This window comes from Olea europaea, chromosome 1, assembly GCF_002742605.1.
Source record: "Olea europaea var. sylvestris chromosome 1, O_europaea_v1, whole genome shotgun sequence".
Taxonomy (NCBI): domain Eukaryota; kingdom Viridiplantae; phylum Streptophyta; class Magnoliopsida; order Lamiales; family Oleaceae; genus Olea; species Olea europaea.
Window position 1 is genome coordinate 31,504,454 of NC_036237.1, and position 69,965 is coordinate 31,574,418.

At 36.5% G+C, this 69,965-nt stretch overlaps 3 protein-coding genes across 5 annotated transcripts; all 3 read left to right on the plus strand.

Annotated features, from left to right (window-relative positions):
- The first annotated feature begins 18,508 nt into the window (after window positions 1-18,508).
- On the plus strand, window positions 18,509-39,479 carry LOC111401227 (nuclear pore complex protein NUP214). Of its 2 annotated transcripts, XM_023028875.1 has the most exons (17): window positions 18,509-19,030; window positions 19,118-19,326; window positions 19,864-20,032; window positions 20,449-20,595; window positions 22,196-22,326; window positions 22,957-23,069; window positions 28,773-28,912; window positions 29,582-29,744; window positions 29,879-30,881; window positions 31,486-31,638; window positions 32,913-32,970; window positions 34,941-35,074; window positions 35,158-35,282; window positions 35,503-35,848; window positions 36,802-36,985; window positions 37,095-38,837; window positions 39,127-39,479. In XM_023028875.1, the coding sequence occupies exons 1-17, from the start codon at window positions 18,796-18,798 to the stop codon at window positions 39,276-39,278; spliced, it is 5,205 nt and encodes a 1,734-aa protein (XP_022884643.1). In that variant the 5' UTR covers window positions 18,509-18,795; the 3' UTR covers window positions 39,279-39,479. The 2 variants fall into 2 exon arrangements, with proteins under 2 accessions (XP_022884643.1, XP_022884649.1); XM_023028881.1 differs by lacking the exons at window positions 18,509-19,030; window positions 19,118-19,326; window positions 22,957-23,069 and having other exon boundaries at window positions 39,127-39,457.
- An 817-nt stretch (window positions 39,480-40,296) lies between these two features.
- On the plus strand, window positions 40,297-45,295 carry LOC111401241. 2 transcript variants are annotated; one of them, XR_002703960.1, is made up of 4 exons: window positions 40,297-40,898; window positions 42,984-43,379; window positions 44,586-44,684; window positions 45,014-45,295. XR_002703960.1 is itself a non-coding variant. In XM_023028890.1 (4 exons), exons 1-4 carry the CDS (start codon window positions 40,609-40,611, stop codon window positions 45,047-45,049), a joined length of 744 nt encoding a protein of 247 aa, XP_022884658.1. In that variant the 5' UTR covers window positions 40,299-40,608; the 3' UTR covers window positions 45,050-45,295. The 2 variants fall into 2 exon arrangements, 1 of the variants encoding a protein (XP_022884658.1); XM_023028890.1 differs by having other exon boundaries at window positions 40,299-40,898; window positions 42,984-43,302.
- An 18,903-nt stretch (window positions 45,296-64,198) lies between these two features.
- On the plus strand, window positions 64,199-68,923 carry LOC111401252. Its single transcript, XM_023028906.1, has 4 exons — window positions 64,199-64,412; window positions 64,865-66,725; window positions 66,807-67,174; window positions 67,253-68,923. Exons 2-4 carry the CDS (start codon window positions 66,302-66,304, stop codon window positions 67,811-67,813), a joined length of 1,353 nt encoding a protein of 450 aa, XP_022884674.1. The 5' UTR covers window positions 64,199-64,412; window positions 64,865-66,301; the 3' UTR covers window positions 67,814-68,923.
- Window positions 68,924-69,965: the final 1,042 nt, after the last annotated feature.

Here is a 69,965-nt window from a genome sequence, read left to right on the forward strand (position 1 = left end):
CAGGTGAAAATGACGTGCTCGATGTGTGGTTTAAAGGGACACAATATACGACATCACTCATGCAACAATGCCCCAGATCAAATATATAATTTTCACTTTTGGTAAACATATGAGTCATGCTAACTTATTTTACTTCCAATAGGAATGGTTCGAAACTGAATTAGAGCTAGTTGAATCAAATTGCAACGTAGTGGTCAACGAGCAAGTGAGTAAATATAAAGTTCTTTTTTTTAACCTAAATTAGAGCCAGTTGAATCAAATTTGCTCTTTGTAATAAGGAATTTACTGTGTTTATTGTATATTCTAGGGCAAATTAATCTCGTCAAGAGGTCAGGGATCGATGTCGACCGAAATTCAGTTGAAGAACTGCCCATGAGGTTCATGCCAACCCCCTTAGTTCAAGAAGACACACACACAATGTAACCTTCCAAAAATTTTAGAATAAAAATTTATTTATTTTATACATATTATATAATTACATTTTAAAGTTGAGGACTAAAATGAAAAATATTTTAAAATTATATTTTATTTGGGTCAAATAATTAAATCTTAATAGAGTGAGTATAAATATATCAATATTATACTTATTGGATATCTCATAATTAATTATGTATATTAGGCTAGAGAAAAAGTCAATTCGAATAAGTCAACTCCAAGATATTTCAGTTATAAGAGGTTGAAAAAATATATATATTAATTTTCGAATTTAATTAAGACTTGAAAGTCCTGCCACTTTTTTTTTTTTTTTGTTTCGGAAGAGTTATCTCTACTTTTTCATAGGATAAGTAATCACTCGACATGAGTAGGGTAGGTGGTAGATAAGGTACTTTTATATGATTTATTGCTTTGGTTTTGGGAATTGATAAGAATTGTCAAGTAGCCTTATTTTAATATTATTTACCTTGATTTTGGGAATAGATAGAGATGTTTTGACACGGGTAGAAATCTTTACACTTTTCAATTGGGATAAAAGGCCAATTGTAATGCACTAGAACTCCTAGTTACTTTATTGTTACCCAATTAAATTAGAATAGTAGAAAATCTCAAAATTTATAGTTGGAATAGAACAAAACAAACCATACATTTTGCTTATGGGACACGGCCATCCCAATCCTTTTACTATAAATGTGATAATTACCTTACCTATTGGCTATAAATAATTAATTTAAAACAATTGAAAACCTAATCATCTATCAATATCTCACATTTTCCTATTTTGATAAATGATCGAGACTTATCTAAACATAGTTCTGATGTAATTATACTCAAAGATTTTGGCTTATCACATATTATTGATAAACCCCAATCAGCGTGCATGTATTTTTGCAATTTCACCTTCATAGGGACTCTACCCTATTTAAATTCTGCAAAGTCAGGTTGAAAATGCACACTATTTCAAGCAGAAAAGCAAATTTTTATCAGAAAGTTTCTTGCATCAACTATCACAATCAATCAATAATCTTTCACCATACTAAAGGAAGGAATTTTGGAATGTGCATTGAAATACTTTTTTTAATATATTTCAATAACGAGGTAAGATATTTTAAGTGCAAGTATTTTTGTTTCCTTATGCGTTTATGTTCAATTAAAAATGCATGGATTGACAGTAGATATTCGTTTTTTTAAAGAGATATGAAATCCTACAGGATTATAAGAGGACTTAAGATAGGTGTGTCGCTTGGTCACCGATATACTACATAAGATCAGAATGGTATGAAGTGTAATTTTTATTGTTATATATTTGTATATGGAAACTGCACGTATCTTACTGGGTGTTTTCGAATACTCACTCTTACAAATTTTTACATGTTAGTTCGGGTCGTTTAGATTTGTGGTAGGGAGGTGATGCGAGCTGCCAAGAGGATCGTGTGAACAAAGAATAAATTTTTCATTAGGTTTTTCTACCTTTATAATTATTTGTTAATTTATTTAAGACATGTTTAGTATTATTTTTCAGTTACAATTGTTATGTTTATTTTAAATTTATGAATGCCGCAGTTATTATTTATTTAATAATTTTATTTTGATCATTTGCTAAGCCAAATTAAAGAAAAAATGAATTTTTTATAATGTTCCGACGTTATGAAAATTTGGGGCGTTACATACAACCAGTCTAAGACCAGGCTCCGCAATGAAGGACCAACAGATGATGGATAAAGAAAATTTCTACCTTTTGTCATGGTTGTGTATAGTGGATTTTGATGGTTTTTAGTTGTGATTTTTGTCTAGATAGTTTTGATAATGTTTTGCTAGGTTTTGTAACTGGAATGTCATGTGAATGTTTGGATGATTGTATATGGTAGCTTTTGATGTCTTTGTCTGGATGATGGAAGTACTTTGAGTTGGAAATATATTCGGACATTGATTTTTTGCAAGATCTATACACTGATTATCCATCTAATTATCAAATTTTGTTAGTCAAATGATCTGCAAACTTCCATCTTCACAGTCCGTCTGTTTTTTATTTGAATTAGTTGTGTATCAAAACTTTTCTAATAATCTTCTTCTAACGATTTGAACAATCTATATTTGCCTCTAGTGTGATGTTCATGCTGCATTCAATCCCAGCAAATGAAGCTAAACTTTCCTGTCGTTAGAGTCCATGTTGTAGGGGTTGCTGGTGGTTGTATATAAGGCAGTTAAATGGGCATTAAAGGAGGTGAAAACATTGTTGGTAGGCTTACATCAGGTAACTCAAGACTGTTTGATATCAAAGGGCTTGTTTGAGTAATGCAATTAACCCTTTTAAAAGCTAAATGAGCTGGGAATGAAGGCAGCTTATGAAGTTCGCTTTATTATAGGCCATGATAGGAAAGTACGTTAAATATGTGATGATAATTTTGGCTACACATTTCAAAAACAGTATCTAAAAAAAAATTAATTCATTTCACAAAAATCAGCATCAATACCATATTCATTTTTTACATTGTAACTTGCACTTCCGACGAAATTCAAACACCATAACAAGATATAAAGCTACCTTGACAAAACAACAAAAAATCAACAAAAATAACATGTTCATGTTGCCTTCAACACCAGCAACTAATGCTAACACAAAAACTATTTCTTAATTACACGACTCCTAAATGTCAATACCAACATCTACGAGTACATATTCACATCAACTGTTGCGCATATCCCAGCTATTGCCCTCAACTTCTATATGTTCTAGCACGCCCCATAGAAGTTGCTCTTCTTGCTCTACCTCTTGAAGGCTCATTCACATAGGCATGTGTAGAGTCACTAGCACATTCTTGAAGCTGGATTTGCTCAGTATTGACTTGTATGTTTATGGATAAATTCTGGCAACAGAAACCCAACAATTCGTCAAGTGCTACTTCTGTATCATTCCCTTATTCCCACCCGATTGACACCCCATCGCACCCTAACTCAATTCCATTGCACATTTTTCTCGAACAACATATCATTATCTCCAAACAATATGTCGTTCTCCAAATCATTGAAGTCCGTGTCATCCTCCATATTTGTCACACAAACAAGCAATTGAAAAAGATCAATAGTAGTTCTCTAAATTTTAGATATATAGCGTCTTCGAACATTACATTCATCAAATATGGCTGCAAATTACAATGAAAATCAACATATTCTATGTTTCTTAACAATGACTTTCAAAATACAAAATTTGTGAACTAAAATGAAACAACTTTTCGTTAAACTACAACGCCATACACGGATTCTGATTTTCTTGACTCTAAAAATCAACAAATGAACGTAAATTTCAATTTCTTTTTCTTTGCATTGGAGCTATCAATCTTTGCCCAATTTTACTAACCAAATTAAAAAAACCATACCACGTGCGGGGAAGTGGAAAAACAATAGACCAGAAACAGCGATTTTACCTCCTTGTGGTCCCTCCACGTGGGCTTCTTCAAAACCCCTTTCACACATTGTTGGGTAAGGCGTGGAGATGGTGCTGGAATTATGATTTTGGGGAGTAGGGTTCATGCCTTCAACTAGTATTGCTGTGAAGGCGACGAAGATCTGCCAATTGCCAAGTGTGGACGAATCGATCTGGGGAAGGGCTTTGAAGGAAATCGATCTAGGGCTTCTTGTTTGAATTGGTGAGAAATGGATTTAGGGAGAAATGGTGTTAGGAATTTTGATTTTGTTTTTGTTGCGAATTGTTGTGTTTTTAAGAATAAAATCCGTCCAACATGGTTGACTTTCACGCCGTAACTGTTAAGTTGGCTGCCGTCAAGATACATCAGACCGTTTTCAAATGGCCGAGATGGTGGGTGATGGATGGAGGGGTATGTCTGTAAGTTCAGTGACCATTGAGCAGCAAAATGAAGTTCAGTGACCACAACGTGACATTGTGCTAAGTTTGGTGATTGATCAAACTTTTTACTCAGCTAAACATCCTTTAAAAATAAAATTAAGGATAAAAATACAAAAAATAAAATAAATATGTTTTGTACTATAATATTAGAAATTAGCAATGTCTAGCCGAGCTGAATACTATTTCAAAAAATTCTACTTTTACACAGTAGGTTCTGCAACTCATAAAACCCTTGCAATTTATCGGAGAGCAAAATTTATGTAGAATTGTTGACAAGGGTCTCGATTCAGTGCACAAAAGAAAAAGAAAGAATATTTACCCTTGAAATTAAGGCAATCTCCAACGTATAACCCAAAACACCAAAATGCACATTTTTTGGTGTAAAACAACTCCAATGCAACACTATATTTTGCACCATTTGTGCAACACTATTCACTTTGTGAACAAAGTCATTTTTACCATTTTTTTTTCATTTCTCAAATAAATTGATTAAGGATATTTGTGTCATTTGTGTTTAAATGCAAAAATTAATAATTAACGATTAATTAAAAGAAGAAAAAAATTAAAAATATCATAATATCCTAATCCGAAATGCATTGCACTTTTTAATAGCATGATTTAATATTTTCATTGTTGTAGTGTTTTTACTAATTATACTTTGTCTTTTTTATATTCATTAATGAATTTAAAATTTTTCGTAAATTAATGTAATTATTTATTTAGTAATTTATGTATTTATAAAATAATTAAATTAATAAATTTTTAAGAATTAAAAAAGGGAAGAAAATGGCATAAAATTTGGTGCAGGGCTCGAGATTGCTTAAGAAGTAGAATTGACAGTATAGTTTTAGCCTTCGTTTGTCAGTTTTTTTGAAATAAAAATGAGTGGAATAATATTTTTCTGAAAAATAAGTACTTGAAAAAGAATGTAAATTTTTTCATTTATGGATAATATTATTTTATGAAAGATTGTGTGATTGAAAATAAGAGATAGAAAAATGAAAAGAAATTTAACTGGGGTAAACTGGATTTAGGGCAACCTCAAATCCTTCCTGCCTAAGGAAGACAGGGTGAAATGAATGATTCTACTTGTATAATCGAGATTAACAATTCCGATTGACAATACACTTATAGGAGGGGGTATTCATAATTTTTTTATGAGAAATTATCAAAAATGACACTTTTTTAAAAATTGCTATAAAACTTTTGATGTGCACTAAATTTTATCAAAAATGTCACTTTTTTGGTGGGAAATGTCGAAATTACCTTTAATCTCACCTTTTTAGGAGCATTAAATGCTCATTAATGGTAAACTCCAATCCAATCAATTGTAATGATTTCATTATTTAATTTGTATATTATAATGATTTGGTAAATGTATATTATATTGTATAATATGAATTGACTAAAAAAAGAAGAAGAGAAAAGACGTAAAAAAAATTTAAAAGAAGCAAAAATAAAATAAAAGAAGCAAAACAATCCTAGTTCACATCAAATACATCCCTTCTTGAAAAAACCCTCCATTTTCTTTCATCTTCTTTATTCTTTCATCAACAATATATTGTTATTCAATTCATCATCCATTTGGAGAGGTTAGTTATTACAAATTATTTATATTTTTATATAATAGCTTATTATTTTTCACATATTAAAAGCAACATGACCATCAAAGTGAAGAAAGCATTTAAAACTATATTAATGATGATGATATTGTTGTTCTTTTTCAAATCATTTTAAAGGGAAAATATACCAAAAATATTTAGGCAAATGTCAACTATTCCATATTTAATGAAGCAGTCATTTGTTTATGGAGATCTGTAGAGCAATGAAATAATTGTTGTAGTTGAGAATTGATTATAACCATTAATATTTCGGAGAAAGTAACAAACAAACAGGCCTTAAACTTGTCGGTGGTCTCGACAATTTTTCTGTCGATCTCGACATTTATAAACTGTCGAGATCGACAGATAAATTGTCGGGATAGAGTTTTAAACTGTCAAAATCGACAGTTGAAAACTGTTGACACCCTGCATTTCACATTCTCCTATTGCATTAGTTTAAATATTCGAAAGTGCCCCTTCGATGCTATTACATATCGACATATTGACTGTTCATAATTCTTATCGTTGTAATCCCTTTATTTTAGGTATGAACACCCATTTGAGATTCATCGTGTCGCACGGGGGAAGGTTTATGCACGCGGATGATGAATGAAAGTGGACAGGGGACAAAATCACATCCACTTTAGTGCCGAGAAATATTACCCTGGCCGGACTTCTGTTACGGTTGAATGAGAAACTTGGCATTATCGATCCACACACCGAAATGGAATTGAAGTTCGAAGTCCCGAACATGAATATACCGCCAGCTGAAATACGTGAAGATGAAGACCTCATGTGGTACATATCTGTTCATACGGAAACTGCTCTGTGCATTAATATTGTGGAGACAAATATGCGAAATGTTGACATGGGGAGGGATACAAATTTGCGTGACCATTTGTTTGGCGCAACGGATGTTCAGCAGAACTTAGAACACGATGACATGAATCATGAGCCTAGTTCCCCAGTGAATAATGCAGTTGAAACGGGGAATTTTGATGATGGGGCTGCACCTGTAGACGATATGTTGGACGACCTATTCAATGGTACAAATGCTGTTAGTATTGCAGACGTTGACCCCAGAATGTCATCACAACATATTCGTTCGGGTACAAACCAATGGATTACAACTATGGATACATCCGATCTTGTTGAACGGCAAATATTCTTGAGCAAGAAAGAGTTGTACTCGAAAATTCGTGTACTTGCTTTGCAAGACAAGTTTGAATTTCATGTAAGCAGGTCAAGCCGCAAAATGTTAACCGTTGCATGCGTGGACCGTAATTACAAATGGATGTTACGTGCTTCGAGTGTGAAACAGACTTCTATATTCATGATCCGAAAATTCAACCATGTGCACACATGTTCGGTAGATATCCGTCGTAATGCACATCGACATGCCACTACTTCTGTAATTGCCGAGCACATTTTGGGAAAATTGGATAATCCATACCGGTTGTACGATCCTACCGCTATTGCACGTGACATAGAATGCGAGTTTGGTGTCAAAATAAGTTACTAAAAAGCACATAGGGCGAAAGTTACCGCTTTACATATGCTACATGGTACATCGGGGGATAGTTTTCAAAAATTACCTTTCTATTGTCACGTTCTAAGAGAGCGTAAACCGGGGACAGTAACCCACATCGAAGTTGATTCCCATAACAGGTTTCATTACTTCTTCCTAGCTTTCGGTGCAAGCGTTCATGGCTACATGCGCTACTTGAGGCCCGTTATTTGTGTTGACGGTAGTCACTTGAAAGGTCCATACAAAGATACACTTTTGCTGGCAACCGGCCAAGATGCCAACAAACAGATATATCCCTTGGCATGGGGGATTATTGATGCTGAGACAAATAGATCGTGGATGTGGTTTATGTCCAACTTGAAAGAGCTTATAGGCGACTTTGCTGAATTGGTTTTTGATTCTGACCGGAAGAATAGCATTTCCAATGCTATTGCTCACCTATTTCCTCAGTCCCGTCATGGGTGCTGTATATGGCATCTAGAAAAGAACTTAGTCCAGCGGTACAACAACGCAAGTGTAATATTTCTATTCAAACGAGCTGCATGAACTTCTCGGGTCGAAGAGTTTGAAAGACTTATGGGACAGATCCGTAGGGTAAGTGCAAGAGCGTACGGGTACTTAGAGCGAGCAGGTTTCTCATTTTGGTCACGAGCACTGTTTGTTGGTCAAAGGTACAACATTTTTGACAAATAACAATGCCCAATCTTTGAACTCAATGTTGAGACATACCCGTTCATTACTGATCACGTGCTTAGTCGAACACATTCGATAAATTATGCAGAAGTGGTTTCACGAACGTCGAACCAGTGCAACCACATGTACTGGCATGCTGTCGTTGAGGATGGAGAACGAGTTACGGACAACGTTTGTAGCAGGTACAAGGCTTCGAGCTCATGGCCTGACAGAACAGTTAACACAGGTTGGAATATCCAATGACACGGACATCGTCGACTTCTCTGATAACAGCTGCACTTGTCGTGAGTTTCAAATTAATCGTATGCCATACGTTCATGCCACTCGAACTGCCTGCTTGCGAGGTATGTCATTGTACGACTTATGCTCACCGTATTACATATCGGAATACTGGAGAGCTGCGTGTAGCGAAGCTATATATCCCGTTATGCGTGAAGTGGACTGGATAGTCCCATACGAAATTACAGGTACTCCTATTAGGCCACCCAATGTACGTCGTCCTCCAGGTAGACCAGCCACAAGACGTCAGCGATCCAGATTCGAGTCCGCCACACGACTCAGGAAATGTACTCACTGTGGTGGACTAGGTCATAATCGGAGCACATGTTCCAACCCCATTGTACCACAGACCGTTTAAATATGCATTTGTAATAACTTATTTTTCGATACTCCCAAGTTCATGTGTTAAGCCCGAACCAAGTAATCCCGACCAACCCATGTTGTCAATACAGTGAACTTGTTCATTCGAGGGTACGTCAATTTTCAGTAAACAAGGGATCCATACGGGGGAACACAAGTTTCATACTTACACAAATGAATCTATGCTCTTACATCCCGACAATTAATCTGTCGTTCCCGACAGTATACATGCTGTTCCCGACAGATTGTTTCTGTCCTTGACCATAGTAGGTCCAATACCAATATCTACCAAAATATGAAGAAAACAGTACGTAGACAATGGAGGTGCTCTTGGTCACCATTGCTGAACTATGTTACCAAATCCATCCCTGACAAGATACGAACTATACATTATTTCATACGCACCACATACCCATATTAGCCACTTCATTGATTGTCCACACTCGAACCATCTTGTTCGGAGTCATCGGAGCTGATCACAATGATCTCGGGAGATGGAACATGAGCCAACCGCGTGTCATCGTCAGACTCAACTTCCACCGGAACCATCAATGGGACGACCCAATAAAGCACGGTCTTTGGACTCTAGGAAGCTTCACTTGCAACATCGTCGAGATTCGGAAAAGGAACAACGGATGTGGCTCTCGTACCACGTTCAGAACTCACTTCGTCATCGTCCGAAACAATGACAATGGGACATAATGGGGACGAACCGGGTGTTGGTAGCAGCTCCTCATGCTTAAATGCTTCATTGCTCCCTGTCGACGACGCCATTGTTCTGATATGAAATATTTATTGAACCTGTTGAGGAGTAAACGTAGAGACTGCAACATGAATTTTCAAGTGTGAATATTTAAGGTGTCAATGATAATGTGGACTTACCATACTATATATAGTAGATTTTTTGGAGAGATGCATTGAAGCTCATTTAGTGCCCCAACCACCAAACCCCATACAATTAAAATTTGATAGATAACTATGTGATCGATGATGATCTAATTATACTTAAATCCCTAGTATATGTCCTTAAATGGTGGCTGGGGTTGGAAGATTAGTACTAATGTGAGTTATGACTATTGAATTATTCTGGCAATGACTAAAAATGAGCTAAGCACGGTTTTCAATTCCATTTTCAATTTTTGAATGTGCCGCTCCTTCCAAAAATTGAGAAAAAACTTTTCAATTTAACACCCATGTGTAAGATTTTTTCCATGTTACTGCATGTATTTTTTATAATATTACATGAAATACAACTTAAATGAATTGTGCTATGCTGGTCCTTAATTTTTACTCAGTTCAAAAACGAAAATCATAATGTATTCACAAGATTCTGAAATTACTGTCTTTTAGTTGATGCATCGAACTACACTACATACTCTCGAGTTAATGGAAATTCTGGAATACATAATTTATAGTCACACGCGCATGCATAAAGAGCAACAAATGGCAGCTTTGTACAAGTACTTCTGATATAACACATTCAGACATGATGTACAATAATCTAGGATCATCCATGTGCGCCTGCGTACCGGATTTATACAACATTCATTGCAATCAACAACAATTACATGGACGAGCTAGGCAAGCAAAAGTGTAACTGAATTTGGATCTGTTTATACAAAAATCATCGCAACCAATAACATAAAATTTGTTCATACAACGTTCACCCCTTTCAAGCACCGTACGTGAACTCAAAGTTGCGATGCAATGACCGTGGAGGGGGTTGAGGCATCTTCATCCGCTGTCATCTGCACTTCAATAACCAAAAATGATATAATGAGATCAAAGTTATCATGGAAGTTAATTTGGTAAACGCAAATATACAGCATATTCGACAAGAATACTCAACTAAACAAATAACGACACGACGATGCTCTTACATACATAAAGAAGAAAAAACCTCAGCAAACTAGAAATTACTCCACAAGATTGCAATGTTGAAGTATAATGAAATCCATAATCCAATGCAAAGAGTGGAAGCTAAAATTTAAACTTATAACCTTTGTTACTCAAAATTGGAGTGCTAAATTTAGCAAGCCTCATGAAACATATAGATACATTTCCAGTCAACTTATTGTCACTTCAATCAAATATTAACCCACAAAACTAATCTCATTCGGTCATCAAACCCAATTCACAAGTAATCAGCAGCATAACATCCAATCCAGTGAATTTCATATACAAATACGAATACTTAGAAAATTGTCTTCCAAGAACCATACAATTGAAATGGAACTACGATTACCAATAAATTCCCAAACATACTAAAGTAATAAAGCATAATCAATTATTAAAAAACTTCAACTATATCAGATATTAAGAATAAAGGAAGTTAATCTACGTTAGAGAAAAATACTCACCTACATGGTAGCATAGGACGGTGGGGGATTGAAGACGGATATCGGCAGCGACAGAGGCGGAAGAAAATTTCTCACCTTCGTTCGCACAAAGCTGAGATTTTCACCATTTTCCCCCCACAATATCAAATATCAAAACACTGAAAGAGTGATAAATACTTAGGGTTAGAATCAACAAAATAAAAGGCGAATACTGGCTTCGTGATGGATTGGAGGAGACTAGGTTTTCTCTCGGGGGGAAATGGAAAACGGGAATGGGAAGGGTCAGGAAAAAGGTCGGGACCTTATACTCGTTTTATAATTTCTACACTTTTTTAAATTTAACTTTTGTATACAGGTTGGGTTGGTCGGCTTCGGGTTGGGTTTAAGGGATAACCTATGACCCAACCCAACCAGACAGAAAATGGGAGAAATAGAACAGAACCCAACCTATTTCATTGCAAAAATCGACCCAAACCGCTCGATATGAACAGTACGGAGAATATTATCTTTGAATTGCATGTGATATGAACAGTACGGAGAATATTTGTATACTATTCGACATGCTCCTTTAGAATAACATAAACGTACGACTACGCAAAGACGAAGTCCACACAAACTTTAAATCATGTAAATATTTCGCCAAAAATACCTTATTTCTTTACTCTCTTCGCCCTCCCCCTGGTGTACGGAGTCTTTGTAGATACAGCAGGATGTCGGACGCATGTCGATCGTCGCCTCTTTGTGGTAGTTGGGTCATTGCATTGCACGGGTATGTTGGCCTCCCCCGGCATGTTCGTCGCACCGCCTACAAAATAATTTCACTTTAATTAGCACTTCATCCATTTGCATCACGAATTTGGGTTAGGGTGACATGATGAGTTCTCCACCGCAATGTACTTACCATCCACCTCCGCTACGCCACTAGCGGACGCAGCAGGTTTGTCCAAGAGGTTCCCCGAACCACCGGAAGACACTTCATCATCGTGACTGCTCTTTTCTGGTTCGAAATCCATGCCGCGTCCACCTAGTATGAAATTAACATGCGACGAAATATTAGTAACACTGTATACTTCAAACAGTCGAGAATACATATTAGTGCATGAGGTCATAAGTAAGTAAATGATCCAAATATTATGCGTTACTCTAAGCAGTGAAATAGAAGTAATCCACCGTAGTGTACGTACCGTTCGCCTCCGCTACGCCAGTAGGGGACGCAACACTGTCGTCCTCACGTTTCCCCGAACCACCGGAAGCTACGTCGCTGTCGTCACCGTTCAGTGCTGGTTCGGATTCCATGCCAGCTCCACCTACACATGAGTACCAACATACCCAATATTAGAAATTGTGTGTCGTTCAGGGTTTACAGTAAACACACTTCCAAATGAGGTGAGACCTATGTACGAAATCAAATATTATGCGTTACTTAAGACACGTACTGTTCCGCTCTTGCATTTCCTTGTCCATATCTTCGTCATGATCGACCGGCAATGGGGAGAAGCCTCTTCCATGCATTACAAAACAACAATTGCAAAAACGTAAGGGGGCTACGTATTTGCTAGTATCAAATAGTAAAGAAGAGATAAAAATGTATCCATAGTAATTGATGCACATACCTTGCGGTTCCGCACATTCTGGGACAGGGTCGGTCTCGCCTCCATTTCCGTCTAAGTCACAAATCCCATGTGTACTCAACGTTAGCAAACATATGTAACATATAGTAGATAACAATTTAAATGCAGTACACATACCATGCACTGAAGTAGCTAAAACTGTGGGCTCGTTTGCCGCCTGAGCCGTAGGTGGAGTACTTCTAGAGGGAGCTGGGGGGACGAGGGTAGAAATGAAGTCCCTGACCTTCACAAATTCATCGGTCACATGCTGCATGATCTCAAGCTTCACTGTGCGCAGGCGAATTTCGATGAGCGTTCTTTGATCGAGCAATAGTTCCTTCACCTCATCTCTCGTGAGGCTCGCACCAGAGGTTTGACCTTGTCGTACATGAGATATAGAGGGTGCATGAATGGGAGAAGTACGTCTCTGCATGGGGGGAGATGAATATGTCCCAGTCTGCAGTGTATGAGTGTGGTCATCCTCACTGTCCCGCTCGTCCGAGGCCTCTCCATTGCTGTCTCCACTCTTATCACCTTCGGTCTCCTCACGGGCTCCCTTGTCCTCACTGTCGCCCGAGTCATCATCGTCCTCAGAGCCTCCTCAAGTTTCCAATATTCCCCCCACTGGGCAAAAGATCGGGGTCAAGCTGTGCAGGGATAATGTCCCTTGCAACATCGTCCAACATAGGTACAGTACGGTCTTCAAACGGCAGGAGGGTGGAGATACATGGTTGCCCAAGCTCAGCTTCGGTGGGATGAAGCGTCGTGGACACGTGCAGCTGCAACATAAAGAAACTGAGTGTCATCGAAAATGTAACGAGTAACGACACATGCAGATCGTGTGCATGAAACGCAATCCAATACCTTAATGTTCTTGAAGAATGCATCATACGTCCGTTGTTGTGGCTGTTTGGTACACGTCCAACTCAGAAGCCGCGGGGATTGATGACCCAATCGTCGAGCAAACCTATCCCGAATTTTTGGCATTGCCTCGAATGCCTAGATCTGTTACAACGGATAGTAACTGTGAGTTGAACATTAGAGGAACCAATGACAATACATTTCTGATGAAATAATGAATACGTTGTACAATTTTTGTGTGTAGTACCTGCATGCCAATGGGGAAGCCGTGAACTGTATAAGTAACCACCTTCTCCTTCTTATTTGTGGCATCTACAAATTTTCGTCCCAGTCTGCGTCGGAAGCCCCTTATTAGATGAATGTACGATACTCTACCCCAATGGTAGGAATAGAACATGTCCAGATCGTCCACGATCGACAGCGTGGGAAGTTCAATACCGGCATGGCTATCCGGAGCATTGAATACTCCTTCGATGATTAGAGCAAGCCCGAGCTTGTACCAATCTGCTCGGGGCTTCGACGACCGGAGAAATGCCTTCTCAAGTTCGCCACACGAAATCCTATCCGTTGATTTGAAGTATTTATCCTTCAACCTCTTCTTTTGTAGAACTCGGTCCATCGCGGCGTCATCTGGAAGAGGACCGCACATTAAACCCGTGACGAGAGCATACTCTTGCAGGCCAAACCTGGCTAAGTGGCCTTGCACTTTAAACCATATTTTGTTGGCCTTTTCAGTTCGTATGCAGCGAAAAACGAGCTGCTGGATTAGTTGGACTGAGAATTGGAGATCTCTAACCTCGGATAAGAACCCTAGGCATGAGTTACGGAAGTCCGTACGCTGCCGGTCATCGAAATGCTCCAGGACTGTCTTCATGTACCATAGATTGCTTCGTTGTGAGATGTGGGCCCTTAGCTGCACATTCTTTGGAACCAGATATTCAAAATCCATGCACCCTCCTGTAGTTTAACATAAATTTAATACGTCAAATGGTAGTATTTGAAGACACACAACACGTTGGGACGGAAATCATAGAACCACATTTCAACGAACAAGGTGCAATGACTAATCATCAACAAATGTCCGGATCATAGCATTGCAATTATGTTAATGCAAAAGCAAAAGCAAAAGCACACATGCAATGTTGGTACCACTAAACAAATCGTGAGATCATACGTTTGAGTAATAGTAATGCGAAACACACGTACGATGTTGCAACGACGGATCAATGCACAAAATCGTGACATCATAGCATAACAGTATTTTTAATGCGAAACTTACGTGCACTGTCGGAACTAAATTTCAACTTGCATAACTAGAGAATAGATGAAATGTCGGGAACGACAGTTCATCGGTGGAGAGGCTCATCTGTCGAGAATTACTGAGCCTAACTGTCGGGAATGACAGTTCATCTGTCGAGATTTTCTGTTGCGAACTGTCGGGAACGACACTTCGGTGGTAAGTGATTTAATACTTCATGTCTGTGCATGGAGAGTGATAGTGTAAAACATTGTGTACATTTTGGAAGTAGTGCATGATACAGTTCTCAACGTGCAAATACGATAAGTACACCTCAACGGCCATGTCCAGACTACAAAACACCAGCTCTGACTAAAATAATAGCAATTCAAGACAATATCAATTGAAGACAACAATGTGCAAATATGCTAATCCAAAACACCAGCTCTGACTAAGACAATAGCAATTCAAGACAAAATTGTAGTAAGCAAAACATATCTAATATTAGGAAGCACAAAATAGCTCGGAGCACTCACGACTCACAATTCCCTAACCTCTTCTTCCTTTCCTCTTCTCAGCAACACCTTGAGCCTCCTTCTAAGCCAATTTTACTTTGGCCACTGTGCCTACAAAATGTAAATTAATCAACTCACATTTCCAACTGTAAACACTCAAAACTTCTGAAATTCAAAACTTATGTTGGTTTGCACAATTTTGATTCAAAAACAGAGGTAATGAATTGTATGTCCTCGATTGGGATAAAACTGTTCCACAATTTTTGTATTTATATTTATGGCTTGAAATATTTCAAAATCCATCATATTCTATCTAATTAACGAAATCCTTTTAAATCAACTAGTAATCGAGGACACCTAAATTTATAAGTATTTCTAAATATCTAGATTGAGGACACGCACATTTTAATGAATTATATTTTACTCTAAATTGAGGACACTTCAATTTATATGGAGTTTTAAAGTCCATGAAACTCTATATTGAGGACACTCCACTTAATCTTTCTCCTTTCCTCAACTACTTCTATAGACGAAGTTTAACGAGCACACTGCCATACGTAAATGCAGTGTATTTATGAGTGAACAAGCCCCAGTCACCATCACTTATCAAAACATGAAAAGAAATGCAAAAAAAAAAAATACAACAGTTTCATCAAGATACACTTTATGAATATTATCTCTACATCATAATGTAGAATCAAACAATGATTTTATCGACGATTAAGCAAAATATCATGACCAACTGAAGATCAGTTTAGCAGGGATCAGTAAGTATACCGAATTATTTTAGAAAGCATTTCATTACACTGAAAATTGAAATTCGAAATCCAAATACCACGTCAAACTTTTTTAACCACTTCATTGCACATGCTTCAAAATTGTTTGTCAATCATAAATGTGTAATAGATATATGCAAAACTAATTCCACATATCACAGAAAAGTGAAAATAAAACATCAATCAGAACTCATAAATGATAAATCATGTTGCAGACTCACTTGTCGCTGCAGATTGGGAACGTCATTACCAAGATTAGGGACCTTTAGACCTTCATCGACGATTACGCGCCTCGATAGAATTGACAAATTTGGCATTCCTAGTGTTAGGCTATAGTTTACTTTTGCTTTCTTTACCATTCATTGTAAGAGAAGTAATACGTCCTCATCTATTTTCTTATGTATTTTTGCTGCTTTGTTGGAGGTCAGGCCTCTGCCCCTCCCCCCATGTATATACTATGGTTGGGGATCCTAACCCACATCCTACTCCTTTGGAGGAGTCTAAAAACACTATGAGGATGAGTTGATGATTAATAAATAAATAAATAAACAATTTCTTCCATCAACTCTTTGAAGTGGTGGGAATCTTTTCATGGTAACATATTAAGTATTCCCCTTTCAAATTCAAAAAAAGCAATATAAGTTGATATGGAATAGCATAACAACCCAATAAATGAAAAACATTGCCTTAACCCTTCAAAAAGAGGATCCGTAACGTGTTCTCTACTCATGACTTGTCTCCTTAGCATACAAATTATTTGACATCCAGTGACCAAATAAAAAATGAACATGAAAACTTGGAGACAAAAATGACCAAAAATTGGCAAGTTTAAATTTAAAATTACTTCATAATTCCATAGAGGAGGACTGCATTATTCAATATTACCAAGATAATTATACTTCCGAAATCTACACTCCACAAAACCACAATCCCTAATTGTTTAATTTCCTAAATCGAATTCTAAGATTTCTTCTCAGCCCAGGGAGTTCACCAAGTAAAGGTTCCGGAAGCAAGCAACAACTGCTTGCTGCGGATCCTGGTAGTACATGTTCCTTTCCAATTCGTATACCTTGTTGATTTGATGTGTATGCAGATTATACAACTTCCTAAGATCCTCAGTACAAATTCAACGATATATCTCATCCAAGATGTAGTAGAGCAGTGAAGTTAAGGTGGTACGAATGAAATTGTCTACATGGAGTTCTATTCGATCATTCAAATTACACAAATGATTATTCTCAAAACCGTGTTAGTGTTTTGATTGTATATTACCTATGTATGTCAGTGAATAAAACAATTTCTGTCAAACCAAGATTCATTAATATAAACAAATTCATCTTCATTTTTTTTCAATAACAGCAAAGCCATATCCAAGTAAAATCACAATGAGAATGCTAAAATGCTACAAGCAAGCTGAACTGAATAAACACTATCTTGACCATTATTTGAACAAAGTGGCCATCATTAGATTTCATCTCACGTACTTACAGCTGAAATGAGGACATTGTTTGATCACACAACGTATGCTCCCGAGTTTTGTTATTTTATTCATTCGTCGTATGAAGATCTACTTGGAATTTTCAATATACTAATGTTAGCAGAAAGTTTGTACATAAACACACTTATCTCCAGAAGAAGCACTCTCCTAACAACTACAGAAGCATCAACTTAAACAAAATAATAATACAGAAAGGAAGTGACAGTATCAACAATTAATAATGACAATAATATAGGAAGCACGAAACTAAAAGAGAATAAAGAACTTCACATGCGAGGAAGGAGCTCACGAACTAAACCAATTTTGCAGAAAATAGAGAGAGAGGGGCAGGAGGCTCACGAGTCACGGACTCACGGAGTCTGTTGTCACAAACGCGGTGCAGTAGGCCAGTGGCAGAGACCGGAGAGGCTGTGGGTGACCGTCAACAGCAAGAAATAACTGAACCATAGATTCCCAAAATCTTCAAAGCCGGTGACTCGAGGCAGCAACGACGACCGATCTCCCCAACGATCGATGACGGCGATTTGGCCAGAAAATAAGAGAGCCGGCGAGTGAAATAGAGGCGACGGGCGTCCGAATGTGAAAGGCAGAGACGAGAGAGAAATGGAGAAGTAAAAATTAGAGAAATTAGGTTTGCAATTGCAGTTTCTCTTGTCCGTCGTCAATTCAGATTCTGACACAATACACATAACACAAGTTTGGTATTCTAATATTTTAGAGGGGCAAAAATGTCATAAATTGATATTTTTGTTAGCAAATTTAAAAGGCGACAATTTTGATAAAGCAAACCCTATTTTTGATACCCAATGAAATTTCCTCATTTTTTTATTTAGCGTGAACTTTCATTGACGTGTTTAATTAATCGCGGTTGTCAAACCCACTGTACACATAGCACATCTGGGGGGTGAAATTTATGTGGAACTGGCTACCGACAGTCTTCAAATTGTAAAACCCCCACAATTTCTCGGCGAGCAAAATTTCTGCAGAACTGGTGACCGAGGGTCTCGATTGCGTGCACAGAGGAAAAAATTTTACCCTTGAAATTAAGGAAGTAGAATTGAGAGTATAGTTTTAAAGCAACCTCAAATCCTTCCCGCCTAAGGAAGACACGGGTTATTTATTGCTACCAGTTCGTACTCGCAGCCAAAAGAAATTCTATACAGTATTAGCTGGTTATTGCATTTGGGGTGTTCTTGAAATGGCAATTCATCCTCAAGAAGAGTCGGCTACTGACAATAATGGTGTCACCATTGAAGTGGATGAAGAAATCGAAGGAGACGTAACGGGTTCCAAGAATTATCGCTTTTCAAGAATTGGAGAACCGGTTCCGATAAAGTCCGAACCTAATTCCGGGTTTGACACGGAATGCCTTCCGTCACAACCTTTGGCTGTCTCCGAACGTTTTCGCCTCCTCTTTGTTGCCCATCCAGATGGTCACTATTTTTTTCCCCATTAACATTAATTATTTCGCTGCTCTGTTGGTAGTGTTTTAATTGCTACTTCTTGTTATGTTTGTTTAGGGTTTTGTGTTGCAAGGACTAAGGAGGTTATTGCAGCCGCTGAGGAGTTTAAAGACAAAAATACTGGCCGATCTGTACAGGAGTTGAGCTTCGTGGACCTTCCTATTGGAAAGGTTTCAATATTGGCCTTGTCAGCTGAAGATTCCGTGCTTGCAGCTACTGTGGGAAGGGATATCCATTTTTTCGCTGTTAGCGCATTGCTCCACAAGGTATGGACTAAGGCTGATAGAGCTTCTCCAAGACTATGTATCATTTTTTCTCTGTTGATGCATGCTTATTAGTTAACTATTTAATATCTATAAAATCTTCAAGCTATCTCCTATTAGTACGCATCGATTGCAAGTAGCTATAAGATGTTTTTTGGAACGTCCTTGGCCCTCCTAAGGAGTATTATGAAGAACTTTGGACCCCTAAAGCAATATGAAGTTTATCTGGCAAAATTGAACTGAGTTTGAGTTAAATGGTAAAGATCAACTCAAAATAAGGCTGGGAACTTTAGGAGTTTCAGAGGGTCCTGTACTGCAAGAAGAAAACAAGAAATTACACCAGAAGTAGTGGAATAATGTTTCAGGTTGTTGGTATTGTTAGATATACTGGGGGATTTAATGGAATCAGATGCTTATGAGTACCCGTAAAATTTGTTTTCTGTTATAGAACATATAAAATCGACCCTTTTTTCTTCCATATATACATGGTGAATCTGCCAAAGTGATATCTTTATCTTTCTTTGTATGGCGATTTAACAGGAGCAAAAACCATCCTTCTCAGTCTCACTTGATGGTTCCAGTTGCATTAAGGACATGCGGTGGTCTAGAAAATTTGAAAAGGTTTATGTTACCCTTTCAACTGATGGAAAATTGTATCATGGATCTGGTCAAGCCCCACCTGATTACATGATGGACAATGTTGATTGTGGTATGCCTTTCATATTCTGAATATATTGGTTCTCTGAACACCAGTCCAGTGCTAGATGAGCCTCGCAGAATGCCAGAACTTTAGTTTTAGCATTTTATTGTCTTAGATATATTTGTATGCACCTTTTGCCTTTCAGACACTTATTCACCAGCTTATTGAATGTAGTTGGAACGAAAGACTATTCAAGGACATCACTAATGGTGAAAACCCTTTTTTGCGTGATAACAAATAAAATAAAATATTCTCTTCATTGCCAAAGGAACTAAGCTCTTTGCATTGATATCGATCATTTTTCTTCCAATGAAATACTTGTTTACGTTTCATAGAATGTATATAACTTGTTAAAACGTGCAAAACGTGGTGCCCTTTTCTTTTTTATATATATCTTTTTTACTCTCGCTTGTTTTTTGGGCAAGTCGATTGGAGTGTGAAGGGAAATTTTGTTGCTGTGGCGAGGAAAAATGTCCTCAGCATTTTGTCATCTCAATTTAAGGAAAGGTTGAGGTTGTCACTTCCATTCAAGTCAGTTGTCGGTGACTCAGATGTTAATCAAGTTATAAAAGGTATTGGACCAGATTATCAAAATTTTCTTGATGCCACCCTGTCTAAAATTCTCTGTTTAATTTTTTTGTTTTAATTACTACTACTGCATATGGCACTGTTTGTTGAATTTCTGGTGTTTGGATCTATATTCATTGTTCGCTGAGATGTACAGGCTATTCAGCCTACCGGAACTATTGTGGTAAAATTTTATTTCTAACTACAGCACAATATTTTGAGCCATTGCTAGGCAAGCAAGCCGTGGCTCGCGTAAGTTATTGCTGCCAGTCGTTACTTGATATGGGGATAATTTACCTTTTTCCCTTGTCCACTCCTGATATATTTGGGGACTGCATTGTTAGACAATATGATTTTTAACTCTTTCCTCAAGTGCCTAATATTAACAGCTGCACCATTTCTTCTAACATGCCAAAATGCTGCGACAAATTACGCGAATATCATTGTTTCTAATTTCAAATTTACCCCCGTTAGCTACCACATGGTTGAAATGAGCCCACACCATAGACTCCATAGATCACACCAAAAAAAAAAAAAAAACTGATCGTCCCAAAAAATCCAGACCCAGGCCGAGTTCAACGACACCACAACCACCACAGATCGTACCAGAAATCCACAGAGACTGCACTGGAAAACCCAACAACACCGCAGAGAATCCAACCGAGCATGGCAGACATTAGGGTCAGCTTCGATCGGTTGTGGTAAACACACTTTTGACAGTAAACATATTCGGGTTTTACTGTTTTAATCAACAATTAATCCAACTCCCAACCATGAATAACGAGACCAGCAGCTGGAAGAAGAAAAGAAGAAAGAGAAAAAAAATGGGGAAGGAAAGGAACAGACGTCTTGTGGAAGATGATACCAAGCCTAGAGGGAATGCTCTGACACCATGTTTATTCGGGAGTTTGGTATAATTGTTAGAGAAGAAGGTGATCTTCTTCCGCTCTTTCACTTCCATTATATAAAGGAATCAAGAGTACACAGTATGGAAATGGATACAAACGTGGAAACAAAATAAACCCAATTATACTCTCCTCTAATCTATGTTATAATAATATATTTATTTCCTTAACATTATTTAAGCAAAGACAATGGAATTGTTAGGTCCATAGGACTTTTAGGGTATTAGGAATGCGAGTGAACTTAGATGCTTTCCCCTAAACGTCTGATGTGGACTATTTGAGTGAATTCAACAGAGAAGCTGCTGAGAGTTTGAAATTCAACTCAGAGGCTGATATCACTCCCTTATAACTTTAATTAATTAAAATTCTCGTTGAAGCCATTCTTGGATTATAGAAACTTCTTTTTTCGCAAGGAATATAGCTGAAGAAAGCTTCTATATATTTGTTGATAATATGTCTTCCTCTATTGTAACATTTATTGAGATTGGATTTATGAAATAACAGCTTTTGGCCGAAATTTGTTTTCCTTTTTTTGTTTCTGTTGCAAACTCTGTTGGTTTATTATGTTGCACGTTCTGATCAAGTATGAATTGCTGGATTTTCATAATACCTTAAAACCTAATCGTTCCTCATCTTTGTTATTGTTAATTATCTACTTATCCATTGATTTATTATCACTTCTAATGTTTTGGGGTACCAGTGGATGCTATCAGATGGATCCGTCCAGATTGTATAGTTGTGGGATGCTTTCTATTGAATGTTGGTGGTGAAGAGGAAAATTACTTGGTTCAAGTTATCACAAGCAAGGGCAGCAAAATTACTGATGCCAGCGTATGCTTCCGTTCTACTGACTTTTATGTATTGGATGAAAATTATGCTATATTTGTATGTTATTGTTCATATTGTTTGTGCTTTTAGCGAAGTGCTGAAGTGAGCTTCAGGAAGTGCGACATGATGATGTCGATAAGTTCAATATAACTCGGGCTCATTTCCTGCCAACTTTTTGTTACGTGGATAGTTACGTGTGTTAATGCTGTAACGTGGATACTAAACTACTGTTTTGCTTGTTAGAATATATTATTTGTAGGTACATGTGGTCTTAGGATGTTCTGCACTGGTAAGTGTGCAGAATACATTTCTGCAATAAATTATGCTAATCCTATAAAAAGAAAATTTAAGCAGATAGAGAAATCTTCGAGTTCTCATGTTATTGGTTTATCATTGAGAAAAGTATATATTGAAGCAAACGCATAGTAAGATAATTCTATTTTTTTGTTCGACTTTGATTTCACATCTTTCTTGTGGAGGGTTTTAAAATTTAAACAGAGAGAAATCTTCTAGTTCTCATATTATTGGTTTATCATCAAGAAAAGTATATATTGAAGCAAATGTATAATAAGATAATTATATTTTATTTTACATGTTTCAGATTTTAAATATATCTTTAATTGTCCTTTTCAGGCCTCTTCCAAACCGATTATGTTATCCTTCGAAAATGTTTTTCTTGATTTCCGTCCTGATGATGTGCCTGTTGCACGCGGACCACATCTGTTCCTCAGTTATTTAGATCTTCAGTAAGCATACGTTTAACTTCTTCTTATTATTTTTCCTAGCTGTATGGCTAAATTGAAGTTATGTTGTATGCTATTCACTCTTATTGTGTTTTAACAATGATTGCTTTGTTGGCATAACTGTAACTGCCTAAAAAGCACTCCGTATCTTGTCACTATTGACACTTATCTCTTAGCCTATATTTGGCATCCAAACATTTTGAGGGACCTTCAAGTACCACTCATTTATCCACCACTTATTTCTATCTATTTATGATTTAAACCATTTAAAAACACTTCTAAAACATACTTTTAATATTTATTGGTATGAAGTTAACTATTGTTTCTGCAAGAGAGCAAAATATGCAAAATAAATTTTAGAAACAGAAAGTAATGCACTATTTTCTTGCTTGAGACGATTTTTCTGCATTGTATGTTGGCTTCTGGTGAAGGATTGGCACTACACTTGCCTCTGCTTTAATGGGGCTTCAACTCATTGTTTTCTGGGAGAATATATCCACCGATCTGCATCCTTACAAAGGGAGCTTTAAATTCCTTTTTTTCCCCACCTATGACCAGGATAATTTTTTACTCAAATAGGAATTTGCTATCATTCCTCAATTTTCATAGAAAATAATATGTCCTGTCTGTTAATTTGGTCTCTTGATCTTCTTCCCTTTAGCTTTCCATGCTGATTCAACTGCTACAATTGAGAGACAGAACAGTTTACTTCAGTTCCCATCTCCCGAGAGTTATTCTCTAGCTGTCCCTTTCCCTTCTTTGATAACTTGGTTTGATATCAGTGTTTCCACTATTCAATTACACAAATGAGGCATTTTAAATGTGGCCAAGAGAATGTTTGTGAGCTTGCTTATGAAAATTCTGGTGGGATCAGATTGTGCTTCATGCTTGCATAACAAAAAATGTTTTATACCAGACTTCTTGCAATTTTGGATATGTACTTGTGGGTAAAAGGTATTTCATAAGTAGAGAAAAGGAGGTTCTAGGCTTATCTAGATAACCCATATGGCTACCTTCTCCAATTTGAATCACTTCAGAATTCCAAGTATTTTGGTCGAGGTGAATTGTTACACGTAGGGGCAAAAACAGAAAATTTATAGAATCTTTGGCTTAGTAAACTCAAAACAACTTGATGAACCAAAAGAAAGTATCGTATCTTTATTGAACAAATTTCATAAAAACACTCAATGGGCTTGTAAACATGCTATATCAAATCATATCATAATGTAAGCATACGTACGCTCAATTTTAATTTTTATAGAATAAGTATATCGATGATCAAATTACTATTAATATTTGGTGCACTACTACACCACCAATTTCACATATCTGGTGCACTTCCACCCCAATAGTTCGCAATTTAACCTCATAAAGAGTCACATATAACATAAGGAAAAGCTATTAATCCCAATTGTACATGCTCAATCATAACATAAATTGAAATAAAACGGGGGTTTGAGTTAACCTCTTTTGAAATAAGTCTTAGGGTTTGAGCATCGCGTGTGTGAATTTCAAAAGCATTAACTTTAGAAATTCCATGCAGCACTTTTATTTTTTTCTTCCACTTATAGCCGAACCCGTGCTTTTGTTTGGTTCCAATTGAGATTTCAATAGTTGAAATTTGGATGAATTTCAATTAACTAGGAGTCCTAGAATTTGGAATTTAATCAATCATTAACCTCGTTAAATTTATGGTAATTAGGACTCTATCATAAGATGTCTCTTGGTAGTGCTTATAAAATTTGAGATAAGCTTAAAATTTCTAATTGATTAATCTTAATCCCCATATATCTAAGTAGACTTTTGAGGCCTTTATCCATGAAATAATTTGAACTGTGATTAGAGCCCAATATTGGCTACTAATTCTCACAATTACAACAATTAAATATTTAATCTTGTGGTATCGAATATTTGATGGAAACTAAAAACCTTAATTAAATCACCTACCTACGTTACTTCTAAGTGTAATACAATTTGGCGACAAAACATGACTTAAACTTTTACTATAATTTGTTGTAAATAAATTTTCGAAGGCAAACCATGTAATTAACATAGATTATGGGGAAGATTTTACTTGGTCGTCTGATCGGGACCAACCTGTTCTATCTCGTATATACCAATAATGGAGAGTGGGAGGCTAAGTACTCAGATGTCACTTGGAGGAGATTAGGGAGGGTGTACTCTGGTCATTTTCCTATTTTGTTATCTAGGAATACAAGGGGTAGCGGAAGAAGGCCTTTTAGGTTTGAGAAGATGTGGTTAAAAGTAGATGGCTTTGGGGAGCGAGTACGGACTTGGTGGGCCTCTTATGACCTTAGGTGGTTTCCCTTTATATGTTGGATTAGAAGTTGAAGACTTTGAAAGGGGATTCAAAGAGATGGAACGAGGAGGTGGTGGACAATGTAAACTGTTGTAAAATTCAGTATCTTTTAGACAGAAGAGTTGGATTGGCGGGAGGAGCGTCGAGGATTGGGTACCAGAAATCTAGGGTCACGTGGTTGAAAAGGGAGACAAATGCTCCAAATTCTTCCATAGGGTTGCTAATTCTAACAGGCGTTACAATTATCTCACATTGTTGGAGGTAGATGGGATTACTTATGAGGACCACAGGATATTTGGACCCAAATGGTGAGATTCTATTAGAATCCCTATCGAGTAGTTCGAGTGGAGGTCGGAGTTGGAGGAATTAGATTTTTATGCTATCACGGAGGAGGATGTAGGTTGGTTAGAGACACTATATGGGGAGGATGAAATTAAGGAGGAGCTGTTTAGTATGAATGATGATAAGGCCCCAAGACTCGACGGTTTCTCTTTGTCTTCTTATAAAGCATGCTGGGAAGTGGTGCGACCTGACATTATGGATGTTCTTACTTATTTTTTTGGGTGTTCTAGATTATTTAGGAGTTCTAATGCTACATTTAATATGTTGATTCCTAAGAAACTAGAAGTGACTGACATTAAGGATTTTTACCCTATTAGCTTAGTCAGTATGTTGTATAAGATTATTACGAAAGTTCTGACAAATAGATTAAAGGAAGTGTTGGGGAAAGTGGTGTCTAAGTTTCAGAATGCTTTTGTGAAAGGGCGCTAGATTTTGGATTCTGTACCAATAGTGAATGCATTGACTCAAGATTGTGCCTGGGGCCTCCATAGATGCTATCGATATTCAGAAAGCTTATGACCACGTGAATTGGGGATTCCTTTTGTATATGCTTAGGCGATGTGGTTTTGGGGATAAGTGGTGCAAGTGGATTCCCATTTGTATTTCTACTATTTCATTTTCAGTTTTGGTTATCGGTGACCCCGAGGGTTATTTTCGGAGCAACAGAGGTTTGAGATTCGAGTTGTCATTAATCATTTGATATATTATTCAATATATACGTTTATCCTTCATCCTTTCTGAAGTTTCGATGGAAAGATTCCTCTACCAACGCAGTCCACTCCATTTGTTAGAACAATTTCCATTGAGTCTCTGCACCTATCATTTTTTCTTTCTGAACCTTTGTTTTGGGAAAACAGGATTTGGCTCAGGATTGCCCATTTTTATTAATTCTGGGGTTTCTCTGAATTTGAAAGTTACCACTTAGTAGGTTTCTATACCAAGGCTCAATCCAATTAAGTCCGTAGCGTCTACCAATTTCGCCATATCCAAAAGAAGGCGTTAAGAGACCCTCCTGGCCCAACCCTAGACACTCTAAGATCATTTTTCAAACCTATTCCCATTTCGAGTCAAGAGATAGATAAATAGACGGATCCCATAAGCAAGGGGATCCTTTGTCTCCATTGCTATTTGTTATAGTAATGCAGGTTTTTAGTAGCATGCTTGAGAAAGCTGTGGAGAAGAGTTTGATAAAGGGCTTTATGGTTGGTCACTTACAGGTGTCCCATTTGTTGTAGATGATACGTTGATTTTATGTGATGTAGATGAGCAATTCAGGAACTTGCATCGGTTGCTTCTATATGTTGAAGTGGTGTCTGTATTAAAAATAAGTTTTGGCGAAATCTAAGGTTATTCTAGTGGAAGAGGTTACCAACGTAGAGGAGTTGATAGACTGGGTTGTAAGGTTGCGTAGTTGCTTATGTCATATCTAGGGCTCCTTTAGGGGCACAGTTTAAAAGTATACATACTTGGAATGGTATTGTGGAAAGGGTGGACAAGAGGTTAGTGGGGTGGAAACGTATGTACCTTTCAAAGGGAGGGCGTCTTACTCTCATACGTCCACTCTCTCTAATCTCCTTAGTTATATTTTGTCATTGTTTCCCATTCCTGTTGCTGTGACTAATAGATTAGAGAGGATTCAAATGGAATTTCTTTGGGTAGAGTTAGGGGGAGGAGAGGAAATTTCATTTGGTTAATTAAGAGTTTGGAGTGGAAAGGGAAAGTTATAGAAATCATAAGGGGCGAAGTACGGCATGATGGAGGGGGGGTTGGTGCTCGGTCGAGGTTCGTAGTTCTTATGGAGTGAGTTCGTGGAGGTATATCCGACGAAGGAGTGACTTTCGGGACAGATTGACTTTTGTGGTGGGGAATGGCAATATTATTAGATTTTGGGATGATTGTCGGTGCAGAGATCAACCGCTAAAGGTGGTGTTTCCTTTTTTGCATCACATTGCTTTGGTGTCTTTTGCTATGGTGGATGATGTATTAGCCATTCACAATGGAAGTTATAGCTAGAATATTATTTTTGGGAAGGGTTCATAGGATTAGGATTGAGAATTGGATGATTATACATTGTTTTTGACCTTCTTGCATGAGGTGCAAATCCGGGTAGGAGAGGGTGATCATGGTAGGTGGAGGTTGGTACGGGATGATATTTTTTAAGTTCACACTTATTTTATATCTCTTTTGGGACCTATGGAGAGTTCATTTCCTTGGAAGATGGCGTGGCAATGTAAATTGCCTTCACGGGTGGCATTTTTACCGTAGACGGTTGTGAGGGGTAGGTGTTAACAGTGGATAATCTTTGAAGAAAAGGTTTTTATGTAACCAAGTGGTCTTATTTTATGTGTTTAAGAGGGTTAGGGGATGATTGACCACTTGTTCATTCATTGTGATGGTGTTTGTTAGTTGTGGAACAGTAATTTGGCTTCTCAACCTATGGATTGGGTGTTGCTTAGGCATATAGAGGACGTGTTGTGAGCATGGAGGAGAAAATTTCGTGATAACGATAGGCTTGAATGAGATCTTATTTTGGAATGCATTATATGATGTGTGTGGAAAGAAAGTAACAGCCGCTGTTTTGAATACCAAACACGGATGACATAGCAGATCAAAGAACTATTTTATTTGATTTTTTATATCTGGTTTAATATTGTAGCTACTAATCCCATAGAAGGGTTGCTTAATTTCATGTTATTTTTTTTTTGTTAAAATTGATAATACATTTCTTGTGTATTCTCTTTTGATTAATAAAATTATCTGATTATCTATATAAAAAAAATAAAATTTAACATAGACTACACCAAGTGCGTACTTAATTACACGACCAACTTAATAGTGCATAAATTGGGGAAAATTTGCAACGACATGAATTTTATCTTCCTTGAAAGAATTTGCAGAAAAACTATCGCTTTAAAATTTAAAATTTGAAATTTATCGGTAGCCGCAACTTACAGTATAATGCCAAATTATAGTGGTTACATACTTGTCTGGCAAAGCATAGAAAGAGCTCACTAACTATAATTGTGTATTTCTATTTGTTACAGTGGGCTTGCATTTATTGCTAATAGGAAGAATCTGTCTCAGCATGTTGTATTATTTTGCTGGTCACTGGATCATGGGAAGAGCGAAGTTGCATTGATTGATATTCTCAATGACGCTTGGATTCCACATATTGAATGTCAAGGTGCTCTGATTTGTACTCAGGATTTGTCTATATCAGCAAGTTTCTTTTTGAGTTTATTGTGCAACCTTTTATTTTACCATATTGTTTTTTGTCTGCTTCTCCTTTCTTTTACATATTCTATTAACCAGATTGTTTTGTCTGGTTTTCCCCTTCTTTTACGTAGATATGATCTAGTAAGTATCGGTGCTTAACTTATGCTATGCCATGACATTGGTGCTTATTAGATCATTTATTTTTCGGTTTATGTATATATATATTATTCCCCGAGTTTCCTTTTTTTCCCCCTGTGGCGACATGATGGTTGAGTTGGAGAATAAAATTTGTTGTTTATGTTTGCAAGGTGAATGCGCTTATTTGGGACCCCAATGAATTTATACAAATTGTCAATTTGTTGTAAGTCAATGGAAGTTCGTTGTTCATGCTAAATGATTTTGTTTAATGTCAACACATCAATTCATTTGAGAAAATGCTATCTCTAAAAATATTTTGTGTGTGTTGTGTCTTGAAATGGTGCACTAGTTCAGAAAATATGTAATATGCTAGAAATTACAAATATAGTAGGTGCATAAATCTCTCTTTCCAAAATTGCGTAAAGTAGGACGATAAATTATCCATTTTGTTTTAATGTATATTTTTATCTTTTTATCTTTTTATTTTTTTGTGCTTCAGGTGATGGTGAAGACAATTTGATCTTAGGACTCAATGTTGACAAGGTTTCCCAGAATGAAAATGTCAAATTCACACTTGGAGAAGAGGAAACAGAGGTTGCACCTAGTTGCATTCTTGTTTGCCTAACTCTTGATGGAAAGATCTCTCTCTTTCACTTCGCTAGGTATTTTTGCATGTTATAATTTTAGTACTCTCTTTATGCCATGACTGAATTGTTTAAGTAGCTCTTCTAGGTGACTTAAGCTTCCTTTCTAAAAAAAACTATATACCCTAGATTTGAAATGATTTCTTTTGTAGTGCTATAGGTGCTTCAGTATCATCTAAGAACTTGGCTGATTCTGGTGAGGATGAGGATGCTTCTCACGTGTCATCGTTAAAACATGAGCCGGCCCAGATTTCTTCGGAAGTGAAGGAAGAAAGTGGAGAACAAACTTTCTCAAGGTCGGAATCTCATGAACTGAGTGGATCTGACAAAAGAGATAATGAGAGGGTTACTACTATTGCAAATGCCCAACCATCTTCGTTACTTGTGAACATCAAATCTGAAGACAAGAGTATTAGCGAAAATCAGGAATGGAAACCTCATCCAAAGTTACAAACGTCAGAAGCTGATGAGTCGAAAATAATCCCTCCTATAAAGTTGAACAAAGATAGCAATATTCAAACACCACTTGTAGCAGGGAAGCAAGACGTAAAGTTGGAACAGTTATCATTTAAGACTTCTAGTCTTGGGGGCTCTCAACCTTTGGCTAAAGGTTTTAGTATGACAGAGGACAAATCTATTTCTGAAGTCAAATCTAACCCAAGTTCCTTCTCAGGAAAAGTTTTATCCCTAAGCAACAATCAACAAACAGGTAGCAGTATGGAATCATCGGGAAAGATGGCATCAACTAATTTACTGAATATGCGGCCTTCAACACAGTCAACTTTAAAGGTCGATTCTTTAAAAACTTTTGGTGAAAGGCCCTCGTTGCTTCCTTCCCATGGCGTTGAGCGGGGGACCTCTAACAAGTTTGATATAAGTGCTTCTCCACTTGCTGGAGATTCACGTCGAGATACTTCACATATGAAGGAGAGGGCTGGACCTTCAGTTGCATTTAATTATTCTGGCCAGAGATCTGCTACAGGAACTGGAAATATCAACTCAATCCCTGCACATCGGGGTTCACAAGTGTCGATGCAGGGGAGTTTTTCTTTAGGAAAATCTTCTGAGACTCTCCCCAACAAAGAAAATTATGCAACTCGCTCCACAATGGGCTCATTATATTCTGAGCCAAACGTATCAAAACAGTTCAGCAATGTAATTTACTTATCTTGGGTTATCATTTGTTGTCGAGACATCTATGATGTTATTCTTTCATAGTTGGCTTACTTCTAAATTTGATATTCTTTTATCCATTTGCATAATAAAAAGAGGTTTACAAAATAGAGCAACAACTTCAGATAAAATATTAGCTAAACCTCTCATTGTGCTGGAGTTTATGAATTCCTGGTTATTGTTTACGATTTTTTACGTCTCCATTTCAATACATGCTAGTTTAGGTGGCAGTAGTTTTGTTCTTCTCCACATTCTTGTTTCTGTGCTAAAGAGATTGTTGAACCGCCTCTTCCAAAAGTTTAAACTGTTATATATGTACTCATTTTCTCATCAAACGTCTGACAAATTGTGATTTCCAAAATTAGTGGCTGTGATATTTGCACACGACATTTGCCAAATTCTACACCACGTTGAACGTCATTAAAGATTAACATAATAGAGAGTATGAATATATTTATTTATATTTGTTGAAAGTGTCTTCAAGACAGATAACGTTTTCAGTTGTATGATACTGTAATTTGCCTTCTTTTGTACCCATAATGTAACGAAATATTCGATGTGCGTTTCTTATGTTGTTATCTTTCAGGTTGAAGAGATGGCCAACAAATTGAACAACCTTCTTGAAGGTATTGAAGGAAAAGGTGGTTTTAAGGATGCATCTGTCGCTTCCCAAGAAAATGCAGTTAAGGAGTTGGAGGATGGCATATGGGCTCTTTCAAGCAGATGCAGAACGTGGAAGGTTAGACCTTTGTTTTACACGCTAGGTCTTATTTCACATGTACTAGTCAATCTAAGAGCTTGTGTATTTTTGAGTTTTGCTAGCTACTTCCCCTCTACTCTTTTCAGTTTCCATTAGTAGCCTACCACCTAATGTTTTATACTAACTCTATTGCAAATTGGGATGGTTTATTGTGACTTGGGTCAATGTTTCAAGAGAGGCCCCTTTCTCTCTGTATTTTTAATTTTTGCCCTGTCCAAGCATGCTCTTGTTCATTTCGCTGTCAATCTCTCTCTTCCTTTCCCATTTTCCAATATACTCCTGTCTCGTGTGAATCTTTAATCTAGCTTTTCAGTTTTCATCACAACTGAACTAATGAGACTGCTAAACCGGTAGAACTTCAAATCATGCAAAAACTGCTATGATTAAAAATTCTTACTTGGCTGCAATCTAGCACAAATTAAGCATAGGAAGCTTTCATTTTGTTGTTTTCTGAATCCTATATGGTGACACTATCCTGAGGGTCATGAATTAGATTATTAAGGAGAGCCATAAGGGTGTTTATAGGTTATAGCAAAACTTGAAGTATTTGCTTTACTATACTATTAGTCCTGGTGGGTTGAGAAGCTATGCACTCCATCAATCTGCGATTCACTGACTTGATTTGACTTGGTCAAACTGGCAATATTTATTACATAATTTTTCGTTAAATAGTTAATTATCATGGGAAAACTTTACATGGTAATAAATTCCATGCTGAATTTTAATATGTAATACTTTTTTAACTGAAAAGGTATAAGAATTGATAAAACCAGTCGAACAATTTTTGTTTTCTAAAGACCAAAAGGATTCCTCTCTCTCTCTCTCTCTTTGGAGTTCTGTTTTTCCATTTTTTTGAGAACTGTATGGTACATGCCAGGCAAAATGGATTAAGGTTACAAAAGTAATCGAGGGAAGGGTGGTGGGGTTTAATTATGTCCAGCAATTGAAATTTTAAACTATTGTGCAATTCATCTGTTATTTAGCCCTTGTTTAGGTTCCATTACGCCAACATTTTTTTCAAAACTCATTTTCAACCACACATTATTCAATAAAATAATATTACATGTTAACCCAAAATATTTCCTTTTTAACCACACATTCTTCAAAAGAAAAAAATTACCATTCCAAAATGCATTTTCCCCAAAACCTCATTAAAATGGAGCCCAAACCAGGGCTTAATTCTCCGTCAAATTATACATATGGCACAGTAAAGTTTTCTTAATTATTTTATTGTCCGTCTCTTGACTATGTAGGGAATAATGGATAAGCAACAAATGGAGGTCCAACTTCTTTTTGATAAGACAGTACAAGGTAGGTTCCTAGTTCTTGTACATGCAAAGTTGTGTTTCATACTTGTGGAGTTATGGATGTAAATAAAATTACTTTCTTTGTGATGCTTTGTGAACCTTTTCTAGATGAACATGTGATCTGTTCATTTACTTTTCAATCTGAACACTAGCGGAAGGGGGTTTGAGTGCCGTGTGCTCATTGTTGACAGACACAAAAGTCAAAATCTAGCACCTGTTTGGGTCAGATTTTTTTACCTCCTTTTTAGAAGAAAAGTGACCATTGAAAAGCCTTTTCCCCATTTATTCTGACAATTTGGGATGAAAAGACCTGTACTAATTTAGGGCATTTGAAAATAAATTCTACAATTGTGTTGGATTTTATGCACAATAATAAAGAGATGAAATGGAGAAATTAATACAAGAATTTACGTGGTTCGGTAGTGTGTATACGTCTACAAAAGCGAAGTGGAGATAATTTTATTCAGTAGTGAATAAAGCGTTATAACATATTGTTTATACTAATCCTAACCTACACCCATATAAAACTTTAAGGCCCGTACGAGAAAATACCTCTGTACCGTACCGTGGGGCATTGCCCCCGCTCCCCAACCCATTCAGCATCTCTAGTAGCCAGACAGTAAATTAAACCTGGGCAAGGCCAATGTCGTCGCTTCGCTTCGTTTAGTGTGCTAAGCTTCCCTCACTCCCCTCTGCTTTGGCATCGCGCTATTTGATCCAGGGAACTTATGTTCCACTTCATATGAGTCACACATACAACAAATTACCCTTGTGTCTAACCGGTTTCTCTTTCCACGAAAGAACTCTGAACAACAAGAGGGTAAAATTGGAAAATTGGCACTAAAATTACACACAAATATGACACTTGTCAGAATTGGCGGCCCACTTCCAAAATGCATTTTGGGATGAAAATGCCGCCCAAACACATGCCTAGTTTTGAAATTGTCTCAAGTACCAAGCAGCAACAAACGAAATTCTATGTATTGATAGCTAACCTTTGGGGTGGGCAGCTTCTTAATATTTGGGTACAGCGGAAATTAGGCTCTGTGCAAACTGTCTCTTTGACGTACTAAGTTCCATGCTAGTGCATGTCTTAACAATCAATAACACACTATCACCTTTTCCTTTAATTTTTCAATTCCTTTAGTAAGAAATTCACATATTTCTAATATTAGGATCATATTTGATTTCCCAAGGTTAGGATGAAATTGTTTGATTTCCTAAGATTAGAGCCAGATATGATAGATTTCCCAAGATCAGGATCATATTTAATTAAGATCTGATTTGCTGATCCTCTTGTATAAATACATGCAACTGTTTCAGATGAATATGCTGAATTGACTTCAACCAATATGGTATTGGGGCTATTTTATTTTATGGGCTCTGGTTTTTCTGGATCCTTTTCTCTTGCATCTTCCTTTTCTATTTTCAGTTTTTACCCTTCGCATTGTAGGCTTAACCAAATATTTATTGTACACTTAATTGTAGGAGATAATTATGTTTAAGATATATTATATATATTGGCTCATTGTAATGTTTGATATAGAAATAAAATTTAAATTTTCTACAGTTCGCATTCATGTTATTAAGTTTAATTGATCAAAAGTGTCTGATTGAACATGGTACTGGTTCGATCATGCATTGACTTGTTTATGCTGCTGCTCCTTTTGGAACCCTCCTTGTAGTTCATCCTTCTGCTGCACATTGATGACCTAGATTATGGCCTGAGATGTATGCATGCATAGGGCACATTAATGTACGTCTCAGCCATTGATAGTGTTGGTAAACTGTTATGTCAAACTACACATCGACTTATATAAGTGCTTTTGATGATCGTCATAGGAGCTAGCCAGTTTGTAGTTCCATATTTTCCTTGCTGAGTTGAAATTCGCAATTACTTGTTTTTCAAATAATCTACAAATTGATACATATCCCGTTTAAAGTTGCTGGATAACTGTTAATGTTTTTTCCCAGTTTTGGCTAGGAAAATATATGCGGAAGGAATTCTCAAGCAAGCTACAGATAGCCGATATTGGGACCTTTGGAATCGTCAAAAATTGAGTCCTGAACTGGAGTTGAAGAGCAGACATATCTTAGATTTAGATCAGGTGCACAGAAGTTGAACGTTAATATTTTCTCCATTCCACATGTTTCCTGCATTTCTGTAGCTTCTTTTCCCCTTGTATTCCAGGAGTTGACCAATCAGATGATTGAATTAGAAAGGCACTTCAATGCTCTTGAGCTTAATAAGTTTGGTGAAAATAGAGAGATGCAAACAAACCAGAAAGCTTTGCAAAGTTGGCATGGACAATCCAGGTACTGGATTATCATTGTCCCTCTGCCCTTTTTGTAGCCACAGTAAATTCATTCATTTAAGTTGTGCATGAGAACATGAAATCCTTCATGCTCAATTCTTTTTTCCATTTTAATTTCTTGTATCTGGGGGCTTAATGAGCCCTGAGGCCAATCAAGTTAGTTCAGGTTCATCAGTGCAGGCAATCAGATTGTAACGTACTTGAGTGGGGCTTCCTTGCAGGCACATTCAGGAGTTGCATAGTTTACATAACACGATATGTGCACAATTATCGGCAGCTGAGCAACTTTCTGAGTCTCTCTCAAAACAAATGGCTGCTCTAAATATAGATTCTTCTGCAAAAGAACAGGATGTGAAAAAGAAACTGTTTGAATCCATTGGTCTCTCCTATATTGGTGCCTCCCACGGCTCCCCGAAGGAAAGGGCTCTAGATGCGTTATCAAACAAAGAACTATTGATCATTTCTCATTCTGTTTCTGCTAAAGAGCAGTCTAGTAGACATCAGGCTAATCTTTCCAAGGGTTATGATCCAGAAACTGTAAGGCGGCGTCGAGACTCACTGGATCGGGTATATACCTTGGCCTGCTCTTTTTCTTTTTTTTTTTTTGGTTACTTAATCCAGATGAGTTGGAATCTTCTGCGTGCTTCTCATGCTGTCCCTAGTTTATGCTGCCTATATACCTGCATTTAACTTCCAGACGCTGTTATATATGCTTCTGGCTTCATGTCTTTTCAGTTTTTCATTTTCTTAACCCCTTTTCTTATTATTTTATGGTCATATACATAGAAAGAGCTAACTGTATTGTGATGCTGAGTAGCTGTGTTTAATCATTTGAGTAATACTGTACATTTATGCAATATGTGCAGAATAAGGCTCACATAAAGTTTCCAGATTAGACACATGGGGTCCACCCCCATGTAATTAAAATATTGTCAAAAAAATCACACCCACCCCACCCATTGTATCTGATCTGGTGGGGTTCTGTGAAACCCCACCCTTTATGTGTATCATCTGTCAATACTGTAAGCGCTGATATTCTATCCAATATTGCTTATGCATCCTTGCACGCGTTATGGTAACTGGGTATGTGACCAATCCGTTTTCAGACACAGCCTTAGTCAAAGCTTCTAGGAAAATCATTCTTTTATGTCCACATCAAATTTATACCTCAACATTTGGTTTGATCTTTCTTCTGATTCTGATAACTGAAAGGGGACCCTCAACCCTTTGCTAGGTAAGAATTCCATAAAATGACTATCACTCAGCTGTAGGTTTGGCACCATAAATTCCAAACCCCCCTTATCTAATCCAACAAACGATAGTCCCTTCGAACTGTCGGTTAACCTCGTTGGCTCGTTCTGACTGTAAAATTTGTGGATTCAGTTTCTTTCTATAGGGATCAGTAGTTTGTCGTGGTGTTATAGAAATACATGAACATCACGACTTTTAAAGCTTTTGATTTTTGGATTACATTTATTTCCACCACCTTTTGCTGCTTAATTTCTCACCACTATATGCAGAGCTGGGCTAGATTTGAGCCTCCAAAAACAACTGTCAAAAGGATGCTTTTGCATGAAGATGGCGAGTTGACTGCAAATCGATCATTGTTTACGGATGATAAACAAGATCTAACTCCTCAATTCCAGAAGGGACCCGAAGTTGCTCGTTCACCACTTTCTAATGTCTCGGCAGCCTCAAACAGAGGTAAGTCCCACTTTTGGATAACATACAATTTCTTTTGGAGCTTATGTTTTACCAACAATAAAAAACTTAATGATTATTTTCTGTTGCTTGGGCCCTCCTGAAATTCCAGAAGATCTATCCATTGAGAGATCATCACCATCTTTGGCCCGACAGACAGCTAGACTTCTGGATGGTGGAATGCAAGTATTATCAACAAAACCTTCTGCCTTAACATCACAATCAGCATTGGAATCAATCATTACTCGAGATATTGCGGAAGGAACTCGCAAACTGACTGATGAGAATTTAAAGTGTAGTCGACCTTATGCAAGAAAGAATGATGTCTTTGCATCAAGTGAACCTAAATTTTCTCCGCAGTCTAAAATGCATGTCAGTCAAACTCCATCGACCACCACTAGGTTGGCTGCACAAACACTGACAACATCCAAAAATTCCAGTGAAATTTCAGTTCATAATGATAAGAAACTTGGTTCAACTAACTCTACAACTGGGGATGAGAATCATATGCCAGCAATGACTGGAAGCCCATTATTTGAGCCTAAATATTCATTTGCCCATGCATCTACTTTTGGTTCAGGTTCCAACCTGACAAAGAAAAATTTACACACCGAAAATTTATCAAACCAAAGCCAGCCCCGTTTAGTCGTATCATCTTCTACATCACTTCAATCAACTCTGAGTTCATCATTACCTTCTACATCTACCTTGCCCTTTTCAACTCCTGAAATGAGTGGAATCTCATCTATTTCCCAGCCTAGGCTCGAGTCTCCAAAATCAGCAAGTCAGCCTCCTGTGGTCATGTTCGGCACAAAGACAGATGGAATTTCTCCAACTCATACTTCAATTGCCAATTTGTCTTCAACAGTAGAAGAGAGTATTACAACACAGGCTTCAGCTTCTAAGGTTGAGTTTCCCACACCTACATCTGATTCGGAATTTGGACCTTCAGCGCCATCTTCAACAACTGAATTTTCAACCAAGTCAAAATCTGGTAATCAAGTAGATTTAGGTGGCATGTTAAGTTCATTGTCAGATATTGCATCAAATATTAAGCCAGAAGAGCCTTATGCGGCGGAAGATCCACTAACAACAGCTGTGTCAAGTGCTGGGATCGTTCCTGAAGTGAAACATGTAACTTCTGATGCTTCTTATGAGGATGAAATGGAGGAAGAAGCCCCTGAGACAGATCAAACAACTGAACTTGCATTAGGAAACCTTGGTGGGTTTGGTCTGGGATCAACACCAAACTCAATGGCTGCAAGTTCAAATCCATTCGGTGTAGTGCTCAACAGTGATGCTACTCCAGCTAGCTCAACATTTACAATGTCCGGTCCTAGTGGTGAGCTGTTTCGACCTGCATCCTTTAACTTCCAATCTCTACAACTTTCTCAAGCACTGCAGCCAACAATGAATGTCGGTGCCTTTTCTGGTGGATTTAATACCGGGATCACTAGTCAAGCTCCTACTGTAAGTGGGTTTGGACAACCAGCACATATTGGATCTGGGCAACAAGTGCTGGGATCAGTGCTTGGTGGTTTTGGACAGTCGAGACAGCTTGGTGCTGGTCTTACTGGAACTAGTGCTGCTTCTGCAAGTGGCTTTGGTAGTGGTTTCATGGGTGTTTCGTCCACTAGTTCTGGAGGTGGCTTTGCTGCTGCTTCCACTGGTGGTGGATTCGCCAGTTTGGCATCAGTTGGTGGTGGATTTTCTAGTTTGGCATCAGGTGGGGGTGGATTTGCTGCTGCTGCTGCCGCTGTCGCTGTCGGACCTGGGAGTGGTGGATTCACTGCTGCAGCAATAGGTGGTGGTGGGTTTGCAGGAGCTGCTGCCACAGCTGGTACTGGGTTTCCAGGTAAATGTTGTGTTGGATTTATTTATTGCAGATTATAACTAAGTATTGATCTATAAGATACATGAATTTAATTGTGAAAGCAATAAATATTTGAAGCGCTGAAGTCATCTTTATGAGACGTGAACTTGATCATGAAATTTTAATTGCAAGCAGGGAACCATGTCTCGTTCAGAACTTGCAATAAAGCGAGTTAGTAAAGGATGCACCTAGTTTTAGGAGTATGCTTATGAAGGCCCCTTGTTTCACAAAATTATTAATGATATATTTTTATTTTTGGTGTAATGTAAAGGTAGTGGATTTGGAGGTTTCGGCAATCAGCAAGGTGGTGGATTTGGAGGTTTTGGCAATCAGCAAGGTGGCGGCGGCGGTTTCTCAGCATTTGGTAACAATTCGGGAGCTGGAAGACCTCCAACTGAACTCCTCACACAGATGAGGAAATAGGCTCATAGAGAAGTTCATGGGGACGAATATTTCTATCTATTATCTTTGAGTATTTTCTGTAGGCCTTACTGTTTTGTATTTATCTGATACTTTGTTGCGAAAGATTTGTTTCTGATACTTTCTTATCAAATTTGATTTTCGCAGAGTGATTCTTGGTGAGGGTGTGATCATTCATTAAATGTAGAAAATGAAGTTTTGAACTCTCTTTTGCAATTTTACCTTTTTAAAATTGGATTCTATATTGGTGGTCATGTTGACAAAATCAAAAGATAAAGGGCCAAGCTGCAAATTGACAGATGGTAATTTGGACGTGGCGTCTAATAGTTGCCCGTTGCTACAAAATTATATAAAGGAGTTACAAATTGTAATTTTATTTATTTTGTGACTCTAATTTTCTCAATATTTAAAACTAGTAAAAGGTTGTGAATAACTTTCAGCTAAGGCGAGGGGGGAAAAATACCAGTATGTCAAGCTGGAAGTCAATTTTTTTGATCTTTCATTATAAGCTCCCGTTTTAAAAATTTAAATTTTAATATAAGTCAAAGTCAACAATTGATTTTAATTTGGAATTTTATGGGATATATAAATTTTCAATTGCATTTTGTCGAAATATACTAAAAAGAAGGGCTAAATAAATTTCTTATATAGATTTTCGCCCCAACTTTTCACATGATATAGTTAAGGTCTTTGACCTTCAAGTGTAGGTTCAATCGATTCAAGAGGTTTGACCATACTTTTGATTAAAAATTTTAATTTATGATGGTTTCGACAAGTTAAATTCAACAATTAGTTTTAATTACAGATTTTAGAGAATTCATAATTTTTCAATTACACATTCAATTTTTATTTGGTAAATTCTGATAAAAATTGATGAAAATGATGGACGAGAAATTAAAATAAAAGCCTGATAAATTGAAAAATTAATAAATTTTAACAAAGTTTTTATAAAATCCTAGATAATGCAACCCTATTTATTTATTTATTTTTAGCTTCCAATTAGAGAAATTAGATAAATTGGAGGGATAAAAGAAGAAGAGCAGGAGTGGAGAGGAGGCATTTGTGCTACTTCAATGCAAACACGGAAATGTACATTTCTAATCTCAATTACTGATATTAATAATGCGACAAAATTGTCAATTGAAATCAGCGCTGGGCTAGGTCAGGTAAGGTTTTTCACTTTCTTAACGGGAATCTGTTATCAAATTTAAGTACTCTCTGAAAGGAAACCCTTTTGATTCTCCGATCGATTAGAATTTTTATCATTCGAGAAGAAATACAGGAAAGGAATTAATAGTGGAGTGATAAAGTAGGAATTGTTCGAATTCGGCATATGATGCGTTGTGGATTGAGGTGGAGAGAAATACAGGCATGGATTCGGGATTATGATAGGATTCAGTCGCTTGCAGTTAAACTGATCTACGTTCAGATTGGTTGTTCATTAATTGGATCGCTTGGGGCGTTTTACAACGGGGTCTTGCTTGTTAATTTGGCAGTTTCCTTATTCGCCCTTGTCGCCATTGAGAGCAGTAGCCAGAGTCTCGGCAGGACCTATGCCGTTCTTCTATGTTGCTCCATTTTGCTGGATGTTGCCTGGTTCATTCTCTTCTCTCACGAAATCTGGTGCGCCCTTTTTCTTATGCGTCATACTTGTATATTTCTAGTTCAATTTCTTCTTCATTTCCGTATCTTGTACGTCATCTTGTCATGTTGGAATGCAAGAAAACAGTAAGAAATCTTCTTGAATTCGTAAATGTTTATTTCAGTCATCTTTTTAGCGACACTGATATTTCCAAGAGTATAGTTGAAAGTAGCATAGGAATGTAATTTCTATTTTTTATTCTAGTTGAAGAATTTATCAGTACATAAATTGTTTTGTAGTTTCTTGATTCAAACTGGTTGATTGACAATACTTTTATGACTTATTTTTTATTTTTATTTTTATTATTATTATTATTATTATTTTTTTTTCACTCCCATTGTCAATTGTGAGAATGTGCCTGGCTTGTCCAGAGGATAATTCAATTCCACTTCACAAGTCCAACATTGCAGGGTTAGTAACATCCAAATGCATAATGCACAGTGTTACCCTTGCATTCAGGCAAACCATTTTCCTTAGTTGACAGTACCTGGAATTATTAGGAAGCACAGCTGGTCTTTAAATGATTCTTTCTCCAGTTCAAACACGTTTAGTCATTAGTGACTAATTAAATCTGACTTTTTATGAGCTGATTTCCAGTTGGGTTTTGCCCAGATTGGATGAATACAAGGAAAGTCCTAATCATCTAAGTCTGCAGCTGAATCAATTCAGACTAGCTGATTTCCAGTTGGGCTTTGCCCAGATTGGATGAATACAAGGAAAGTCCTAATCATCTAAGTCTGCAGCTGAATCAATTCAGACTACCCAAGAATTTGGCTCAATTAGGTTCATTTGTCCGTTACGAATGTGCACTAGCCTATCAAGTGCATTTATACTCCTCAACCTTGCTTTCAGGCGATAATTGATCTATATCTCTTGAAGCTAAATGTATTTATTCCTATCATCACATTTAATTGATTCTTTTTTACCTTTTTCTTCAGACTGATTTTATTCTTTTTGGGAGCACTGAAAATTTAATTAGTCACTAATGACTAAACTACACAATAAGAAAACAAAGGAAAAATTATTGACATTAAAGATTTAAGTTTAAAGAACAAAACAAATTGTTGTGATTTCGACATGATGCTCCGAGATTGTAAATGGTCTTTAAAATGTGACATGGTGATTACCTACCCCAAAATCTTGAGTCAGAAGGACGAAAATAGATCTAGGCATCTAGCATATACTTTTACGAAATGATATGCTTTTTCATTATGCTACGAATCTTGTTTATTCGTTTTATTGAGCTTTCTGCAAGATAGTGCCATGCACTTTTCCATGCATGTAGGAGAAAGAGAAAACTTCCCACCTTCACGGGAGAGTATATATCCCCATCATTAAATGGACAAAATACCCTCTATAATTATGTTTACACGAGTTTAAGCTTGGCCAGAATTTCATTTCTCTGAAGATTCTATGAACTTTATTTCCCACAGACCTAGTTCTTGGCTTCATGTCCTGTTAGTTTTATCTGAATACAATCGTCAGAGAAGCACTGTACAGATAGAAGATACACTTGCCAGTGCATCTTCACTCTTATCTGAAATCTCAATTCTCTTATATTTTTCTATAGTATAGTTTCAAGATTGGTTGTTGAGGCTTCTATTATTCTCTCTACTATGTGCTGATGCTATTGTTGAACTAAGGAAATTCATATGTGCAGAATTATCGACTTTTTCAGATTATGAAAATAAAAGATCTAGAGAATCAACTAAAAGGACAATTTGTGGTTTGATCACATATTTAGTCTCATGGCTAACAACCAAACACTAGCTAATTAGACAACTACATTGTGGAAGTGTTTCAGATTGTCACAGAATGCTGTTTGTTGACTCCGGATTAATTGATGCAAATTGCATGTAGTCTTCACTACATTACTTGTTTGGGTATATTTGTCTATCTATATTCCGGAAATGCTTATTTTTCTTGTGATGCGGGGATGTGAGCTCCCATCCCACCTCATCTCCACACATTCTACACACCTTTGTTTGTTAATTTAACTCAATACATCTGTCTTCTCATAGTTACCATCTTTGGACTCTTCTAAAGTTTCATCTATGCATATGCAGGCACATTTCATCTGAGATTTATGGAACTTTTGTTATCCTTTCGGTGAAGCTCACCCTAACAATGCAGATTATTGGATTTTCAGTGAGGTTATCATCTTCATTACTATGGATACAGATGTACAGAATGGGTGCTTCTTACATAGACAATTCAGCTCCTCGAGAAACAGATGTTGATTTGAGAAATAGTTTCCTAAATCCTGCAACTCCTATAGTTAGACACCCCTCTGGTTCTGATGATGTTATTGGTGGTGCTACATATGATCCAGCATATTTTTCGTCTCTTTTTGAAGATGGTAGAGATGATGCAAGTTTGTTAGGGGTATGATCCTCTCACTATGTTTGAGCTGTTCAACATTACCTCACCTCACCCTCCTGCCATTAAAAGTACTAGAAAAGGTAAAAAGAAAACGTAGAAGCGCGCAGAAGATATTAAAAGTCACTGCATCAACTCAAAAATTGAAAAGCTAAGCATCACTCTAAAGCTTTAAATCACTCTCTCAGGAGGCTAGTGAAATTTTAGGCAAATGTGAGCTTACACAAATGGTAAAATGGTAAAGCTAAGATCATGTTGGTTTAGAGGGAAAAAAAGATTTTTCACATGAATGATATAGTTCAGTGGTACTAAGAAAGGTGTATATTCAGCTATAACAGAATTACTAAGTAGACACGGACATACATGCGCGCGCGCGCACATACATACACGAGAATATTAGAAGTCACTGCATCAACTCTAAAATTGAAAAACTAAGCAACAGCTTGGATGTTGTTTAAACTTAGGGGTTGAAATCAACCTGAAGTAGGAAAATACAAGTTATCTGAAGCTATATTATTCCTCTCCTAGATCAGTTATGAGGCTCACAAGTAGCTCCCTCAGGCATCTATTATGTGATGTGAATAAATGCACCTGACATTGGGTGGGGTGTGCCTTTTGGGGAGTTTTGGGAGGGGGAGGGGAAGAGGAAGTAATGGTGCTGGGCGAGGATGAATTGCAATTACGAGGAAGAAAAATGGGCATACTTCACAGCAGGAAGCCGTATTAGATGTTAAAATTAAGGGGATAGTCTTGAGGTTCCATGATTTGTGAAACATGAGACTTCAGCAGATTGAATATGGATATTGTACTGTAGCAGTAGCATTTTGATTTAGAAGCAAGCAGTACCGACCTGGAGAAAGTTTTTGCAGTAGCCAACACTATGGAAGTGGTATAAAGCCCTCTGGGTCGGTCTCTTGATGGCCATAGATATACTACTGCTGGTGGGGAAGTATAGGTGGATGACACTGAAGACAATAATCAGAAAGTAATATGAAGAGGAAATAGAAGAAAGGAAAAACTGAAGGCTATGAATATAGGGATCCTGAGGATTTGCTGTCTGGCATATTTCATAATTTAATAATTCAAGAGATTGCAATCAGGCTTAGTAATGATAATGATGTTTGAGAGCTACATATGCTCTTACAAGCTGTTAAATCATTTTTTTCCCTGAATGCTTTTTGATTTTTATACGTATTTTTTTCCCACCTGAATCACTTTCAATTAACAATCATTTTGGAGTGCACATATGGCATCTTTACAGACATTGTGGTCTTCTTTTTAATTTGCAGGGTGGTCAAAATCATGGCATTGCTACATTGGAATCGCCCTCTTCTGCTGAAACTTCTCGACTTAATCCATCAATGAGCAGATCCTATCGTATTGAAGATGTGAGTTAGTGATAGTTATCTTAGTGAGCTTTATATACAGATTCAATTGCCATTCACTAAAGGAAATAACATTTTGCGATCTCCTTGTGTAGTCCAACAAAGTCTAGTCATGTTATTTGAAAATGTTTGATTAGATCATTTTGAGATTTTACCGCTGGGATTTTCATCAGCAAACTTCCCAAATGTAGAAATTTAATGCTACCAATGCTGGCAAATGAAGGGATATAGTTTTTAGATTCTTAATTTATCCTGCAAATTTTAGATTGGTGATAGCTACTATCAACTTCCATAATAATAATAACAACTCACAAATTAAACTTTTTCTGCAGGGCGATAATGCTGCACGAAAGCTCCAGATAGTTTGAGTCGAACTAGTTCTTTCATTTGGTGGTGTTGATACCCCGTATTCTTTGGAGGATTATTTTTTCAGTAAATTCTGCAGGCTCGTGTTAGATGGTAAGGCTTGTAAAGTTGTCCAGTTACTGTATTATTTTCTTGGCGAAGATGCACTCGAAGATGTCTTGATGTATCTTAATGACTGAATGGTTGTGTAAAGATCGTTTCTTTGTCAAAAATTTTGAAGCAATAGAAAGGTAGCCTTTAAGAATTAAGCCTATGAACTGCATTGTCAACTCATCTTCTCAAGAAGAAAAATAGAAAGGGCACAGATCAAGCTTGACCTTATGATAACAATATCAATTTTTTCTACAAAAAAAATCTTAATGAAATATTTAAAATAATTTATCGGAAGTGCAATGAACAATAGAGTGCACATTTTTTCAGTAATTTTAGTGACATGGAAATCGGTTTTGTTTGCTTTGAAATGCAGCATCTTGTGAATCCATCGTGTTTTTGAATGAAAGTTGTGCTTGAAATTATGAGTACGTTTGTCTTCGCGTCCTGCGTTGTTTTAAAAAAATAATAATATCTTTTTAAAAAGATACATTTTTTCACAACGGTCTATTCTCATTTTGGACAATGACATGTCATTGAAGAGAGAAATTTCAAAGTCCATCCAAATAAAAATGAAATGAAATTTATCTAAACTTTCCAAGTCGAAGAAAACTCCACTTTTGGTCAGAAAAATTCGTCATAATAAATAGGTAAGTAAAGTAGATCCATCATCTCTCTCCTAAAGTTTTGAATAATGTATATCTCTCTTGAAATCATCATAAACCTTGAAGGTAAACGTTACTCAAAACATGAAATAAACAAGGTTTGTGCTGTATTTGAAAAATGAGGTGTTTTCAAAATTATCAGAAACTCGAGGGGAGGTCTTTGTAACTTTTTCTAAATAATTTTTTTTATTAAACGTGTTATTTATGGATTAGAGATGATCACTAGTTTATGTGGTGGGTGATGAGTTATGAAATGTTGAAGTCAATTAAATGTATGAACGTGAGACTCATTTTATAGGTCTTATTAATGTTGCCTCTTATGTAATCATCTTTGATGAAGATAAATTATATTCATTTTTATTGTTAGAGGGTTACGGTAATAGTATATCACGATGAAATAAATATACAACTTGTATAAGTTTGCACTACTCTTCTTGACAAGTTTCACTTTGAAAAATAAAATTTCAAGTCTTGATATTTTATCAGAGGTCTTTATATTCAATAAGCAATTTGATTCAATTAAAATTTAAAAGAGCGCACAAATTTTAAGTTTGATATTTTCAAATGAGGCATAATTTTATTGGACTTGTTAAAGATGAAATAAATAGGCAAGATGTGAAGTCCCCCAATTCTTAATCCAAAGTTAGTTACACTAAAATGAGTGTTCTTTTCACAAATATATAAAATTTTTACTCAAAATAAAGTAAGTTATATTAACACGATTGAAAATAAAGTTACTTATTCTAAAAACTCTAATGATTTCGAAATTAATGGGTTTATTTTGACTGATGACTACTGAACTCCACAAATATTTTTGAGAAAATTGCAGCAACAATCCATGACCTTCAATTTGTGCCAATAAAAATTCCTAAACTTTCAAAAATATGCAACTAGGGTCCATTTGACCGGTAGTTGACCAATAATCAAAAGATTGACCTGACCAATTTGAAAAGGATAAAATAATAATTTTATATTTTATATAATAAAACATATAAAATAAAACAATTATTTTTTTTTTAAAAAAAACCTATTAAAAGGTACCCCTCTCCACCCTTTCCCGCCCCCCAATCCCAAAATCAACACGACCAGGGCTATGCCACAGGCACAACATTTCGGCCGCCAACACCATCGCTCAAATCGGGGATACTTTTAAAATGGACCTAGTCAAAGGTCCTTATTTCCACTTTGACTTTTAAAAACTTGAAAACTATTATATTAACCTCTTGAATGGTAAAAGACAGAGATGCTCTTAAATATATTATATAATTACAAAATATTGGATAGTTTAAAAGACATTATTACTCTTTTAGTTAATAGTTAAAAATTAAACACTTCCACACTTATAAAACTGCAGAACGAGTTTCGAACAGAGAAAAACTCTCGTTTTTCATCTGCTTGAACCTCAAAATATCAAAAAACTTCAAACGCCGAAACCAGAATTTTTTTTAGATCAATTACTTCATATCGGTAAGTATATTTTTACACATGCTTAATTTCGATTTCAGTAAATTAGTGTACTTTAGTAGTTAAATAACACAGTAGTTAGTAGAATTTTTTTTAACAGATCTATAATTTTTTTCTTTACAATCATAGAAAAATAAAAAGTCATACGCAAAATAAACAGTCCGACGATTAACTGTGGGATGTTAACAAAGACTGTTAGACAGCAGACATCCAACTGTCAAAAGACTGTCTAACAGCCGACAGCCGACTTGATAGTCAGCTGTTTCTCTAACAATCGACTGACAGTCCGCTGTTTAAGCCGATTGTTGACTTTAAGCAACCGACTGTCGGCTGTAAAACAGTCCACATGTTTTTCCTGACTGTTTTATGAATTTTTTTTATTATTAATTTCTGTTTTGGCAGTTGTCTTATAATTTTAATTACAAGTTGATTAAATATCTGAATTTTTGTTGTTGTAATTGATTTAAAAATTCTATATCGTCATGCAGATATGATAATCCTGGTCTGTTATTTCGGTGATTTTGAACTGAATGAAAATAATAGATGGGAATGGAGATGGACGAGTGATGTATGTGGTTGTATTGCAATTCCTGTAACAGAGAGTACATCATATGTGGAAGTGTACCACGATTTGCAAAATAAGTTGAATGTCGATTCTTCTTAGTACGATATGCAACTGAGATATTTATTCAATGGTTATGGGGATTCGTCCATTCCGATGCCACCTATATTTGTTACTAATGATGCTAAATTGAATTATCTATTAGAATTGAATAAAATGTATAGAACTCCGACTGTTCTTGGCGTGACTTTAATTAAGAAGGATGTTGTCGAAGGTGAACGCGAAGATTCAGATAGAGCGGATAATAATGATCAAGATTTTTGGGAGATAGTGGAGATAGTTCCTGCAGATGATATGGTTATTCCCGAGTTAGTTGCTACTGATCGTGAAGTCAATGTTACGCACAGAATTTCGTCGACAGTTGAGGACAACGAAAATATAAATAATTTTACAAATGAACATTTAATTGCTTTATCACGACAGAGACCTGAGCGGAGTGGGAGCTCAGGGGGTGGAACAAGTGGACCGTCCTCCAATTCTTTGCGTGTGGCTCCCGATGATGAGGATTTGTATGTTGAGCAATTATTTGAAATCAAGAAAGATTTGCAGGAAGCTGTGCATGGGTAGTCTTTAGAATGGCTGAAAAATTAGTTCTATTTTCCACAATGGCCTTTATAATAGGGAATACTATTTTACCCTTACTTTTATTATTTGGAAGATGTATCCTATATCTTTTAATTATTAGGTCTTTCAGGATTATATCTTACAATTCTTCCTAATTTCTCTAAATATTATCTGTATTTTGATAATTCTTCAAAGATTCTAGGCTGATCTTTTTTAGTTATATATCCTAGAACTATTCCTTCTGAAACTTCTTCCTCTATATTTTTATGTTTAGTTATAATATCTTCTACCTTTTTTATTTCTCTGCTAGTTCTTACAGAATAAAGTCTTATATTATGTTTATAATAATAATCTATATCTCGATATATTCTTCAAGTTTTTCTTTGCCAACAGAAAATATGTCTTCAGATTTTTCAGCTAATTTAAGTAAAAACGAAATATCTTTCTTATCTAAATATAATATATTATCATCATTAGTATTGGATGTGGATACTTGTGAAGTGTTCATCAAAATTAATCAAAGCATAAACATGTAAAAACGAGTAAATAACTTACAGTAATCGAATAGAAGTAAACAGACTTTCCCTCCAGTATGCTCTTATAGATGCTTTGCATGTACTTAATCAATATTCTGAATCAAGTAAAAGTTTAAAATATTTTTTGGAATCACTTGGGTCCAAAACTGCTTCCGCAAAAGGCTTTTCAATTAAGGTTGCATTTCTTACTCTAGAGAACTAGCCGTGTTTCCACAGACGCTATTTTACAGTATCCAGAGTCTCTGTTTTCACCTCTATTCAGACTCTTTTCAGAATCAAGTCCTTACTTGGAACGAAATTTTAAAAGATAACTCACACACAAGGTGTTACGATTTGTTAGAAAATTGCCTTTTTCCTCTTAACCATTCATCAAAGAAGGGTAGTTTGGCATGACTAACATCCATTCAAAATCAATGTTTTGAAAATATTTTAAAATCTCTATCTGTACTGCCGAGGAATCATGAGAAACTTAACGAAATCCTTTTATGAAAGTTTTGTTAAACATAACAAACTTCACTTTAATATTCATAAACTGAAATAGCACATGCTTACAATCTATATTTACATACCTTTGGTACTCACCTTATAAAGTTTAGAACTCCATAAGTGATTATTTTATTACAAGCTTTGCTATCTTCTGACTATCTAATATTTTTGAATACAAGTGGTGTATACAGATTACAAAAATATTTGAGATGTGTTTCTTCAGAGTGTTTTAGGGATAAGTTGTTTCGAGATGTCTTCCCTTCTCCTCTTGCCCCCTTTTATAGAAGGTTTTGAGAATCTTATCTTGACAGCTGTATCCTCATTTTTTTTGGTGGGTAGCTCAGTAGTCTTATCTCCACCGATTTTTCCATTATCTTCTTGCTAGGTGGACCTCTCCTTTTGAAATTATTTGCCTTATCTTTGAATTTGTCTTCCACTTTGACAACCAGTGGGTGAGTGGTCACAATTATGGAGACTTTCGTGCACTATCTTCTATCTTTTAGTAGCCACAGTTTTTCTTTAATAAATTTCTTTATCAAAGTAGTGATAAAGGGCTACTTTTGTCACTATCACTTTTCCATCTTCGAATCAAAGAAGTCTGCAGGGAATTCTTCACTGTTGAGAGATGCTTGACTCATATCTTCTACTACGCAGTATTCGCAATGGTGGTCACTGTAGTTCCAAAGTAGTTTGCATAGTTCTTTCGCCATATCTTCTGAACCATTTACTTGGTTTGAGATAATTGAGGATAATAAATGGTTAAGATAACATATATCTTCTTCCTTTGTTGCCATCCTTGCATTAGAGTAGATTATATGGTCTTCAGATGGATAAATCCATATTTTTTCTTTCTCAGTAATTATCTGAGTTACATGCTTAAATATCTCTTTGTACCCTTTTGCTCTTCTGTAAGGCATCATATTTATAATATCTTGATATCCATTTTTAACAACCTTTTGACTGGTTGGTAAAAAATGTTAGTTTGTAAGTCTCATTTTGATAACATGGAACGATGGATGCATATATTCAAGAATGAGATCCCATTCTACAGTTGCCGAATGGAATCTGATGTATATGTTTGTTGTCTTGACAACTTCAGTATATCTTTTAACAGCCTTCCTTATGTTGGCTAGAAGTTGAGCTATTTCTTTGAGATCTTTGCTGGGATATATACAGAGTATATTTCCTATCTCAAAACAATTTCGTACCCAGGTGGCTAGTGCTCCTGGATAGAAGTTTATCTTGTTATATTTTGAATAGTAGAGAGTCTTCATCCACTTTCCAATCTCCAGACACCAATCTGATGGAATATTAAAAATAACAATAAAGAATATGACTTCTTCATGGTTATCTTTTCTGGGAAATTTTGCCTCATGACATATTTTGACAATATCTTTTGGGTCTATTCTTTCAATAGAAAGTTTAGATTTAGTTTAGCTCTGTGAAGAGCTACTTTCGCTTTTGATATTTTGAATATCTTCTTTACCAGTAATAGGCTGAAGTATTCCCTGTGAAGGGGTTTCTATTATCTTCTTCTCTTTTCTTTTATCCTCGGGGAGAGCACTAGTATTAACTGGTCCTTGTGAAGGGATACTAGACTTGGTACAAGTTACATCTGCCTCAAGGGCTATATTTTGCCTTGAAGGCTATCTTGGATATTTTGAATTTATGTTTCCAAATAGGAAACTTTTATCTCAAATATTTGAACTTTCATCCTTAGTTGCTCTAGCTCCATCCCTGCTGAGATAATTAGTTTTACCTTTAATATATTCAATATCAAATTTGAAGTATGAAAACCAAATTTGTATCCTGATAATATATCTATTGGTAATAGATGTATCAACATTATTTTTCAAAAAAGCTTTAATTTGAGTATTATCAGTTCTAATCAATAACTTTTTTGGTAATAAATAATCTTCATATTTTTGAACTCATTTTTTTACAGCAATGAGTTCTTTCCTGTTCGTCTCACATTTAGTTTCAACTTCTTTGAATGTTTCTGATGTATAACCTGCGAGTATCTCGGGACAAGAACAATTCTTTCACATTTATATTTTTTATGATTCTTTTTAACCTTTAATACTGCTCCCCAGAAGTCATCTGAAGCATAAGTTTCAAGAATAAAAAAAATCTTCTTCCTGTGGAATTATAAGTTTGGGTAATGCCTTTAATTCTTCTTTTATCTTTCTTATATTTTCACAATCTTGTTTTTCCCAAGACCACATTATATTTTTTTTTAACTTTGGAAGAAAATAATTTTTTATTTTGGCAAAATTTTCATTGAATCCTTCAGCATAATTCAATATACCAAGAAAGCTTTGTAATTGTTTTTTTTTTATCTTTGATTTCTTCAAGAAACTCTTGAAGTTTTTCTCTAATATGAGATTGCAATTGCAATTCTCCTTCTTTTATAAATAATCCTAAAAATTATATTTTTGTTTTAGCTATTTCAGCTTTTTTTTGAGAAAGTGTAATACCATGTTTTTTCATAATATAACGAAAATTTTCAAGATGTTCAATATGTTCATTAATATTATTTGAATGAATAAGTAAATCATCTATATATGCAATACAAAAATGAGTAATTGGTTTAATTACCTCATCCATTCTTCTTTGGAATATCCGTGTTGCATTTTTCAACCCAAATGACATTACATTCCATTCGTATTGTCCTAAAGGATTGGGCGTACTAAATGCAGTTAATGGTTTACTTTCTTCTGTAAGCATGATTTGCCAAAAACCTGACTTACAATCAAATTTTGAGAATATCTTTTTATTTTGTACTTGCTTAATAAGGGTGTCCTTATTTGGCAAGTAATATCCATCAAATTTGGTAACTTCATTTAACTTTTTATAATTTATCACCATCCTGACTTTTCCTCTTTTTATCTCGCTATGTTTTCTAACTATAAAGGCTGGGCTGCTATGTGGACTTTTACTAGGCCTAATTAATTTGGTTTCTAGCAATTCTTTTATCTGGTCTTTAAATTCCTTTTGGTCATCTACTCTATATTTCATGGGTTTGACTCTAACAATAGTGTTTGGATTGGTCAATTCTATTTTTACTTTTACTTTGTCTGTATTCCATTTTTCTAAGGGGTTTTCAGAATATGTTTCAGAATTTCTTTTTTCAATTTTTCTAACCTATTTTATGTTGTCATTTTTAGGACTGTAACTGGTTTAAATTTTTTTGTACTCCAATATCCACCACGCTGCGTTGAGAAACTCTGATGGTTTATGTCTCTATATGTTATTGTAACAGCCTTGTTTATTTTTGGTGTAAATATTTTGTGTGCACAAGGTGTTGTGAACATATATTTATCAATATATTGTGTAAATGATGCATATTTTAATAGGAAATTTTGTCCTAATAAAATATCACATCCAATTGTGTTTGACATATATATTGTATCAACAAATACATCTCTAAAGGAAATTAGAAAAGGTACTTGCGTAGCATATTTGTTGTATACTACCTTATTTCCACTTGTCGTTGTAGCGGTGACTATCTTCTTTGAATTATATTTCCAGTATTCAGATGGTAGTACATTTGGTAAGCATAAGCTTATTGTACTTCCTGTATCTAAGTAAGCATGAAATTTAATTCTGCAATAACTTTTTATATTGAGTATAATTTCAATATATGGACTCATGGAATTAGTACTAATTACTCTTTCCATGATAACAATGATTTCATATTTTCATCTATTCTTGATATGATGATTGGATTATCATCAACTGTTATTTTTAAATATCGTTAGCAAATTTTATAGGGACTATGTTTCTCAATAAAGTTCATTCCTAGTAGTATAGGTGAACGATCAACTCCATATAATTCATCTTTATATAGAATTATATCTTTAGTATATTCTTTGTGATCCTCTCTCATAAGTATAAGAGGGAACTTTACATATTTTCCTATTTCAAGATTATTTTCCGAATAATCCTTAAATATATATGGTTCTGGTAATTTAAAATCTATTAAATGACTAACTAATTTAGCATTTACATGACTTTTATCTGCTCCAGTATCAATGAAGACAAGAAGATTCTTCTTATATTCTTCTTGATTTACATATCTTGTTTTGATATAATATTGCGAACTTAACGATTCAGCAATATTTAATTTCTTGAGTTTGTTTATCTTAAAGTCTTGTCTAGAGGGGAATCTTGCAATAAGATTATCTCTTTCTAGTCTGACACTATTTCTTCTTATCAGTTTTCCTTCAGAATTAATTTCTCTAGCTTGTTTGTGAAAATCAAGCATTATTTATTCTAGTATAGTGACTTCATGTTCCTAGTATTTCCTAGGAGGTATATATTGTGCTAATTCCTCAAAATCTTTATGTATGATAATAATATCAGTTATTTTTCTTAAATTGTTATGATGCCTAGTACTAAAAGCAAAAATTGATTTTATGCTTATACTAATAGCCTTACTTTTTTGTAACATTTTTAAATTTTCAATTCTATAATATAGATTGAAACTTTGGTCAATATTTTCATCAATTAGCGATATTACATAATTTGGTTTTATTGTAAATATTATCTTTTGATAGACTAAGTTTCTTACAACTGTTCCTAATAGAGTACCTATAGGATCTTGTAAGATTCTGTTGTCCATACAGTATATTTCTATTGGTATGTTCATACTTTCCCTAAAGAATCCTTTTACCATTATCTGGACTCCTCCTATTTCAACACATTTCAATTTGTTTTTTATGTTTTCTGAAATTTTGGATAACTTTTATTTTACCCATTCTTTTGTAATTATAGGAATTCTTACTTTTCCTATAGTATCTTCTATATTGATAGATATTTCTTTATAATTTATACTTACAATTGTTTTATTTACTCGTGATAATATTCCTAAGAATCCTTGTTGGAATACATCTTTTTCTTGTAAATCTAATATTTTCTTGGTTATTCCTTTGTATTTTTTAATATCAAAGGTAATTTCTTAATTTATACCTTCTATCGAGTCTTCAATTTCTTCAGTTGTTTCTACTTCTATTACTAGATTTGCTTGTTGTATCTCTTGATTCATATATACTATCTCCTCAGAATCTTCCTCTGATGAGGATGTATCTAATTCATAAATGCTACTACATTCACTACTTAAATTTTCAAAGTATTCAATTGGTTCTATTTCACTATCGTCTTAGAATTTTTTATAAATTCTAAAAGTTTTTATATTCTGTCTATCCTTCTTTTTAGGACATTGTGAGGGCAATATGTCATTCTTCATTACAGATGAAACATCTACATTTTTTAATATTTATTGGTTTGGATTTTTTATTCCAATTTCTTTTCTTGAAGTATTTCTTGTGTGGTTTAAAATTTCTATTCTTAAATTTTTTGTAGTTTTTGAATTTTCTTTTATATTTCTTCTTATGGCATCTAAATTGTTCAATTTGACCTATATCTTTGTAACAACACAAAGAATTCTTTCTTATTTTGTATGCTTTTTTACTCTCAAGAGCTTTTCTGCACTACATGCCTATCATTCTTTTTGTAAATTCAATCCTATTTCTAAGACTATCTATTTTTACTCTTTCCTCTTCTCCTAAAGGTAATAATTTCTCATATTCTTTTAATAACTTAGTTCCCCATAGGAATGGTAACTTAGTAAAATAAGACCTTAGTATATGTTTATTTTCTTGATAATCTCCTTGGTTTAATATATAGTATAATTCTTCAAATTTACATGTATATCTTTCTAATTCACACATATCACATATCCTTAAATTTTTCATTGCTATCATTCCTTCATTATATTCATCTTGTTTTCTTTCTTCTTCATTAGAAGCATATCTATCTCCCAAGAACTCTGTTCTGAAGGCTTTTTCAAACCTTTTTAATATTTCTTATATATTTTTGATCATTTAAACTATTCCTATTATTTAATACTTCAGTTCTACCTTCTCCATACTTTATTCTTCCTTTAATAGTTTCTGGTAACTTTCTCCACCATTCAAAAACAATTCCTCTGAATGTATGTTCTATAAATCCAAAAGTTGTATATGTTTCCCATTTATTAAATTGTATTGTTAAGTCTGTACTTTTTATCAGTGTTTCAATAGCTTTATCTTTATTTACACAGTCTAGATCTAACCATATTCCCGTTGTGTGGATTGGTTCGTTATAAGATTTCATTGGATTTGTTTATTTTATGGATTGTTTTCTTATATTTTCAGTGTATCTTTTCTGTGTCTTTCTATATTAATTAATACCTTCCTTAAGAGGTATTGTAATATAATAAGGATAATCATATTCTTCACCAATACTAAATTCTATTTTTATATCTTGACTTGTCGATGGATTAGTATTCATCTTAGTATTTTCCATTTTTTCAGTTAATTCTTCTAACTGTTTTTTATATTCATCATACTCTTCACCAGTAGATTCTAAAAATTTTTGTACTAGTTCTTCTACATCTATAATCATATATTGATTTTCTTCATATTTTTTCCCTTTATTATTTTCTTTTTGTGTTATCCTAAAATCTTGGGGTGGATTAATTATAATCCTATCTTTTCCTTTAAGGCTTTTATCTAAAAGAGCATTCCCTACTTGTAGATTATGTTCTAAATTTTCTAGTCTATTATGTATATCCTCAAAACTTTCATTTGTTGTATTTTTAGGTAACTAGGGATAACTTGATTTTTTATATTTTTCAACTTTTTTCAAAAATTCTTCAATTATATTTTCTTCATCTACTATATTCATCATAATTTTAGGTTCGTAACATGGCTCTGATACCATATTGTCGGAGCGTGCAGCGGAGGGGTTAAGATTTTGAATCCAATTAAATCCTTCATAAGTATTTATAATATCACAATATAATTTATAAAATTCACTATCTTTTATTAAAAAATTTTCTTTAATAATTATATTTAATTTATTAATTATTCTTTCCAGTTTAAGAATTTGTTTATATATATTATTTTCTATTTTAATTGCTCTATTATCTATATAAACATTTTTATATTTTAATTTTGGATCTAAATATTTTGTAAAGAAACTTTTCAGATCTTCTTTTAAATAATTTAATTCATTATCTGTTGCATTTCTTAGATCAATAAAATTTTGTATAATTTTTGGGTTTAAATTTATTAAAGATTCATGATCTATATTTCTTTGGGGACGTAATCAAAGGTTTTTATACATTGTAATGGCTTTGGTTGCAAATTCTCTATGAAGGGTATTTTTTGGAAAGATTATTGTTCAAAGGCTATTCTTCAAATGATTATATTTTTTGGTCTAATCTCACAATTTGCTATTTTATTTAGGCTGTTAGCAGGTATTTCCTCAAGCTGTGCACCGGATGACATTAAAATATAACTTTGGGTTCAAGGTAAAGAAATCAATCAAGTAATCGTTGACTGTTGCCTGTGTTGATGACAATTGCAATTGGAGCTTGAGAACGACTAAGATGGACACGAATGAGTACTTTGTAGTTCACAAATATGCATGGGAACATATTTGCGAAGTGGAAATTTGTCGAAATGATCACAGGCAAGTTCGAGCATGGTTTATTGGTCGACAGATAATGCACAAGTATCATAACCCACAGACGATCTACAGACCTTCGGACATCATTAAGGACGTCCGTCGAAAGTATGGAGTGGTCATGAGCTACCAGAAAGCCTAGAAGGCCAAAGAATGTGCGTTGGAGGATTTAATGGGATCGGCTGAGGAGAGCTATGCTAAATTGGCCAGGTATTGCCATAACATGGGGACAACTAATTCTGGCATGGCATTTTTTATTGAGACGGGGACGATAATTGTTTTAAGTATTTTTTCATGGCTCTCGGACAATGTATTCGGGGTTTTCGAAATGCAATGCGACCTGTAATTCTAGTTGATGGTACAACTTTGAAAGCTAAATATCAAGGCAAATTAATTATTGCTACATGTCAAGACGACAACATCCAAATTTACCCTATTACATTCGCATAGTCGACAACGAGAATGATCTGTCCATGCGTTGGTTCTTTTCTAAATTGAGGGAAGTGATCGAGAAAGTCGAAGACCTTGCCTTTGTAACCGATTGGGGATAGTCTATAATAAACGTTATCGTTGAAGTTTTTCCCGAGGCACATCACGGCTATTGCATGTACCATATATAAGGTAATTTAAAGACTAGGTACCGGGACAAAGGCATCATTTCATTGTTCAGGAGAGTAGCCGAAGCTTACAGTGCTGAAGAGTATAATAAGTTCATGTTTGAGATAGAAAGTAAATCCTTACTAGCGTTGGAGTATCTGACGAACATGGGGATCGAACATTGAGCGCGGTTATACTTTCCAGGACGTCGATACAACATGATGACGTCGGAGTCTCTCAATGCATTGTGTAAGAAGGATCGAGAGTTACCAATTTTCGCAATGATTGAGAACATTCGTAACAAGCTGCAACAATGGTTTCATGACCGACGTTGCGACATCACAGAGTTGCACTAGCGTGTTGGCCCTAGCTCAAGAGGAGAAACTCTTTAAGGCGGCAGAGGTTGCGAGAAAGTTAAATGTGGAAGCACTAGATGAGTTTCGCTTCTCCGTGCAATGTGCACGTAATACGGCATATATGATGGACTTGACTGATAACACATGCACTTGTACGAGATTTCAGTTAGAGAGTTTTTCATGTGAGCATACAGTTGCAGTGGCCATGTATCGAGGCTTTGCAGCGAGAACGTTATGCTCTTTGTATTACACAACTGAGTCTTGGAGAACAGCATATGCTGAGACTATATTTCCTCTGCTGAATGAAGTCGAGTGGGAAATTTCCAAGCACATTCTCCCGTTTCATAATTTGTTGCCACTATCAGTTGAACCACGTGGTCCTGGATGTCTAAGTACATCTAGAATACCATCTACCGGAGAGTTTCCTCGATCGCGTAGGTGTGGCAGGTGCAGAGCCATAGGGCATACTCGGCAATTTTGTACCAGTCAAATTTTCCTAAATAACAATTAGACAGGTACGTTAAATGAATAATATTTCCGTTTACTTTACACTGTTTAATATTTGTTCTTCATAAATATTCAATGTTCAATATTTATTCTTGATAAATGATATTTATAATGATTCATATGAAAAAAATAGTTCCATACTCGGCATATGTGTAAAATAACAAAAAATCAACTCACAAAAAAATAATTAAATTTTCAATGTGAAAATTATATTTATTGAATACAAATTTACAATTATTTCATAATCACAAAAAATAATTAAATTTACAATTTGAATGTTACATATATTTAATACAAATTATGGGTCACTATTAAATTCGAACAAATCACAAGCAAGCTTCTTTCTCCAGTTCTGGATCCACGATTGGTTGATTCCATCAACCTTATATCATATACTTAAAAATTTAACGTACTTAATGGCAAATATGCCGCAGTCGCCGCTACAATTGAACAAGAATGAATCAGTTCAATAATGTGTAGCTAAAAACTAAATCTGAAAGATGAAAACAACAAAGTTCAAACACTTATCTTATGGACTATCGTGCTGCCGTCATGTTCCGAACAATTCGCAATCTATCCTGTACAGTCATCCTCGCTCGTCTGGCCATCATAGGAACAATTACAGCTACGGACTCCAGGTTTTGCTCCAACTGGAATGTACATATGTGTACAACCCTCCCATGATTTTCCCTCGGACGCTCGGTGACATTCCTATGACCCACTCGAGCATATATTCTTGCACCGTGTACTTGTTACCCGTAAGTTGGAGCGACTGATACCCATAAGTCCATGGCCAGGTCGATGTGCTGCATCAGGAAACACAAAAAAAGTATGAATTATTCATTTAATAAACACAAAGTGACGTATACATAAAAAACACAAAATGAATAGTTCACTTACATCGTTGGCGAGCCAAGCTTCCGAAGTGGTGATATCGTGGAACCACTTGTGAGCGTCCAAGACCGTCATTTGACCTATCATGTGGCTAACTCTGAAAAAATAGGGAAATGTTAAAATAAACATAGACGAGTTAGTGTACAGTGCTTTATTAAAATCATACAATACTTACCTGGAGATAATTTTCCTCCACTCCGTCTCGAACGCTTTTCACTTGGCGTTGTCCATCTCTAAATAAGTTCGGGTGCGTCCCATCGATGAACATCCTCCTCTTGGCCTCAATCGTGAAGGGGGAAATAACATACTGTGACGACACTCTCAACCTCTTACCAACCACCTGCTCCGTCTCATCAACAGCATGTCTCTTACCCTCAATCACGACGGGCGTCCTCTCGACCTCTGGGGCCACCTCCTCCGTCGCCACCTTTCCGTCCCTCCCATCTGGGCCACCCTCTCCGTCGTCCCCTCTCCCATCCCCATCGGGGCCACCTCCTCCCCTCCATAGACAACCGCAATGATTCTAATGTCTCATCATGCCAAAAATGTGGGCGACCCCCCTCTCCATCACCATTTCTGCCACCCTCTCGATCATCATCTTCGCCATCCCCTCTGTCCTCCCATCGCCTACCGTCTATCGTATCTTGAAGGTCGACAACACAAGACCGTAGCATTCCAACATCATGGGATAGATCGTCAACCTTCCATGTCAACTCTCGTCCCATATCGTCGACCCTCCCCGTCAGATGGTCGACCTTTCCTGTCAAATCTACGACCCTCCCTGTTAACTCTCATCCTAGATCATCGACCCTCTCCATCAACTATCGTTGTAGCGCGCCGACCTCCTCCACTATAAATTCAGTCAGACGGGCATACAAATTATCACTGTGTGCTGGAGATACACAAGGGAGGTGTCTGGAAGAGGGAGAATGAGATACCCTCGACGGTGGCGATGCCCTCGACGGAGGTGATGCCAATGGCGGCGACGATACTCTCGACGGAGATGACGCTAATGGTGGTGACGATACCTTCGATGGAGGTGATCGTCGATCAGCTGGACCGACCTCCTGCATAAATAACATTAAAAATTATTCAATAAATTTACATGTCGATGATATTCAATAAATTATATTTAATTCACATACCTAATCTCGTTCCAGGCTCGGATCAGACATCTCCTCATCTTGGGTGTGCGGAACGCCTAAATCCCGCACAAGACCCCGAGCCTCCTCTTTTATCGACGGCGTCAACTCAGGTATGACTTCAAGCTGATATATTAACATTTCAACTAGTTAACAATCATGTAAACAGATTTTAAACTACATACAATATAAATCACAAAAGCATAATATTTACCTGAGGATCGTCGAGGAGGGCCGATGACTATTTCCCAGTGGGACATCCGTCTGCTTGCGATGATCTCCAATGATGTATCCGAGGGCATCGTATCTCCCTTCGCTTCGCAAAGCGGCCCCCCAATACATGGACTATCTCATACACCCAAATTTGCAACACATGCACTTATTATGCATAAATGTAATATACTAAAACTTTAACTTTATTTATATTAAACATTTATCTGCATCGCTAAGGGCAATCCATATGTATCGTATTTACGCATTGATCCTCTGGGCCTCGAGTGTGATCTGGTGAAGATATGTACGGTGTCTTCGTAGTATCTCCGACCCCAATGGATAGTTTTTGAATGCATCGATGTCGTCAACAACTTGCAAATGAAAAATGTCGATGACAATCTTCTTGTGATGACACCTCATCACACTCTTGAGGATGTAGACCAGCCCAAGTTTCAATCTATCTAGTATCTGGTCACACCCCCTGATCGCGACCATCAACTCGGGTAGATGCACCGACCCATGTCCCTGGAAGTACGTCTCATACAGCCTATTGCTTCTCTCAATGGCTGCATCGTCGCCCGTAATCCTCAGTCCAGTGATTAAGCTAAACTCATATATCGAGAAACTGATGAGCTTGCCTCCGAGGTCAAAATGGAGGGAATCGCCGTCAACTGGCCTCAGAAGTCGACATAGAAGTGCATCGATGATCTGTCCTGAAAACTGCACCTCTCGCATCTGGTACAGTGGCCACAAGAAGGACTGTCGTAGCATATCTTCGTGATGATCATCGAGCCGCTTTAACACAGCAGGAAAACTCTCAAAGCTACTGTTCCAAGTAGCTTTTCCCGCCATCCGTCTTAACTCCCCATCTAAATGATACTCCATCCTGCAAAAATTTAAATGTTAGAACATTGAACAAGAGATAATAAAATAACGCATAATCTAAAAAAATCAATGGGAACCAAATTCTTGACGCTAATAACAAAATAAATTCAATACAAATGTAAAAAAATAATTAATTAAATTAAAATACAAATTAATGAGATTTTCAGCAAAAGAAAATTATTAATATTTAAATAATACAAAAAGTTAAAAATTAAATATATTTTCAAAAAAAATTAAAGAATATAAATATTATTTAAATTTTTTTAAAGGGATGTTCTGGCCTCTAGAACCCCACCAAGAAATGAACAGTAGGAAGGTCACTTGCTAAGGACATTTAAAGAATATAAAAATTAAATAAATAAATAACATATTTATTATTTAATCAAATGAAAATTATAAATAAAATTAATCTTATATATTACATTTGAAAAATATATTTACAAAAAAAATAAATTTAAAATTAAATAAATAACTTAGAAAATAAATTGTTACTTTCAGATAGTATTCAATTATTAAATTCTATAAATGAATAAATAAAGTAATTATTAATAAATTAATTATAAAATATATTTAAAAAAATTTAAAAATTAAATATATATATTTTTAAAAAAATTAAACTGTTAACAGTCTGACTGTTAACAGTCGGCCCAATTCATAAAAAGAAATATGAAATTTAAAAATTAAATAATTATTCAAAATTACAATGATAAGAATTAATGAAATTCGATTAACGAAAAGAATATTATTATAAAAAAAACTATTAATAAAAATAAAAATGAAATTTAAAATTAAATAATTATTCAAAATTACAATGACAAGAATTAATGAAATTCGATTAACGAAAAGAATATTATTTATAAAAATCTATTAATAAAACTAAATATGAAATTTTAAATTAAAATAATTATTAAATATTACAATTATAAAAATTAATTAAATTCGAGAATGAAAAATTATTATTTATCAAAAATGAGGAAATAAAAATAAATATTCAAATTAAAATTTAAATTAAATATCACATTTAAATTTTACAAGTAAATAAATTATTATTTATTAAAAACTAATAATTAAAATTATTTAAAATGAAATTCTTAAATATATGTAAGAAAAAAATAAAGGCAACAGGCCATCTGTTACTTAACAGTCAATGGGCCGATTAAACAGTCAGCCCATAATGGGCCGACCGTTAATCAGCCCAAATTAGAAAAAATTGTTGTTGGGCTGATTGTTCCGCTTAATAGTCAATGGGCTAACTAAACAGTCGGCCCACTTAACAGTCATGGGCTAACTGTGACAGTCGGACACCAGCTGCACCCAACTATTAACAGCCCAAAATGCCGACTGCGTTTTTTTCCTACTTTTCTCACCGAAAAATCTCCATTTTCGGCAGAGAAAAGCTTGCAAATCTCAAAATCCACCTATTATTCTCCAATTTAAAACCATATTCATACTTCTACACCTACATAACGAATATTACATTCCAAAAACCTCCACAAATTCAATATTCACACACAATATGAAAATCTAAACATTAATTTAATTAATTAACAACTTGAAACTTACCTTAACAAGAAGAAGATTGTCGGAGATGAACTGAAAACATCTATCGACTGGAAATCGACCGTAGCTTTTCCTTGGTTTTGGCAGACTGTAAGCAAATGGGAAAGTGACCGTCTGAGGGCATTTTGGGATTTTGACCTTTAAAATCAAATTTCATTTTTTTTCTCTAAAAACTGGTCAAAAATTACTTTGGAAATACATATGAGTTATTGGGTCATTTTCAATGATTTCCTCGCTCAAATCGTCGAATCCACATATCGTCGAAAAACACTCATTTACCTGTACACATCCCACCCAACCACGATCCCTAACTCCACAAGATTTCGTCGAAATAAGCACCCAAAACCCAACTCATGAACTCAAAAATTGTTGGTAACTCCTCCTCCGATCACACCCACCATCGCGGACAATCATCGGTCGACTTCCACAATCCAGCGCATCTAATCTGATTATGGTATTTCAAAAAAAAAAAAAAAAAAAAAAGGACAAGCAATCAATGCACTTTTTTACATCTCTCATTTTCTTCTTCATCTTAGACCATCATTTTTTTTTTTGAAATTGGCGTCTGTTTCAGATTTGAGCTTCTGTGGTGTTGATGCTTGGTGGCGAGATAGGGAAAAGTAATTATGGGGGTGTAAATAGGAGCTGAGATGGGGAATAGATGATGGTGATTTTTTGTGGTTTTGGTGTGTCGATTCTATGGTGGTGGTGCTAAGGTTTAGGTGGGGTCTTTGTTGGTGGTTGTGGTGATGGTAGGGAGGTTGTGCTAATGGTGGTGTCGACGACGGGGAGGCTATGCAAGAGGAGGTGGCATGCTAACGGTTTATTTTTTTAGTTTATTTTGTTTTATTCCATCTCTTTTTTAAAATTATTTTATTTTATGTATAAATAACAAAATTATCATCATACCCATTTCAATTTGGTCAAAATTAGTTAATGTCCATTCTTGTTAGTCAGAACAAAGCTATTTGTACCTGTTTCTTTACATGTTGGGTGACACGTTGAGGTGGAAAGTAGCTGAATCAATTCGAAATCTCTACACTTTTGGGCCGGGTATGAAAAATAAATCGGGTCACTCAAATTCAAGCCAAAATAACCCAAAAGCATTCTCGTTGCAGACCTGAAGCCGCGGGAAAAACTCTCTCACTTGTGCCCACTTCCTACTGTACACGTCGGCGGCTCTCCAACGTCATCTTCATTCCAACGACGGGTTCATTTTGGAAGCAAAGAAGAAGCCAAAATCTTTTTTGGTTTGAAGAGATGTCAGACAAAGTTATTTCCCTTCCTCATTTTCCCCAAATCTTGTCTGATTCTCTTCTAATACAGAGTGCTCAGTATGTAACCTGAAATGTGATTCTTGCATACTAGTTTAAAATATTTCATTTTGTGTGGGCTTTTAAATGGAAAGATAAAGACAAAATCTAAGTAATGTGGCTTGTTTATTAACAAACAATTGGGAAAAATGAGAATATATGTTCATTTTAATTTAACTGCTCACAGAATATTCACATTTTAGATTTACAGAATATTTTTGTCCAAAACTTGTTGACCAATTTTAGAATTCACGTTTAAATCACCTATTTTTTTTCCTACTATTAGATTTGAGATGAATTAACATTGAGGTTCATATATGTAAAAGGGAAAAATTATATGCTGATAATTTTGTTACCTCATATTATTATTAATATTATTATTAAATTTGTACCCTTGATTTGTTATCGCAGGGAAAGGAATTTCGAAAGAGGTGGATGACAATAAGTTGTTAGAAACGGATAATGACAAGATTTTGGAAAGTGCGGACTTAGCTGATGATGGAATTGTAGGAGTAGATGGTGTGATTGTGCCTAAGGTCGGTGATGCTACCAAAAATCGTACCTGTAGATTTCCCGAGCTTGATGACTGATTATGAGCACGAGCGTGATCTTTCGATACCTGAGACAAAGGCAACGAGGTGTGTTCTCGTCGCCCCTCCGATGCTTAAGTCAGAAAGGGAAATATATGCGTGAGGCTATGTGCTGAAGAACAATGTAAAACGTACCTGAATAATGGCCCAAGGTTCTGCTTTTATAGGAGTAGGTAGTGTACTCCTAGTAGGATTGTGTTGGTTGGATGTTTTAATCCAAGGGAATTTCTATTATAAAGAGTGTCCTACTTGTGATAGAATTGTTTGACAAGTGGTGTCAGGTTTGGTGTAGAATCCTTGGGTGCTTAGGTTTGTTAGTTAGGCACCTAGGTCTAGGAGGCATGTTGGTGGTGTATGTCTCGAGGACTATTCTCGAGGTTATTGAGAGAATGTAAATGTGTCCTCGAGGTATCTCGAGGACTATGATATCTCGAGGACTTAGGATGACCCCGAGGACCATAGAAGAGAAATGAGGTAGGAGTATATATTGAGTCCTCGGGGATATACTCCTTGGGGTATATCAATATTGGCATAGTCACTGGCCCCCGTGCACTCGTCCTAGAGAACGAGCTCTTAGGATGGGGTGCACATGGGTTATGTCATTTCTCGAACCTTCGTCGAGAAGTGATGGCTGATGATACAGGTTGAGATATGACCGTTGCAGAGAGTGGCTTGGATCTGTGACACGTGTCTTCGTGGACGGTCGTAGATAGCGACCTTTGGCCTCCCATCGTTTTCACCTATAAATACTATTGTTCTCACCTTCATTTTTCACTTTTACCCACTGTAAATCAGAGTTCTGCGAGGTCGTGCTCGAGAAAAACACTTTGGGAACTTCTCAAGTCGTCGGGAACTCCAGGTAAGGCTCGAGACTTTAAGTTATTCATAAGCTAGGTCTTAAGTTTGTTAAGTGATGTCGAGTAGTGAGGGTCGAGAATCTTCTAGCAGTTCTAGTAGTAGTGAGGACGTAGGGACCTCGATAATACCGACGGCTATTCCCCTAGAGGCTACTCCCGAGGCCCAAGTTAATATGGTTTTTGAGTATCCCGACGAGCCCTGCAGGCTTAAAGAGCACACAGTCATAGCTGCAGCTAGGGAACACGGTTTAATGCCTAACTGCGATGTTAGATTCCCAGACCCCGAGGATAGGATTATTCGAGCATGACGAGGGGAGTTCGTTATTTTTAGGGAGACCCTTAAGGCTGGCTTTAGGTGGCCCCTTCACCCCTTCTTTATTGCTTTATTAGTCGAGCACTCCATGTGCCCGGGGCAATTAGTGCCCAACGCCTGGAGGATGCTCGTTTACTTTTTTATAGCATGTAGATACTTAGGTATCGAGCCCAACGTTAGCCTCAGCAAGTTAGTGTTCGAGCTTAAGAAGCATCCTCGATACACTTGTTTTGGCTATCTCTCGACGATTGGGGGCTTTAAAGTCCCGAGGATGGCGAGCTCTTTAAAGGGGTGGAGGGCGGGGTGGTTTTATGTTGTAGCCCAAGAACCCAATCTTCCTTTCTGGCCTGATTGGGGAATCCCCGACGCCGAGAAGTTCTGTGAGGGCCAGGTGTATCCGGATGTTTTGGAAGAGCATAGGAGGATGCTGGTCGGGCTCAGCCCCCTTTTCTCGACGATGAAGGAGATTGGGGAAGAGGTTTTAGACCTGGCAGATATTAGAGGCGTCGAGGGTAGGGATGTTCCTTTATTGTTATTTTTTGAAAGATACCCTGACCTTGTGCTCGTTCTAAAATGTTTGTAAATATTTGCAGGTATGTCTTTTGATCCTCGGGCTCTCCGGAACTTTGTCAGCACAAGGGGAGGCGCTCCTCCACAGGGGCAGCCCTCGAGGAAGAAAAGCAAGAAGAGGCCTCGAGGGGCTCCTGAGGGTGTGAGGGGGCCTGGCGAAACTTCTCGAGCACATCCAGAAGTCTCTACCCCTCTGCAACCGAATCTCAGATCTCCGACTCCTCGGGTCGTCACTCCTCGGCCTCCTTCTGAAGTGGTTGACCTTGAGGATGAGCCGTCTCTCACCGGGGACTTTGGGACTTGCCACCTCGCTCCTGAGCTCGTAAACAAATACAAAGAGGAGGTCAAGCTCGAGGATGGGATGAAGGTCCTCGAGGGTCTTACAGTGAAGGTAATCTTCGAACCTTTGATTTTAACCTCCAGTTTATTGGTCGAGCTTAACACTTGACATTTTCTTCATTTTTTCCAGATGTTGAGTATAGCTCGAGGACTCTCTCTGCAAGGGCTCGAGGAGGCCAAGAGGGCAGCTGGGGTCGAGACGTCCATGGCCTCTAAGGACAGCAGGATTCAAGACCTCGAGGCCCAGGTCGAGGTTTTATTGAAGGAGCGTGATGACGCGAGGAGGGAGGCTGCAAAGGCCGGGGATGACTTGGTTGCAGCAAAGGATGAGGTCGAGGGGGCGAGGCTCGAGCTCATCCAGAAGTCAGAGGATTTCGGGCGCGAGCTCGAGGCTGTCAGGGAGAGGACTTGGGAGGAGTTTAAAACCTCCGAGGACTGCGACAAGATAAAAGGGGAGTATGCGTCGGGGGCGTACTTCCATGCTCTGAAAGAAGCCCGGGCCTTCCTCAGGCAGAAGTTGCCCGACGTCACTCCAGACGACCTGAAGACGGTGCCTTCCATTGCTGATACATTGGAGCTCTCGGGTTCGGAAGATGGAGGAGGATCGGGTGGAGATGATGAGGAAGGTCTTGAGGACGACGTTGAGATCGACATTAGCAACCTCGACCCTCCTCTTGGCCACATTGGATGACATCCCCACCCCGATCCTTTGTAATTTTTTAATTTTGACAATGTAAATTGATCGAGGATTATGTATAAACTTTAGTTAATTTATTCGAACTATTTATCTCGACCCCTTGGACTTCATACAATCGAGCAATCAAATTCGAAACTTACTGCTCACGCGATATTGAAGTGTTTACTCGAGGATTCCACAACTCGAGCGTATTTAAGAGATTAAAAGGTGAGACGTACATTCTTGAGCACAAAAATATGATGATGGGACATTCTCGAGGACAGTAAACCTCGAGAACAATTAGTCTTAAAAAATGAGGCCATTCTCGAGGACCGTAGTCCCGAGCACAATCAAATTTTAAAAATTGAGTGACATTCTTGAGGACTGTAACCCCGAGCAAAACCAAACTTTAAAAATTGAGTGATATTCTCGAGGACTGTAACCCCGACCATTACCAAACTTTAAAAATTGAGTGACATTCTCGAGGACTGTAATCCTCGAGCACAACTAAACTTTAAATTGTGACATTCTCGAGGACTGAAATCCTCGAGCACACCAAACTTTAAATTGTGACGTTCTCGAGGACTGAAATCCTCGAGCACACCAAACTTTAAATTGTGACGTTCTCGAGGACTGAAATCCTCGAGCACACCAAACTTTAAATTGTGACGTTCTCGAGGACTGAAATCCTCGAGCACACCAAACTTTAAATTGTGACGTTCTCGAGGACTGAAATCCTCGAGCACACTAAACTTTAAATTGTGACATTCTCGAGGACTGAAATCCTCGAGCACACTAAACTTTAAATTGTGACATTCTCGAGGACTGTAATCCTCGAGCACAACTAAACCTTAAAAGTTGGGTTGTGATTTCCTCGAGGACCGTGATCGTCGAGCACACTAACTTTAAAGGGTTGTAATGTGAGATTCTCAAGGGTGTCCAAAATAATGTGGGATTTTTGTATGTCCCTGGGCGATACCTTAATGGTTTACACTTGAGTACATGATCAAGGCCTTTTGTGCTTGCGTGGGGCAAGGCTTTGGTGCTTGCTTGAGGCAAGGCTTTTTAATGTGCTTGCGTGGGGCAAGGCTTTTTAATGTGCTTGCCAGGGGCAAGGCTTTTTGATGTGCTTGCCAGGGGCAAGGCTTTTTGAGTGCTTGCCTGGGGCAAGGCTTTTTAATGTGCTTGCCTGGGGCAAGGCTTTTTGAGTGCTTGCCAGGGGCAAGGCTTTTTGAGTGCTTGCCTGGGGCTTGCCTGGGGCAAGGCTTTTTGAGTGCTTGCCTGAGGCAAGGCCTTTTATTGGCTTGTCAAAGACAAGGCTTGAAGGGGCTTGCTTGAGGGCAAGGCTTAAATTGGCTTGTCAAAGACAAGGCTTGAAGTGGCTTGCTTGAGGGCAAGGCTTAAATTGGCTTGTCAAAGACAATGCTTGGAGGGGCTGTTATACCCGATGTTTTGGATTTATTAATTGTTTGGACTGGACTTGGATTTATATTGCATCCAAGCTGCTTACGTACCCAAACGGGATCAAGTCGAACGTAGTTCATTACAAAAGAGAACGAAAAACATGCATGGGCACGCAGGCCCGCTAAACTAGAAAAAGAAAATCTCCTCAAAGGCGTCGGGAATTTTACTTGTAATATATTTTCAGATTGTCAGCATTCCAGGGCCTCGGAAGAGGCCTACCCGAAGTGTCTCTTAGGCTGTATGCTCCTTTGCGAACCTGCCGTATGACCTCAAAGGGCCCTTCCCAGACGGGCCCGAGCTTCCCTGGGGGGTGGCCTGCTGCTTCGGCCCTCCTCAAGACCAAATCGCCAGCTCTGAACCTCCGAGCCTTGACTTTGCGATTAAAATGTTTTGCTGTCTTTACTTGGTAAGAGGCCACTTTTATAGCGGCTTGCTCCCGTACTTCTTCCAAGAGATCAAGATGTTCAATTGTATGCTCCGAGGTTTCTGGCACGAGCCTCCTATGGCATGGCAGTCTAATTTTCACTGGGACCATTGCTTCAACGCCATAGGCTAACATAAAAGAGGTTTCTCCTATGGTTGTCCTATGAGTTGTTCTGTAAGTCCAAAGTATAGAAGGCAGCTCGTCGGACCAACAACCCCTAGCATCCCTTATTCTTGTTCGGAGGTCTTGCAATATGATTCGATTTGTTACCTCGGCCAG

What these genes read in the sequence shown, in the direction of transcription:
- LOC111401227 (XM_023028875.1), top strand. Translation starts at nt 18,796, where the DNA reads ATGGCAATTCATCCTCAAGAAGAGTCGGCTACTGACAATAATGGTGTC. An exon ending in GATGGACAATGTTGATTGTG is followed by an intron (nt 20,033 to 20,448) that starts GTATGCCTTTCA and finishes TTTTTGGGCAAG; the next exon opens with TCGATTGGAGTGTGAAGGGA. An exon ending in CTCGGCAGCCTCAAACAGAG is followed by an intron (nt 36,986 to 37,094) that starts GTAAGTCCCACT and finishes CTGAAATTCCAG; the next exon opens with AAGATCTATCCATTGAGAGA.
- LOC111401241 (XM_023028890.1), top strand. Translation starts at nt 40,609, where the DNA reads ATGATGCGTTGTGGATTGAGGTGGAGAGAAATACAGGCATGGATTCGG. An exon ending in CTCTTCTCTCACGAAATCTG is followed by an intron (nt 40,899 to 42,983) that starts GTGCGCCCTTTT and finishes ATGCATATGCAG; the next exon opens with GCACATTTCATCTGAGATTT. An exon ending in GATCCTATCGTATTGAAGAT is followed by an intron (nt 44,685 to 45,013) that starts GTGAGTTAGTGA and finishes CTTTTTCTGCAG; the next exon opens with GGCGATAATGCTGCACGAAA.
- LOC111401252 (XM_023028906.1), top strand. Translation starts at nt 66,302, where the DNA reads ATGTGCCCGGGGCAATTAGTGCCCAACGCCTGGAGGATGCTCGTTTAC. An exon ending in AGATATTAGAGGCGTCGAGG is followed by an intron (nt 66,726 to 66,806) that starts GTAGGGATGTTC and finishes AAATATTTGCAG; the next exon opens with GTATGTCTTTTGATCCTCGG. An exon ending in TCGAGGGTCTTACAGTGAAG is followed by an intron (nt 67,175 to 67,252) that starts GTAATCTTCGAA and finishes CATTTTTTCCAG; the next exon opens with ATGTTGAGTATAGCTCGAGG.